This window comes from Tripterygium wilfordii, chromosome 5 (assembly GCF_013401445.1).
Source record: "Tripterygium wilfordii isolate XIE 37 chromosome 5, ASM1340144v1, whole genome shotgun sequence".
Taxonomy (NCBI): Eukaryota; Viridiplantae; Streptophyta; class Magnoliopsida; order Celastrales; family Celastraceae; genus Tripterygium; species Tripterygium wilfordii.
Window position 1 is genome coordinate 8,084,277 of NC_052236.1, and position 72,089 is coordinate 8,156,365.

The following is a 72,089-nucleotide window of genomic DNA, read 5'->3' on the forward strand; positions in this document are numbered from 1 at the left end:
CACCTTCCTCACACTCAATGGACCACCTTACCCATTTTCTGGTTCGTAGATCACATTTTTAGTGTCAAATTGCACTCATATCAATTGGTGGCGACTCTAAATATTTTTCATCCATCTCCTCTTTTAAATGAGCCTATCGTCGGTCCACGTCGTGACCCTGATTGCGACATCTAGCGACTCTGCTGGGGACATTGGTTTATATACCAAAGGGGTCGAGCCTGTATGATTGATTTTTGTGCTTTTCCTGTATATTTTTTTTGTTAGTTCCTATTTGTGTTTGTATATGAAACTTGAGGAATTTGATGGATTTGTTCAATGTTGTAGATATCTTCATTAGACATGGGCCTTGTGGAATTTAAACGTTACAAATATTGGTTTGTATGCCCCCACACACATTCACATATCACTACACACACATAACCTTATACCCGGGTTACTTAGTGATTAGTGAGGGTTGACCTACCACTTTCATGGGATTCACTTCCCTGTTATGGGTGGGGGGAAACATCCTCCTGGATTGACGTCCTTTTATGACATTAAGGGATGGGCTTTTGTGATCCAATGGAGCAAAAACCACCTGATTTAGAGACCTTGCCATTAGTTAGTTAAACCACCAATATGCACTATAGATAAACCGTAGCCATGGTTCTAAACCTCAAGAAATTTTTAGACGGTATTACCCATTTTAGGAACAAAGAGGGCATTCCTATCCCTAAGTATTTATTTTGCATGGCCATATTGTGTTATATTCCTGTACATTTATTACCTTTACCTTTACCCATCACTTACATGTTCATATACATTGAATGCATTAGTTACATTACCTCTGTATAGATATATTCAATCACACATATTCATCTTTTATACACTTGCACACTTATTAATCATCCATACATACTTGCACACTTGTTATTAGATCATACATTTTCATATACTTGCATATTTGTTAATAGTCCATACATGTCCATAGATACCTTTCATATACATTATTCATTATCTCTGCATATACATTAATTCATGAAAAATGACATTATCTTGTTTAGGGTACACATAAATTCATGGTAATGCATAAGCACGCCTAATAAAATTGGCCAACTAATAAAGATTACTCTCATCATTTAGGTGGTAAGGAAAAAGGAAAAACACGAATTCACTCATATCACTGCCATCCTTATCGTACAAGATTACAGTTGTGAATTGCTAAAACAATGAAGAATGAACAGCAAAAAGAACTTGGTTCAGAGGCAAAGTCAGAAAATCACAGATTTAAAAGAGCAGATGGCCATGTTAATCAGTCAAATATCATAAAGCTGATCCCCGGGCTCTACGATAGTTTTAGGTTTGGAGATTTTTTAGAAAAAGTCAACCCGTTCAATATTGGGGCAGTTTCGAGGAAATTGACTTTTAAGCTTCCTGTTGATCAAGTTGGAATGGATCAAGCTTGGGCAACTTTCGGGGAGCTGCGTGAACGGTTTAAGGAATTCCATGTTGCTTGAAAGAGGATCAGAACTTTGCTGCTAAGCGTTGTCAATTCATCCTTGTTCCTCCAAGTTTTGAGCTCAGTAACTGGACCAATTTGGAATTGCCAGTTTCTGTCAACAGCCTTCAAAAGTAATATCCTATGCACTACTATCTGTGGTCTCGCTCACAGCCATTGATTGGGTTTTAGTAATGAGCATGTCTTTACTTTACTTTGATAAATTTCTATAGTACGGCTTTTGCATGTTCAATATTTCCACGTTTCCACGTTTCTGATGTTCCTGTTACACTCATCATTCCCACATTTATTCGCCTTTATTTGTCTATCACTTGTAAATTCCAAATCTCACGCATTCCATTTTGACAGGATTGAAATTGATGATAATGAAGAAGATGAACCTAATGAACTAGATTTTGGAGCACCTATTAACAATGTTGAATCTGACTTTAACACTGAGGATGAATTTGAGATATCGTCAAAAATGTTGAGACAAGTTAACCAAGAAGAAAAGATAATTCAACCACACAAGGAAATGATTGAGTTTGTTAATCTAGGAGCTAAAGATCAGAAAAAGAAGAAGTTAGAATTGGTGCAGCCTTTGAAGGAGAGGATAGAAAGAGATTGATAGAGTTGTTGCATGAATACTAAGAATAAAATACCACGATGTTTTTGCATGGTCATATCAGGATATGCCAGAACTTGATACGAACATAGTGGTCCACAGATTGCCATTAAAACCAGATTGTCCTCTAGTGAAGCAAAAGTTGAGAAGATTGAAGCCGAAGATGCTTTTGAAGATTAGAGATGAAGTAAAGAAGCAGTTTGATGCGGGATTCATTGCTGTAGCAAAATACCCCTAATGGTTTGCAAATATTGTACCAGTACCAAAAAAGAATGGTAAGGTTCGGATGTGCGTGGATTACAAGGACCTTAATTAAGCAAGTCCAGAAGATGATTTTCCTTTACCCCAGATTGACATACTGGTAAACAACACTGCTAAGCATTTTGCATTCCCCTTCGTGGATGGATTTTTAGATTATAATCAGATCAAGATGGCACTAGAAGATCAAGAGAAAACTACTTTCATCAATTTATGGGGTACCTTTTGCTATAAAGTTATGTCATTTGGTTTAGAAAACGCGCGAGCTACTTATTAGCAGGTCATGATCACTCTGTTTCATGATATGATGCATAAAGAGATTGAAGTATATGTAGATGACATGATTGCTAAGTCAAAGCAAGAGGAAGATCACATAATTAACCTGGAGAAGTTGTTCAAGAAGTTAAGAATGCACCAGTTGAAGTTGAACCCCTCAAAATGCATATTTGGGGCAACCTCAGGGAAGTTGTTGGGTTTTATTGGTAGCAGAAGAGGTATGAAGTGGATCCGAAAAAAGGTGAAGGTTGATTTTGGAGATGCCCCCTGCTCACACTGAGAAAGAAGTTAGAGGTTTCTTGGGGAGACTCAATTATATTGCTAAGTTTATTTCACAGTTGACAACTACATGTGAGCCAATTTTTTTTTAAGTTACTTCGGAAGAATAACTCGTTTGAATGGAATGAAGAGTGTTAGGTTGCTCTTGAGGGGATCAAACAGTATTTACAAAATCTATTGGTCTTGAATGCCTCTAGTTGCAGGGAAATCATTTATTCTCTACTAGTGGCTCACCATGAAAAGAGATTGTATTAACTATGTAATCAGATGCCACAAGTGTCAGATTTATGCTGATAAGACTCATGTTCTAGTGAACCCTCTACGTGTATTAGTAGCCCTATGGCCATTTTCGATGTGGGGTATAGATGTCATTGGCTCAATTGAGCCCAAGGCTTCCAACGGACACTGTTTCATTCTAGTTGCAATTGATTATTTTAAGAAATGGGTGGAAGCAAATTCTTATGCCAAAATGACAAGTAGCATAATTGTTCGATTTCTGAGAAAAGATATTGTATGTCATTATGGCGTTCCTGAAAGAATCATTACAGACAATGGCACAAATTTCAATAGCAAGTTAGTGAATGACTTCTATGAGCAGTTCAGGATCAAGCATCATAATTCATCTCCTTACCGTCCCAAGATGAACGAGGTTGTTGAGGTAGCTAACGAAAATATCAAGAAGATAATTCAGAAGATAACAAAGAATTACAAAGATTGGCATGAAAAGCCTCATTTCGCTTTATATGGGTACCGAACTTCTGTATGCACATTCGCTGGTGAAAGTCCTTTCTCTATGGTATATGGGATAGAGGCGGTCTTCCCCATTGAAGTGGAAATTCCCTCACTCAGAGTGGTGGTTGAAGCCAACTTGGAGGAGACGGAATGGGGCCGAACTCGGTATGAACATTTCAATTTTATTGAGGAGAGAAGATTGGGGACACTTTGCAACTAATAAGACGAATAATAAAAGCACATCACAAGAAAGTTTGCCCTCATAGTTTCAGAGAAGGAAGTCTAGTGTTGAAAATGAGTTTGCCACTTCAAAAAGATCATTGAGGGAAGTGGACACCGAATTATAAAGGACTATATGTGGTGAAGAAGACCTTTGAACGAGGAGCTTTAATTTTGACGAGAATGGATGAAGAAAAATTTCCTAATCCGACGAATGCAGACGCAATAAAAAAGTACTACTCATAGCAATAAAAGAAAAAAGAAAAGGAAAAGGAAAAAAAGAGAAAAAAGAAAAAATTAGAGACAAAAAAATCCCGCTAGAGTGAAAACTCGAAAGGGTGCTCTAGGTAAAAATTAGGGATACAAAAAAAAACCTGCTAGAGTGAAAACCCAAAAGGGCGCTCTAGGCAAAAATTAGGGGCAAAAAAAATCTCACTAGAGTGAAAACTCGAAAGGGCACTCTAGGCAAAAATTAGGGACCAAAAAAAAAAAGAAAAATTCCGCTAGAGTGAAAACCCAAAAGGGCACTCTAGGCAAAAATTAGGGATAAAGAAAAATCTCATGGAAGTGAAAACCCTCACGGGCGTTTCAATTTGGGCTACAAGTTCAGGTTTCAGATTGTTTGAAGAAGGATGGTTGGATCACGAGTCTGTTGAATCGATGAGTGGTGCTTGAGTTGGTTGTTAACTTGTCTCACATTGACATAGGTGGGAGTGCAGAATTAATTTCATAGTTATTGGGTTGGAGGACAGTCAATTGGACATGTATCCAAAATTGGGGAAGTTTTTGGGGTGGTCTTTATGCTATTAGGTATTTTCACCTTGCTAAGGTGTTAATCCATTACATAGAAGGAGAAGTTTGTTGGTGGAAATGGAAGGTTCAGAGATCGCCTCATACAAGTCAGATTTGATCATTGTTAATTGGGTGCACACCTTCCCCACACTCAATATACCCCCTTACCCATTTTCTGGTTCGTAGACCACATTTTTAGTGTCCAATTGCACTCTTATCAATTGGTGGCGACTCTAAACATTTTTAATCCATCTCCTCTTTTAAATGAGCCTATCGCGTGTCCGCGTCGTGACCCTGGTTGCGACAACTACATTGGTGTAATGTACTATACTGTTTATCCTTTGATGGTTAAGTATGTTTTTTATCTCAAATGAATTCCTGTGATTGTATGGTATGAACTGCTTTCAAGTGGAGGCTCATGTTATTCTAGGCTCTGATCGCAAAAGTTTATTTTTTCTTTGCAGTTATCCCACTCTTGGTGTGGTATATATTGGCGAAGTTGAAGAAAGAGGAAGAGGAAGTGTACAAAAGGTCTGTTATTCAGTGTTGGTTAAAGCAGAGGATAATCTTTTAGCAGTGTACTGTTCTTCTGCTTGGTTATTTTGTAGAGATGTTTTTTTTTTTCCAATTTTATAATATCCAACCAATATCATTTTTGGTTTTCGCTTTTGGTTATTGTGTACGAAATATTTGTAGGAATCCCTTACGAAGATTGCTACGACATGAATGAATGATTCCTTGGCAATGAATAAAGACCCTGAAACTGAATAAGCCTTTGGCTAGGTTCTTGAAATGTGTGGTTTTAATTGAGAACGTACCATCTCAGGCCTTCCCTATATTCTTTATTTGTTTCCTTGATAAATATTTACAAATACAGGTATGCCTATGCTGTTGCATCTGCCCTGCATGTTGTTGGAAACATATTGCACAAGGACTTCATTATTCATGTTTGATGAGATCAACATTTCTTATTATGCCTTCCATTATTTTGGTTTTGATATAGTATGGCCACCACAGTAATATATTTTTTTCCTGTGCAAGAATGACGATGACTGAGTCCTACAAAAAACCATGTTAACATGGACTTACCTAAGCGATTACCGAATTTTGAAATTTATGTCTAAACTACCTCCACTCATCTATATGATTCTACAACACATTGAAGACACAAATCTTCTAAAGTGGAGGTTATGAAACTCTAAGAGCTTAATTTTAGTGTCGGACTTGCTGAATGGTGCTCAAATTACATTGCTCTACTAACCAATATATGTTTGAACAGGTTCAATGCTTTACATTTGTTCTGATTTTTTTTAGGATTTTTGGGACTGCCTTTTTGGAAACTCAAATTTTTTGATGGTAGGAACTTGCATTAACATTGTTCATTGAATTTTTGATGGTTGGATATTGCATTAACATTCTTTCTTCCTCCTCTTTCTCAACTAGGTTAATGGTGTTCTTTGTACTGTTGCTTATAAAGAAATGAGGAAAATGTCAGATCATAAAATTTTAGTTTATGTCCCATATCATCTGTTTATTGGAGATATCATGGTTTCTATTTTGAAAGGTCTTTAGTAGTTGCAACGATGGGTACTCGGTGATACTTTTGTAATAATGGTAGATCCTGAGATACCCCCTTATGGCCATGGTTTCTGCATCTCTAAAGTTTGGGATTTATGTGGGGATTTCAGACGAGTAATTAGTAAATAGGTATATGAGGTTTTCTATATGTTACTATAATGAAGTAAATAGGTGTTTGAGATTTTCTGTATGTTACTGTATTATAAAATCATTGAGATTAGGCAGAGGGGATCACAGGAAATGTCCAGACAATGACTTGGATAGTATTAGTTTCTATGTTTTTAACAAGGGTTGAGAAGTTACTTTACGGAAGACAATTTGATTGTTGGACAAGAATTTTATTCTAGGGTATAAAGAACACTGTCTATTCCATCTGCAACAGATCCAAGTTGTACTGTGATCTCAGTGATTGCTTCGTGCAATTTATCTGGGTCATGAGTACTTGCTTGTCTGCCCCATGACATATATCGAACACCTTGTATGGCATACTTTGAAACCATAAGTTGCCTTTTGTAGTTTTGAACTTTGTCGGTTGCTTTTTTAAGTCTCCTTTTGGTTTCCCTCAAAGCTTCTTGTAGAGATTCGATAGTTTTCTGGGGATCGTCCTCGTATACGTCTTCCCTTATAGGGGAGAGGTTGAATCTGGGATCACCTCCACCTTCTTCTTCTTTAGAAGTAGAACCTTCATCAGTTCTAGACCTTTTTACAGGTGGAGAGTTAGGAGAATCCATCCTTGAAGATTTCTTGAGAAAGATATTGGTTTATGATAATTCTTACTTTTGAATATTTATACGAATGGAATATGAAGAGATTGTTGGACCAAGACTTAGTGTCTAGTCAACATTGTGTTTTTGATGATTGTGTATGATTGTATACTAAAATGTGTGTGAGCATGCTTGACTTGAACATATCCTAAAATGCTAGAAAACATGCTTAAATGGTTATTTGGTTAATTGTTTAATATCTTAATTGTGCATATACAAATGAGGGCTTATGTATATCTATATGTGAATTTGGTATCTATATATTTTTGAGATAGTGCTGGAAATTAAGTTTTGGAAACAAACATACATGGACTAAGTTAGGGCATTAATCTTCTAATGATCATAATTTATCTTACTTAGGTCCAAATGACTTGAAACTTGAATCACATGCACATGAAGGTTTAATATATGTTCTAGGACTATGATCATTAGAAGATTAATGCCCTAACTTAGTCCATGCATGTTTGTTTCCAAAACTTAATTTCCAGCACTATCTCAAAAATATATAGATACCAAATTCACATATAGATATACATAAGCCCTCATTTGTATATGCACAATTAAGATATTAAACAATTAACCAAATAACCATTTAAGCATGTTTTCTAGCATTTTAGTATATGTTCAAGTCAAGCATGCTCACACACATTTTAGTATACAATCATACACAATCATCAAAAACACAATGTTGACTAGACACTAAGTCTTGGTCCAACAATCTCTTCATATTCCATTCGTATAAATATTCAAAAGTAAGAATTATCATAAACCAATATCTTTCTCAAGAAATCTTCAAGGATGGATACTCCTAACTCTCCACCTGTAAAAAGGTCTAGAACTGATGAAGGTTCTACTTCTAAAGAAGAAGAAGGTGGAGGTGATCCCAGATTCAACCTCTCCCCTATAAGGGAAGACGTATACGAGGACGATCCCCAGAAAACTATCGAATCTCTACAAGAAGCTTTGAGGGAAACCAAAAGGAGACTTAAAAAAGCAACCGACAAAGTTCAAAACTACAAAAGGCAACTTATGGTTTCAAAGTATGCCATACAAGGTGTTCGATATATGTCATGGGGCAGACAAGCAAGTACTCATGACCCAGATAAATTGCACGAAGCAATCACTGAGATCACAGTACAACTTGGATCTGTTGCAGATGGAATAGACAGTGTTCTTTATACCCTAGAATAAAATTCTTGTCCAACAAATTTGGATATGAACTCTATGCTTCTTGCTTGCTTTCTTCGTTGGCTTACTAGCAAATATTTGTAGGGGCTTTTGTTCTTCCTTTTGAAAAAAAAAATCGTACAACATTTTTTTTTCCTTTTCTTAGAATGAATAATGTCGAAAACAAAGCATTTATATTATTCTTGCAATATTTGTGGGTTGATATTGTTCAAATGTAGATCATGATATCGTAAAAACAAAAAGTACAAGAAATTCAAAGTTAGCTAATACTAATAGAATTATGTTTTAAGTTGTAGTGAAACGAAGTCGTATTGTGTCTTTATTTCAAAGATTGTATACGACATCGTTTCACATCTTCTTCTTCCCTTCTTTTATAGACATTGTTTTCTGTCCGTTGGAGTTGTCTTTGTCTCTCTTGGAGCAGTTGTTCGTGTCAGGATTCAGCTCTATATATGTTTAATCTATGTTCTTGTACTCTTTAAGTTTTTTTGAATGAAAGTATTCTAGCTTCCACTTCCAATCTCTTATTTTATAACTCTGTTTTCAAAACCTATTTCTATTTACTTTTATGGTATCGAAGCCGATCAATGGTTACTAATAAATCAAAACATCCTGAAAATTCAACCTCATCTGAGGAGCAAGATTCGAGTTCTTCTTCTACTATTTCAAAGCCAACTCCTGTCAACCCTGATTCTGAATTTGGGGGTCAAAATCAAAGTTTTCAAAATCCTTACCGAAATCCATATTACTTATGCAATTCTGATTTCACTACAACTTTGATTCCCCAAGTTCTCGATGGAAAGAATCACCATCTCTGGAGGAATCAAATGGAGACGGCTTTGCGAGCAAGGAAGAAGATGTGCTTTGTCGATGGATCTCTCCCTATGCCAATTGAAACTCATCATTCTTATGAAGATTGGATCCAATGTGATAGCTTGGTGAAAACTTGGACCACAAATTGTGTATCTCAAGAGCTATATCCGAGTGTGGCTACTGCTTCTACAGCAACTGATTTATGGATGGACCTCAAATCTAGGTATTCATCTGGTAACCCTACTAGGGTATTTGATTTATCTGGTCCCATTACAACCATTAAGCATAATGGTGGAACTGTTAATGAATATTTTGCAATGATAAAGGCTTATTGGAATGAGTTCTATCAGTGCAAGCCACTTAGAGTATGCAAATGTGGTAACTGTACTTGCAATCTAGGAAAGGATTTACTTGCTGACAGGAACATGGATAAATTAATTCAGTTTCTGATAGGTTTGGACAATGCTTATGAGCATGTTACAAACCAAATATTGATTATGGAATCATTGCCAAATGTAGACAAGGCTTGTGCACAAATTGGACAAGTTGAGAGAAAGACTACAATAAACCAGAAGAAGCAACCTGTCAGCACACAGGAAACTATGACTATGCAAGTAACCACAAGCATTGCAACAAAAGACTTCAAATCAAACAAAAGATCCTACTCTGAAAGGGATAAGGTTTCATGCAAATATTGCAAGAAAGTAGGACACACTGTGGATAAATGCTTCAAGCTAGTGGGTTACCCAAATGACAATGATGGTCAGCAAAAGAGACATAAATCAATCCTTCATCCCACTCTGAGAGAGAATTATAATGTTAATCATGTTGATGCTGGCAACTCAGTGCAACTCTCACAGGATCAATTGGGTCAATAGCTGTTGGCTTTCATAAAAGCAAACATTAGAGGAGTTGAAAATCAAAACTCTTCTGTGTCAGCAGTTGGAGGTAAGTTTTACAATCCTAAACTTGATTCTGAATGGATTCTTGATACTGGTGCCAATGATCATGTTGTATGTTTTAGAAAAGTTGAAAATGCTTATGTTACATTACCTGACGGTAGAAGATATAAGGTGCATCATATTGGTGACATTAAATTAGGAAATGACTTGATCTTGAAAAATGTTCTGCATGTGAAAGACTTCAATTTAAACTTGATATCTATGAGTAAAGTGACAGAGAGTAGGAAACATGACTTGATTTATTCCTATAACAAGTGTGATCTGCAGGACATAATCACATTGAAGAGGAGTGGGATGGGAACCATCTATAGAGGCTTATACTACCTTCTTGAGCACTTAAAGCCAATTAGGAGAGATGTAGTAGCAGCTAAGCATCCAAAGCCAATTAGGAAGCACGTAGCAGCAGTGACTTCTGAAAAAGAAAATGTCTTGTGGCATTTAAGATTAGGACACCCATCTACTAAGATTACAGAGATGTTATCCTCTGACTTTTGTAAAAGACTTTGATGTTTGTAATATTTGTTGCTTGTCTAAAATGAAAAGAAAACCTTTTATGCTCAGTGAGACCAATACAACAAATCCTTTTGAGTTGCTACACATGGATATTTGGGGATCAAATGAGGTACCTTCAATTGATGGTTTTAGATACTTTCTTACCGTAGTTGATGATCACACTAGAGCCACTTGGGTGATTTTGATGAAGAATAAGACTGAAGTGAAAGACCATATAGAAAATTTCAATGCTTATGTGAAAAATCAATTTGGCAAGAATATCAAAATAATAAGGACTAACAATGGGCTGGAATTTAACATGTTAGATTTTTACAAAAAGGAAGGGATAGAACATTAAAAAACTTGTCCCTACTCACCACAACAAAATGGTGTGGTTGAGAGAAAACATCAACACCTTCTTAATGTGGCTAGATCATTAAGGTTGCAGTCCAGCATACCTGAATTTCTTTGGTCATATTGAATTTTAACTGCAGCATACATTATTAATAGGCTTCCATCTAGAATTCTGGACAAGAAAAGTCCATATGAAATCCTTTATCAAACTTGACTATGATGTACTAAGAACCTTTGGTTGTCTTTGTTTTGCTAAAATCCCGAAACCTCAGGGATCAAAATTTGATCCTAAAGCCAAGAGATGTGTCTTCTTAGGTTACCCTTCTAATGTGAAAGGATATAGAGTTATGGAGATTGAAACAAATGAAACATTTGTTTCAAGAGATGTGATTTTCTATGAAGAAAATTACCTCTATGAGAATGCAAACGTGCTTACTGAAGATACCCTCAAGAAACTTGAACCTCAGATAGTTCCTTATCTCAACTAGAAAGTTCTTCTGGTCTCCTTGACAACAAAAGAAATAGAAAAATACCTGCATATCTAAAAGATTATGAATGTAATGCTGTGATAGACTCAAAATGTGTGGCATCTGCCCTACCTGTGAATAATTATGTTGCATATAATAGTTTTATTACTGCCATTAGAACATGAACCTAAGAATTATTTTGAAGCTTCTAAATCTCCACAGTGGTGTGATGCTATGAATAAAGAGATTTATGCCCTTAATGAGAATAGTACTTGGTCAGTTGTCAAATTACCCCAAGGCAGAAACCCAGAGGCTCAAAATGGGTATATAAAATAAAATACAATCCTGATGAAACTATAGAAAAGTATAACGCAAGATTAGTTGCCCAAGGGTATAACCAAACACAAGGTTCTGATTATCAAGGAAATTTGCACATGTTATTAGAATGGTGACAATAAGAATTTTCTTAGCTCTTGCATCAGCTAGCAATTGGATTGTGCACCATCTTGATGTTCATAATACATTTTTGAATAGAGATTTGGATGAAACTGTGTATATGAAAATGCCTCCTGGTTTCTTACATGCTTTAAGATTAAGGAACTAGGTGCTTTGAAATACTTCTTGGGATTAGAAATTAACATAACTAACCAAGGGATGACTGTAAGTCAGACCAAGTATGTTCTAGATCTTCTTTGTGATGCCAACTTCAGGGATTGCAAGGACATTAGCTCTCCAATGGATATGAATTTAAAACTTTCCCAATCTCAAGGAGATGTTATGCCAGATCCTATGACTTACAAAAGGCTAGTGGAAAAACTAATCTACTTGACATTAACAAGATAAGATATTTGCTTCACTGTGAATTCTTTAAGTCAATACATGAAGGCTCCAACAACTCAACATCTTCAAGCTGCATACAGGGTACTCAAATATCTAAAAGGAATGTCAACTCAGGGATTATTATTCCCAAATGGCACAACCAATACTCTCCAAGCTTATTGTGATACTAGCTGGGCTTCTTGTCAAGATAGTAGGAGATCAGTCACAAGTTACACCATTTTTCTTGGTCAGTCTCTTGTGGCTTGGAAACCAAAGACACAACAGACAGTGTCAAGATCGTCAGCTGAATCAGAATACAAATCAATTGCGTCGGTTACAAGTGAAATCATCTATGTCACGCCCCTCTCCCCTAAGGTATACCAAAGTGTACATATTCCCACAAGAACGTGACCGACAGGGGACCCCATCCCCCGAACCAAGCCTTAATCCAATACATAAACCTAATAAAGTATAAAAAATGAAAACAACTCTTGAAACATATAAGGAAACAGTCTCTCCAAAATACCATACATACACCCACCAAAACCATCGGAGTATCTATACAACGGCGGAAATAAGAAGACATATCTACCCGAGACCAAACAGAGTAAATATGTAATATATACAAAATAGAATACCCAAAGTCCTCACACTCGACTAAAGAACAGCTCGAGACTACACACCAGCTCATGCGTCCCGCCGCTGACCATCGTTACCTATATCCAACTCACCTGAAAGGGAAAACAATAAGAGGGTTGAGCCAAGAAGCTCAGCAGGGCATAGAAAGGGAACACCGATATCCAGAAATAAAAAGTCAATGAATATGATGCAGAATATGAACTATAGTAAATATATAACCATCAGTAATCCAACCAAGTAACATGACAGCCGATAAGGCTATATAGCACCGTAACCACAAACATTGGCCTCCGACAATCCATATTCCATAATCTATAATCCACCCCTAAACCCACCCTAATCCCTGTAGGGTGTCTCCCAATCCAGGTCCACACCGAAACTGGATGAGGATCGGATATCCCGATAGCATAGCCTACACCAGAGAGCGTCCCCTGTGATGCACCTCACCTCAGACGATCTACAGGTACGTACCCAGTTTATTGTATAATCCATCATAATCCAATATATTGGGCTCCTATATGGGCCCCATAAACTACATTAACCACCTCCAATCACCTCACTCTTAAAAGCATACTAATAATGATAATCAACAGAGAATACGTACAAAACATACAAGCAGGTCGTATTTCCACCCCCGAAAACCGATAAAACCATAATATAATAAGAGTCCGTGAAACCGGAACCCTAGAACCACACGCGAAAGACACGGAAACCCTTACCTGGAAATCAGGATACAAATACCAAGCATGCGTCCCTGATTAACCCCTAACTTGGAAAGTCAACCCGCTTCGAATCTCAACCGTGATCACTGTCTACACTGAAAAACATGATATACGAAAATACAGTTAAAATATGTTCGGTCAACAATGGTCAACGGTCAATGGTCAAACCAAGCCAAACGGGTCAAACCGAGTCAAATGGGTTAAACCGGGTCAAACCGAGTCAAATCGGGTCAACTCGGTCAGACTCGGCCCAAACCCATTCAACACCACCGTCGGTGATTCGGCCACCTAAACCTGCCAAATCTTACATCAAATTGAAGAGCTCGATGAGATGAACTCATAGGTACCTGAAACAAGTCAAACCGTCACCGGAATCGGCCGGATCGACCAAAAGAAGTTCACGATGGCCGGAACTTCGATCCTCGATTTCTCCCAAACCGGAGCTCCATTCAACCTGATTCAAGTTGGGTTATGCTCGTCTCGTCCATACGCTCATTTTGGTACCAACCACGACCACCACCGTCGTTGGAATCACGAGATCGCCATTGAACCAGTTTGAGAGAGAGAAAGAGGAGAGAGAGAATCGTGTAAGAAGAGGGTGTATTTGCAATTTTTTTATTTTTTTAATTATTTTAATTTACTTTTTATTCTCCTCAAATCCCGATTCATGATCACCGAGGTTCACTCCACCTCGATCAACGCGTTAAAGTACTATGAACAGTGTATAATCGAGTCAGGATATTACATCCTCCACCCCTTAAGAAAATTTCATCCTCGAAATTAAAATCATACCTAGGTAGTGAATAGCCCTGGATATCTAGCTCGCATATCATACTCTAACTCCCAAGTTGCCTCCTCAGCACCATAGTGCTGCCATATCACCTTGACTAGGGTTATGGTATTCGATCATAACCGCCTCTCCTGTCTATCCGCAATCCTGATAGGACGTGTCTCAAAAGTATCCTCACCAATCTCCAAGGTAGACCATATATGAGAAGGATCTCTATGGTATCTCCGTAAGATAAACACATGAAACACACCATGTACTCCTGACAACTGTGGGGGTAAAGCTAATCGATAAGCTACTGTCCCCACTCTCTCCAAAATCTCAAATGGTCCTACAAACCTGGGAGCTAACTTCCCCGTTCTCCCAAATCTTTGTACCCCTCGCTTCGAACTAACCCTCAGAAACACGTGATCCTCCACCTGAAACTCTAGAGGTCTACGTCTCTTATCCGCATAACTCTTCTGAAGTGACTGAGCTGTTAGAAGCCGTCACCGTATCACTGTCACTACCTCAGTAGTCTGCTGCACCATCTCTGGACCTAATAGTGGTTTGTCACCAACCTCTGACCAACACAATGGTGATTTACAAGGTCTCCTATATAATTCCTCATATGGTGCCATCTGTATACTGCTCTGGTAGCGATTATTGTACACAAACTCTACCAAAGGAATATGAGTCTCCCTATCACCTCGAAAGTCTACCACACAAGTCCGAAGCATATCGTCCAGAATCTGAATGGTACGCTCACTCTGCCCATCAGCCTGAGAATGAAAAGTTGTACCGAAGTTCAATTTCATCCCCAGAACATCCTAAAAACTGCCCCAAAATCGTGAAGTAAATCTGGGATCCCGATCAGACACAATACTCAATGGTACGCCATACAGTCAGACTACCTCCCGTACATACAATCTGGTTAACGACTCTATCGGATCTGTCTGACGAATAGGCATAAAATGAGCTGTCTTTGTCATCCGATCAACAACAACCCAAACCGCATCATGCCTCTATGGAGTCATAGGTAAACCCATCACAAAATCCATTGTAAGATGCTCTCACTTCCACTCAGGTAATGGAAGCGGCTGTAATAATCCTACGGGTCGTCTATGCTCAGCCTTTACCTGCTGACAGGTAAGACAACGGGTCACGGTCTGTGCCACATCTTTCTCCATGCCACTCCACCAATACTGTCTCCATAAATCTCTATACATCTTGGTAGCACCAGGATGCATCACAAACTGTGAATGGTGTGCCTCATGTAGTAACTCCTCCCATAACTCGGTATCCTCTGGGACCACTAACCGGCCTCAAAATCTAACTCCACCATCGGTGCCTCTGACCCATCCCTCCATATCTTCAACGTCATCAAATAGTGCATCCCTCAACTGTGCATCCAATACATGTTGTACAAGTGTCGGACGAGCTATCAAACTCCGTAAACTCAATAAGTCTCCACGCTCCTCCATGTCCAGTTGGTACTGACTAAGTGTATCCACTAACTCAAATTCAAGGATAGCCAACCGAGCTACAACCAATCTCCTACTCAAGGCATCAGCCACTACATTGGCCTTGCCTAGATGATACTATAAAGTAAAATCAAAGTCCTCAAGGTACTCCATCCATCTGCGCTGTCTCTGGTTCAGATCTCTCTGAGTAAACAAATACTGGAGACTCCTATGATCTGAGAATACCTTGAATCTCTCTCCATAAAGATAATATCTCCACTGTTTAAGTGCGAACACAACAACAACTAACTCCAAATCATGCACACCGGATAAGTGAACTCATCTATGTCACGCCCCTCTCTCCTAACGTATACCAAAGTGTACCTATTCCCACAAGAACTTGATCGGTAGGGGACCCCATCCCCCTAACCAAGCCTTAATCCAATATATAAACCTAATAAAGTATATAAAATGAAAACAACTCCTTAAACATATAAGGAAACAGTCTCTCCAAAATACCATACATACACCCACCAAAACCATCAGAGTATCTATACAACAGCGGAAATAAGAAGACATATCTACCCGAGACCAAACTGAGCAAATACGCAATATATACAAAATACAATACCCAAAGTCCTCACATTCGACTAATTTTCGGATGAGTTACCTGGATTACCACCGAAGAGGGAGGTTGACTTTACCGTTGAGTTGCATCCAAATGTTAAGCCAATCTCCATGCCACCATATCGGATGGCTCTGGCAGAATTAAAGGAATTGATGACTCAGTTGGAAGATTTACGAGACTTGGGGTTTATTAGACCGAGTGTGTCCCCGTGGGGAGCACCAGTATTGTTCGTAAAGAAGAAAGATGGCTCGTTGAGGATGCGTATAGATTATCAGCAATTAAATAAGGTTACGGTAAAGAACAAGTATCTGTTGCCACGGATAAATGATTTGTTTGATCAATTGAGATGTGCTAGGCATTTATCTAAGATTGACTTACGTTCGGGGTACCACCAATTGAGGATTAGAAATGAGGATATTTCAAAGATGACATTTAGGACACGCTATGGGCACTATGAGTTTTTAGTGATGCCATTTGGGTTGACAAATGCTCCGACAGTGTTTATGGATTTGATGCAAAGGGTCCTTCGCCCATTCTTGGATAGGTTTGTGGTTGTGTTCATTGATGATATTTTGATTTATTCTCTGACGGTAGAGGAGCATGAGGAACACTTGAGGTTAGTGTTGAAAACGTTGAGGGAGAATAAATTATATGCTAAGTTGAGTAAATGTGAGTTTTGGGCTACGGAGGTGAAATTCTTAGGCCATGTAATTAAGCAAGAGGGCATTGCGGTAGATGACTCTAAGGTTGAATCCATGTTGAATTGGGAGAGACCTAAGAATGTTTCGAAGAGTAGGAGCCTTTTGGGATTAACGGGGTATTATAGGAGGTTTATCCAAGACTTTTCGCATGTTGCCACACCTATGATGCAACTTACGCGGAAAGGTACACCATTTGTGTGGTCGGATGAGTGTGAGAAAACTTTTAAGGATTTGAAGGGTAGATTGACATCTCCACCGGTATTAGTGGTTCCGGAGAGGAGTGTAGGATACCAAGTGTATTGTGATGCTTCCGGAGTGGGGTTGGGTTGTGTGTTGATGCAAAGAGATAGGGTAGTGGAGTATGGTTCTAGGTTGTTGAAGATACATGAGAAAAACTATCCGGTTCACGATTTGGAGTTGGCGGCAATTGTATTTGCCTTGAAGCAATGGAGGTATTATTGATGGGGAGAAATTTGAGGTTTTTTCGGATCATAAGAGTCTTAAGTATCTATTCACCCAAAGAGAGTTGAATTTACAACAAAGGAGGTGGATGGAGTATTTAGAGGACTATGACTTTAGTTTACAATATCACCCGGGTAAGGCAAATGTGGTTGCGGATGCATTGAGTAGAAAGCATAGAGTTGCTAGTTTGTTTATACATGAGTGGGGAATTGTAGAGACAATAAGTCAATTTGGTTTGGAGTTCGAAAGTGTAGAGGAAAACGTGTATTTGGGTAGTATGACTTCTAGACCAATATTGATTCAAAAGGTGATGGATGCACAAAATGGGGACCCGATTTTTGATACATTTGAGGAGGACTCCGGATGGGTTCGAGGTGATGATGGAGGTGTGAGGTTTGAGGGGAGATTGATAGTACCTGATGACAAGGGGCTAGAAGAGGAGATCTTGAAAGAAGCACACCATTCCCAATTTGCTATGTATCCCGGAGGCACGAAGATGTACCAAGACTTGAGAAGAAACTTTTGGTGGAGAGGCATGAAGGCTGATGTAGCTAGATTTGTGACAAGATGTTTGACATGTCAACAAGTGAAGGCAGAACACCAAAGGCCGACGGGTTTGTTACAACCCCTACCGGTGGCACAATGGAAATGGGAGATGATCACTATGGACTTTGTGACAACGTTGCCGATGACACCTAAGCAAAATGATACCATTTGGGTGATAGTCGATAGATTGACCAAATCAGCTCACTTCCTACCTGTGAACAAGACGGACACTTTGAAGTCATTGAGTACATTGTACGTGCAGGAGATAGTGCGACTCCACGGAGTGCCACTATCCATGGTGTCGGATCGAGACCCGCGATTCACGGGTAGATTTTGGTGTAGTTTGTAGTAGGCCTTAGGGACGCAGCTGGATTTCACTACGCCATATCACCCGCAGAGTGATGGGCAAAGTGAGAGGACTATCCAGAGTTTAGAGGATATGTTATGTGCTTGTGTGGTAGATTTTGATGGTAATTGGGAGAAATACCTACGTTTAGCAGAGTTTGTATACAACAACTCATACCAGAGTGGCATCGGGATGGCACCATTTGAAGCACTTTATAGATGGCCTTGTAGGTCACCATTGTGTTGGGCAGAGGTTGGAGAGAAAGTAGTATCGGGACCCGAAATGGTGAAGAAGGCGAGAGACGGAATTTAAAAGATTAGAAAAAGGTTGATCACGGCTCAAAATAGGCAAAAGTCCTATGCGGACAAAAGGAGAAAGCCATTAGAATTTTCGGTTGGGGACAAGGTATTTTGAAGGTTAGTCCACGACGTGGCATTCAAAGCTATAGCAAGCAAGGAAGGTTGGCACCACGGTTTGTAGGTCCTTTTGAAATTCTTGAGCTAGTTGGACCGGTAGCATATCGTTTGGCTCTTCCACCAAAATTGGCTAAAGTTCATAATGTGTTCCATGTTTCCATGTTATGAAAGTATGAGCCGGATCCATCATATGTTTTAGATTAGACTACATTAGAAGTAGAGGAAGATGGAAGCTACACTCTTCAACCGATGAGGATTTTGGATCGAAAGGACAAGGGCACACGATCAAGTACCATACCGTTGGTAAAGGTCTTGTGGATGCATCATGACACGGAAGAGGCGACTTGGGAGCTTGAGTCGAAGATGAAGAAGAAATATCCACATTTATTCACAAGTCTAGGTACGTTTTAAATTTCGGGGACGAAATTTCTTTAAGGGGGAGTGGATGTAATATCCTGAACTTCATTTCTTTTAGAAATTAGGTATGACAAACACGTGTTGAGTATGTGTATATATATAAAATCATTAGAAATTAATACTGAGTGATTTGGGGGGTGTACAAGTGGTTTTAAAACTGAAATTTTTGACTACAGAGGTAACCGTTCGGATGGTTTTTAAAAACCGTCCGGATAGATATAGAAGAAAACGGAACAGGGAGATTTTTAGGCATAGGTGTCTAGACACCTATAGAGGTGTCCGAACACCTCCCTAAATATGCACCCCGAAATTGGTTTAAAACACTCATTTTCGCGATTTCTTTCAAAATACCCGACCTGAACAAACCCTAAACCTCATTTTCTCTCAAATTTCCTCCCTCCCATCAATCTAAGATCATCAACCAACATAAGATTACCCTCTTTCAAGTTGCTTCAAGTTAGATTCCTACCTTCTCTCTCTAGCTTACATATTCTTAAATCCCTCTCTTTGTTCTAATCTTTCAAGGTTTGAACCCAAACTCAAATCTATGGGTTCTTACATCATTTGAGGCCTAAAAGAAGCTTGAATCCCTTCCCTCTACTTGTTTCTACAACCTTGGTAAGTTTCTTAAACCCAAAAGCTAGCATTTAAAGATTGGGTGATTTAGGATTCTAGGGTTTCATGGGTATTGTAGATTTGGGGGAAATTCTTTAAATTAGATGAAATTAGTGATCTAATAGGTTGATTTAGAATTGTTTATGGTTGTATTGCTAGATTCTATTGTGGATTGGAGTAGCAAGCTTGAGTAGGTGAAGTTCAAGAATTTAGGAAGTTTTGGGTAAGAGAAGGTAATGAGTTCTTGATTTATTGGATTAATTTGTGTTCGATATGTGCAATTGAAGTTGTTTGTATATTGATTGGAGGATGAATTTATCGAATAATAGGTTGGTTGAGGCCGGGAAAAGTCAAGGTTGAGTATTGATTTACATAGCTAATTTTTGGAGTGCGAGGTAGGGAAATTCCACCCTTCGTTATTCTCTTCGAATATGTCTTCCTATTGAGAACATTTATCCTTCCCCATTGTTCATTATGATGCGTTCTCGCCTTAATTTGTGCTTAAGGGAGAATAACCCCACTTTGTGATATCTTTATTGTATGATTTGAATTATATTGCATACCTTACGTGTTCAATCATCCATTGAGCATGAATTACTCTTGAACATGCATCATGTAGTAGTATATGTATATATGTAGGTTGTAGGTTTACCCTATTGCATAACCATGTTGGACATGCATTGTAATTGCATGGAAGATGTCGGGTATGGACCCGTATATCTCCTACTTGTGATTGATGTGAAATGTGGAATGACGTTGGGCTGTTCAGGGTTCCCATGACTACAGGAATGCTGGTGGGCCGGATCAGGATTCCATATGTGCTTGAAACACCATGCGATGATGCCGTTGGGCTGTTCAAGGTCCCGATATGTGTAGGGATGCCGGTGGGCCAAGTTAGGATCTCGTATGGTGTGGTTATCTACTTGTGTTTGGTGTACATGATGTTAGCTATCATATTGTTGCATTTGTGCCTTTCTTTAATATTTCAGCCTTATATTATTCATTTACTCTTTATTATTCCCTACTGCGCCTTTCGCTCACCCTTTTTCTTTCTCCTTTTCCCTCCTCGCAAGTGAGTCTAGTTCCGGTACCAAGGTCACGGATCAGGAGGAGGGAGCGTGACATGAATGGACCCCTAGAGAGTGATAGGACTAGATAGTTCTAAACTTGATTTATGTTATTACTATTTTGGTCGTATCTATATTTCTTAGTTGAGATGTTGTGTGATATCCCTATTCTTGACTGGGGAATGGATGGTAGGGAGGGTACTCCGTGTGATCGGGACTCCCGAACTAGGTTTGTGGACTTCGTGTCCTGACGATTTCTTATGTTTACTGGATTGCTATTTGTGGTGGATGTTGATTATATATGTTGTTGTGTGGAGAAATTATGTGTGATTGTTAGGTGGCCTGAGGCCCTGCTTAGATGTGAGAATTGATTGATGCTATGATTGTTAGGTGGCCTAAGGCCCTGCTTAGAATTGAGAATCTAATTTGTGACATGAATTGTTAGATGGCCGGAGGCCCTGCCTAGGTTGTGATTATATTAGTGATTTTGCTACGTGTTTACTCCAGGTTGGCATCCTCCGTATTATGGGAATGTGCTGTCAAAATTTTCGGTGGTGTGATGATTGAATTTATTAAGGATTGATTTAGATTATACCAAAAGTAACGCATTCTGGGTCTGGGCGTTACAAGTGTAGTTTACTCAAAAAGTAGGAGATAGAAGACAAACACTGGAATGAAAATACTTCTATTGACATAATGAAAATAATACATTGTTGGAATGCATTGGAGTTTTCATTGGGAATACATCACTGGAATGTATTGGAGTACGTACTTCAAAAGCTAAAATAACATAATAGCCAAAGAGGTTACAGCTATGGAGGCTTAAAGGGAAATAAACTTAGCTAAAAGTCATTGACTAGAGTCATGCTAAGTGAAAAGATCAAGTTTGCAGGCATTGAGTGTGTGTTTGACGCAGGCTACAATCATATTCTGCTTCTATTCCTTTTATAGTTTTCTTGATCTTTAATGGTGGTCATCATGTCATGGTTGTTAGGCAAGATCTTGACACGATATGTCGTGGTAGATTATGGGATAGTACTTGTTGATTTTTTGTTCAGGTTACTTGCCTAGATTCTCCTATAACCTTCGTTGTCTTCGAAGTGAATGGATCAGTAATTCTAAACCCATATCGTGGTCTTCAGTCATTGGTCCCCATTGGGGCACAAAGAACATGTATCTATACCTACTATTTTGGAAAGTAGGGTTCATGCATGTTGCTTATAATTTGAGATAGATTGTTGTTATCTCTGGTTGCTTCTGGTGGGTGGTTGTAGTGAAGTGGCTTGACTTTCAAAGTGCAGGAGTGAGACAATTATATTCTAAATTGATGTGCAATAGCTAAAAGATGAATCTTATTTGTATCCCCACTTTTGCTAAGTACACCTCAAAAATCGCAAAAAACACTAATCTATTCACACCCCTTATTGACCCTACCATTTCTATCGTTCTCCTTCGTTTCTTCTGGTATCTCTCCTTGTTTTTTTTTGTGTTCAGTTATGAACTTGGACTATCATTTTCATTTTCAAGGTCAATCCACCAAGAAACCTTAAAAGGAGAATCAAAAGTTGTTCAAGGAAAGGGTTTTGATGCTAGTGAAGAGAAATCATCAGCCATGAAGAAGTTGCCTGAAGATTGTGACATCTTCAAAGGAGAGTGGGTATTTGACCCATTGACACATTCTTTGCACAAAGAGGATGAGTGCGAGATTCTGGATGAGTGGGTCACATGCTTGAGGAATGGTAGGCAGGATTCACTATATCAGAAATGGAGATGGCAACCCAGAGATTGTTCATTACCCAAGTAAATCTTTTTTTCTTTTCTTTTCTTTTTTTTATTATAAGTTGAAGTGTTTATCAATCAACCTAATCTGTATATATGTATAAATTATAATGGTGGGTTGTGACTCTGGTTTTAATTTGAAGGTTCAATGCAGAACTGTTGTTGGAGACTCTTAGAGGGCAAAGGGTTATGTTTATTGGAGACTCAATAAACCTGAACCAATAACAATCTATGGTTTGTTTGGTTCAATCAGTAGTTCTACGGGAGAAGAAGAGCGTGAGCCGCGGAAACTATAATACTACCTTCAAAATGGAGGTCTCTCTCACACATTCTCTGCTTCAATTAGAGTAACTTCAGGAGGTCAATTGTTATTTTTTTCCATTTTGAATTTGCAGGAGTACAATGCAAGCATAGAGTTTTACTAGGCACCATGCATGACGTGTTGTTTTGCATTGTCACGCTTGTTTGTGCTAGTTGTAATACGAAGTATTATGTGTATGGTTGGATATGGATGACATATGTATGATCGAGAGTGGTATTCTGTGATTTTTGGATGGTTGATGCTGATGATGAAATTTGTAATTAATGGTGGGCCCTGAGGATCAGTGGATTTGGATATAATATAAGTGTTTATTTGTTGTGTCTTGATTACAGGTGGGTTTTCTCAATTTATGAAGAAATGCTGCCGAAATTTTTGGTAAAGTTTATGCTGGTTTGGGACGTAGCACATGAGATGCATGTGGTTTTTTGTGTATGTCCTTTTCTTCATGCTCCGTGGATCAGGGCGTGACATGCGGCCTACTATCTCTACAAAGGACCTGAGGTACATGGGTCTCCCTAAGTCTCTAGCCCTAAAATGCCTTGAACAATGTTCATGATATGATCCCTGTTCACTACCTGATGAGGTTGACGCTACATCACCTATGACAGATGGTAATGTTGCTGATAGCCATATTGACTTTGCCTCTTGAGTTCTTTCTGAGGATAAGGCTGGTACTGCTACTGTTGTAGTTGGATATAAGGTTGCCTCTTTCTACAACAGATGCAACCTGAGGACGCCTCTAGTTGACATCGGTCACTTCCCTCTACTCATTTGGTCTTGGAGAGGAACAGTTGTACTTTCAAGGATAGGAACAACAGTTAGAGGAGGTAAAGAGGTAAAGCCAGAAGACGTCACATGAAAACTCTTTCTTGCGTTCCAATATCCTTAATTTTTTGCACATGAGCTAAAACAATGATTGTAGGAACTGGAACTAAATTGTTCACAACATAGTGGCCATTGCTACTACTGGAATTCGATGTCGATTGACTGTCCTTCAACTTGGTGGGTAGCTCTTTTAGAAGTTCTTACAAAGGTTGAGATAGAGTTGGTTGCTAAATGGTCTGGGCAGACTACTGTGGAGTTGGAGCTAAATACACAACTTGCTGTAAGCCTTGCATTGATTGAAGAGTTTGTTGGAATTTTTGAGAATTATGTTGAAGAGCTTCATGATTCTGTAGGAGAGTCTATTGGCATGCTTGTTGCATATTCTTTGTTATTTGCTCCATAGTTTGTATCAAACTATTATTTGACGTGGAGATTTCTCAGCTTGAAAGTTTGACAAGAACAAGACTTACATTTTCTTCTCCTTTACCTTTGCCGAAATAAATGGGTGGAAGAACATTATGTCACTCCCTTGGTGAAATAGGGCGAGATGGATCTTCGGTTGGTTCACCTATTTCTGCTTTTCGTATTCCCTTTGTCATCCCTATAAGTAGCTTGGCACAAATCGTCCCACCATGTGTGCAAAAAATATGACTGCTCTCTTCTCCGTTGAACATGAGATATCTAGCTTCTGGCTATTGGGAATATTAATTTTTAAGTTATGGATATATGATGTGTTCAAGTGTGCCAAGAGTTGCTGTCAGTCCAAAGATTTCGATATGGGGTTGCACCAAATCTGAGTTGTTCACTAAATGAGCTATGTGCAACCTGAGAACACAAGGTAGCTGGTTCAAGATTGCCTTTTGGAAAAGGACTTAGAATTTGATTAGTGTCAAGCAGAAAAAGTAAGAGATAGAAGACTAATACCAAGATGAAAGAACTCCTTTTGAAATGAAATGAAAAACAACACATTGATAGAATGTATCATGAATTTCATTAGCGGAGAATAACTTTAGTGCTCCTGTATTCTTGAGTGTGAGAATGTTTCTTGATCTTCAAAGTGTAGGATCTGCTCTTTAGTAGATGTGTAGTCCCTGAAACGTTGTTGAGACATTTTGGGAATGTACAGGCTTCCAAATCTGATTTCTCCTAAACATTTTTTACGTTTAACAAACTGCTTTAAATCAGGATGACAACAATTATGACATTGAATCCCTTATTTGTGGGCTTTTGGACATCTGTCTTCATACAATCTTGATTTCCAAAAACTACCTCCTAGATTTCAACTTAATTAACACCAAATTTACTTGCAAAATGAACAAACATTAATCTAAAATCTCCTTACCCATGCCACATGTTCACTGGAGATTCGTTGACCACTGCCAATTGCAAGTCCACGTTGCCATGTATTAGCAGGTAACTAGAGGTCATATTCAGTACAAACGGTATCTTAACAAAATAATTTTATCTTAGGGTTATATTTGGAAAATCAAAAACCCAATAAAATTATATCTATTTATTATACAAATTCTATTCTTGTAAATATCCTAATAATGGTTGTGATATGGCGAATTTTATCGATCTTCTTTAAATACGACAAGAGACTAAAAATTCATATCTAGGCTACTGAAATATTATTCTTTACCCTCAAACTCTATGATTAGGAATAATATTTGTATCCATTATTCGTCTGACACCATCTGAACTATGGATGAAGTCTCAAAAATGCACGATTCTTACATCAAAGTTTTTCTTATTAGAAACTTGCCTCTGACTTGTGAGATGTGTACGAAAATATCCTCCATGCTACCCCCGATAAGTCGGAGTGAGAGTTTGTGTACTATCAAACACTCCAAAATTCATATCTCCCCTATGCTCTCAGTTCCTTTGTATTTATTCACTAAGTGTATTAGATTGACCCATTGGTCAATCCAAATACCAACACTTGATTCATAAGTATCATTGTGCACAGTTCTAGGTACATTAATTTGAACCTCTCAATGGATGCTTACACTTTCGTAACCCGAAAATACATGAATGACTATGTTGTAGATATACTCCCACACCCTCGTGGCATGCGTCCAATCCATCGAGAATATCAACAATAGTTCGTGTCTCACTCATTGATAAATCAAAACACACACGCTATAAGTGCAAGAGTATTGACCTACTGAAACTTAAGAGATATCATACTCGCACAGCTATAGGATTAAAAAAAACATTTAAAGTACTTTTATGGTTGTTCATTCTTATGTAAGTTTGTCAATGTATATCATCTTAAATACACTAGTGCACCAATTTGGAGATGTTCGTGCATTACAACCTGTATCGACAAAGAGCCTAGCTTTGTTAATCTGGTTATGACTAATTTATTTTGGTTGTAATAATAAATCTTGTGTTTATCTATACTCACACTTAAAATGTATTTGATTATTCAAGATTACTATCTAACATCCCTAGATGTTGATAGAAATTCAAATATAAATGGAATATTTAATACAATATTTAAAGCACAAATGCAATAATAAAATTTTATTCATAAATCTCATAATTATCATCATACAAGGTATGTATTTAGGACACACTCCCAACAAATTCCCACTTGGACTACAGAACATACTACTAAAGCATCCTAACACTCATTCCCTCTTATGTGACCTGTAAAGCTCTTTCCAATAAGGGCCTTAGTGAATGTATCCGTCAAGTTATGCAATGATGCCATCTTCAGTACCTCCTCTTCTTTTACTGTGGTACCAAGGTTTCTTATTGTGAGCTATAGTACCTTATTATCAGCTATAGTACCCATACTACCACAATATAGGTTCATAGGTCTCTCAATGCAATGCACTAATTGACTCCTTTATGGCCTCTGAATATTCGGCTTCTATGGTGGAGTCTGCGATGCAAGTTTTCTTCAAGCTTCTCCAGCAGATGGCTACCCAACCAAGTATAAATAGATAGTTGGATGTGGACTTTCTAGAGTCTTTATCCACTTAGAAATCTAAATCAGTATAACCCATTGAAATGATCTCATCACTACGGTATATAAGCATTTAATTTTTTGTTTTCCAAAGATACTTGAATATATGTTTAATAGTTGTCTAGTAATGCATTTCAGGGTTAGATTGATATCTATTGACAAACCCTACTGCATAGCACATATCGAATCTAGTACATAGCATGACATACATGAGACTGCTAACCACCGAAGCGTATGGCACCTTACTTATTGCACACTTTTCATCTTTCATCTTAGGACAATCGTCTTTCGAAAGAGGAACTCCATGTCTAAAAGGCAAAAGACATTTCTTGGATTCATACATTACATACTTGACTAGTATCTTCTCTATGTAAGTAGCTTGATAAATAGTCAACATTCTCATTCTTGATCTGTGATCTAGATGCCTGCTTAAGTCCATAAATGGACTTCTTAAGCTGACAAAAAATATTTTGCTGGCTTTCAGTAATGAATCTGGCGGGTTAAACCATATAAATGCTTTCATCTAGATGGTCATTAAGGAAAGTCGTATTGACATATATTTGCTATATCTCATAGTCAAAATGAGCCAATATGGCAAGAAGTATTCTATGGACTTAAGCATGGAAACAGGTGAGAAAGTCTCGTCATACTCTATACTTTTCTTTTGGGTATAGTTATTGCGTGATATTTACAAATGTACAATAATTAACACAAAAAATCTAGGAGAATCCATTCTTCCTACTCTTTCAAGATCCTTAGCTACTGCCTCTCTTATGTAAAATCAAGGATAAACCCTAGCAAAGTCTCTTTAGGCCCTCTTTATTCCCCCTCTATAATCCCAGCTTTATCCTTGGTCAAAATCTTCGATTACGAGTCGGACCAACTTAATTTGGGCTTAAATTTACGAAGCGTTGGGTTAAAAATTAGATTTGTGCTTAACCAAGCAATCGGTTTGATGGTCGGTCGATCACTTGACTGGTGATATGAATTCTAGCTTAACTCCTGATCGATCACTTTTGCGTAGTGTTTGATAGGCCAAGGCTTGAATGTTTTAGGGGAGATCACGTTGATGCTGGTCGATCGATAGGTTCCCTTGACTATTCAATTGGCAAAGTCTCGGGTTTTATAGCAAGGATTGTTTGATGGTTGCCAGATCGATCACTTAAGTGCCCGATTGATCACTTCTCACTTCAATGCATACTTTTGTCCTTTTTACTGCACTTTAGCTATTGAAGCCTCAAATCGAAACATTTGCAATAACTTAGGCATTATTATAGTTCAATCGCACTCAATGAGACAAAAACCAATGTAAAAGGGTGTATAAACGCACGTATCTACTTATCAATAGCCCTTCGCCACCAATATTGCTTTAAAGGTTTCAACCTTTTCATCAACTCCTTTTTTCTCTTGTAGACCCACTTGCAGCTGGTGGATTTTATTTCAGGAAGTATGTCTAGAAGATCCCACACTTCATTAGAGTACATGGACTCTAGGTCGGATTCCATTGTCTTGCACCAATGGTCCACATCAACATCGAAAATTGCTTCTTAATAACTAGCAAGATCTAGCTAATGTTTGTCAGAGACTGCCATGAATAGCTCTCCAAAGTACATGAGCTTGTTAGGTGGTCTAGAGACCCTCCGACTATGATATAGCTCTGGTGTTCCATGCAATATTGGTTCAGTTATTTGTTCATTCTCTTCATTTTGTGCTAGATTGGAAATTGGACCATCAGATTCTTGTTCTTCAAGGAAAATCTTCCTTGGTTCACTACTATTTATACATTACTCTTCTAAGAATTTAGCATTCATGCGAACACACACTTTCTAACTCTTGGGATTATCGAAATATCAACCATTACTCCCTTTGAAAAATCCTATCCAATAGGAAATCATGGATCTTGTCCCAAATTTAGTTGTTTTGTCTGCCAATACATAAGTCAGACAACCCTAAAATGATTCGAGAAGGATAGCATGGTACATCATGCATCTTACCATGTCTAATAGAGTCTTGTTTCACCTTTTTGCCACTCCATTTTGTTGAGGCATTCTGGGTGCAGAAAGTTGAGAAACGATGTCAATTTCCTTGAGGTACTGCTTACATACATCTAGCATGTGTTCACTACCACGATCATACCAAATAGCTTTCGTGCATTTATCTAATTTGTTCTTGCTTAGGCCTTAAACTCATTGAACTTTGCAAAAGCCTCATATTTGCAGTGTAATAGATAAATGAATTCATACCTAGAGTAATCGTTAGTAAATGCGATAAAATATTCAAACCTCCTCAGGCTTGTACCGTCATTGGCCCACATACATCTGTATGCACCAATTTAAGTAAGTCACTAGCCCTAAGGTCTTTGGACTCAAACGACCTCGTAATGTTTTTACCTTCTAAACACGGTCTACATGTGGTATACTATTTATACCTAATGGGCCTAAAGACCCATCATGAATTAGCATGTTGATTCCTATTTGGTTAATGTGACCAAATCATAAATGTCAAAGAGTTTCCTCATTGGATGTGACTTTTCTCTTTCTAAACTCGGTCTACAATAATAACAATGTCATTGTTTGAATAGGAGCTTGGATGTAAGTAATACAGGTAGCCTACCATAGTTCATAAGCATAGTCTCTTTCAATTCTTATTAATAATAGTATTACAATGAAAAGATAAATCATACTCATCTGACATTAAACATGCAACTGAAATTAAATTTCGTTTAATGTCTGAAACATAAAGGCAATCATTCAATAATTCAGAATTAAAATCCTATTATATCAAAAATGTAAAGTAACTATCCATACTCTAACAACTCCAGTTCGGGCCCTTTGTACTGCAGAAACAGCTAGAGAGGATCTCAAATATCATATCTACTTGCATTTGATTGGAGATCTCAATGCCAAGATCCAATTCCTCGTAGAGATACGCCATGATCTTGAGCAAATGCTCTCTCACATGTGTTCCCTCAGTCTGTGTGGCATTCATCGATGTTTTATTTGCTTGTTGCCTTGTAGAATGTGTAGTGTGAGCAAACATTCCATGCAGACTGTAGATCATATCTTCAGCTGTCTGCATGCTCTCATGTTGCTTCTGCAAGACTAGAGAAAGTGGCGCTAAGATATAGCACTTGAGCATTTTGTTTGCCTTATTCCACTTTACATGAGCCAGCGTGTCGTCATTAGTTTATCCGGGATCCAACTTAGGACAAAACTCAATAAGAACAATCTTGTACCCACTTGAAGTAAGCACTATGTCCAAGTTACTTTTCCAGTCAATGTTACGTTGTGTAGATAGTTTGTTGCCATTTAATATGGAAGTAAGAGGAGAAAATAATGATGACATCAAGAATTTAAAATATTTAAAAATACATTAGATGAATGCTGCAACTATTAAATCTTTTTACATGTTTACAAAGTAATAAAAACTCAAATATTTATTATGTAAATTAAATGTAATGGCGTATCAATCAATAAGAATTACTTGCCTCATTGACCCAAGTCCTACCTGGTCAAATAAATTCAAGCATCTAACCTTTTGGGTTTGTTGAAAATTTTGTTCACCATTTTATTTGGCTCCCTTATAGATTGAGTGTAAACCAAGGTTTTACCTACTGGAACTTGCTCATGTGAAAAATTCATCTCAGATGGGGGTTGCACGTGCAACACAAGTAAGTTCTCGCACATACGTGTCCTAGGTTATCTACTTTTCAATTCTACTATCGTAACAATGGATACTTCATCCCAGAGGAGGGTTGCGCATACAATATGAGTAATTATGTAATTTCACGTGGTTAAACTTATCATTTTTCTCAATAGTTAATTAGGTGTTTAGCCTAAGTCTTTAAGACATAAATGTAATGATAAAATGTTTATCCATAAATTTCAGAACTATCATCATACAAAATATGTTTTTGAGACACACTCCCAATAGTCAGTGTCACAATATGACTAGAGGTCATATTTGGTGCTAACAGTAATACATTATAAATATGTAAATATGTTATAGTTAGTCTCACAATACAATCAAATAATTGTTCATTAATCAAAGTGAATTTGACTAAATTAATTATTTAAATAGTCAATAAATGCTACATACACCCAAAATAAGACTCCCATTTTACCCCTAAATATATGTGGCATGTGAAATTATCATTTATTATAAACACACATATAACATCCAGTTAACATTCAACAATCCACATTAATTGGGGGTTAAATGCGAGTCACATGTTGGAATTCTATTGGTCATCTTATGCTCTAGATAAGAGATTTCACAATTATGGCTGTTGGGAACAAGAGTTTTGTGGATATGAATGTTGGATTTGCAAATATCAGGGTTTGCTGTCAGCCCAAAAGATTTTGATAGGATGGTTGTAGGATTCTGCACCGAATCTTACCTCTGCACCAAACGGACTATGCGTAGTTAGAGAACACAAGCTGCTAGATCGAAGTTTGCCTCCCAGAAAAAGGACTTAAATGGTTTGGAGTGTCAATCTGGAAAAAAGGAGGAAAACGTAAGACTATCACCAGAATGAAAAGAGCTTCTATTGGAATTAAATGAAAAAACAACGCATTGCTAAATGCATCAGGGTCTTCATTGAAAAGGGATACATCTTGAGATGTATGTGTGCTTTACAAGCTTAAAATAAAACATAACCATGGAAGCGCGAAAGATAAATCTAAGTACTAGTTGGCGCGGAGCCATGCTAAATAAAAACGACAAGTGGCCGGAGCCATGCCGAAGAAAGCAATAAAGGATTGAAGATGAAGAGTCTGTGTTTGATGCGAGATCTCTCGCTGTTTCTTCTTTTTCTTCTTTTATAGTGTCCAGTGATGGACACTTCTTCTGTTCTTCTTCAAGTATTTGACGTGGGACATCATGGGAATCGTGGTAAGACCAGTCTCTTGCTGCTTGTTGGAGTGACTCGGTTAGTGGGTTTCATAACTGCAACCTTCTCCTAAATATAGGAATGATGGCAGCATCTCTCTGGTCATGCTACTTCTTTAAGGAGGAAATGGACTCTATTGGAAGTCATGGTAGTCTCTGCTTCGCGTGCCTTCGGGCTTTATGGTTGAAAATTTGGGAACATGGCTCATGACGATCATTTCATTGTTGTTTCTACACGAAAGATCGTGTAATATTGTGAACTTCTAAGTTGTGCAGGATGAACGTGGTTTGAGCCTTATGGAGTCTTGTTTCAGCTGGAAACATGTTTGAGAGAAAACTGAGACGTTTAGCTAACAAATTTCCGTTTCTCTAGGACTCTCTTTGTTGTAGTCTTGCTAAAATCTCGATAGTTATCCAATAAACCACGTTTGATGTAAGCCTTCTGTAACCTTTTGGACAATAAATCTTGGACAGTCCTTATTTCTGGGAACTAATCCCTGGATTTCAGGTCAGCAACCAATTAGAAACCTGCAAAATAAACAACGGTTAGTAAATAATTCTTCTTGCCTCTGCCACATTTCCCAAGGAGATTAGCCGCTTTTTGTGCATTGTGGATCTCGTCTTGCCATGTATCAGCTAACTTGTAGGATTTGATTTTGGTACAAACAGATAGGGGTGGAAGTTCGGTTTGACGGTTCGGTTTGGAATCGGAAACCACCAAACCGAATATTTTCTGTTTGCTCTTTTTATAAACCGGACCATACCGTTTAATCTGTACAACCCGTTTTAAACCGGACCGAAAAATTAAGTTTTGGTTTTCGATTTTGTCGGTTTAAACCGGATAATTATTTGTATTTATGAATTTTTGAACCTGCTAGTCTGCTACTGCTACCAACATTATGTATCTGTTTCAATGCAAATTGCATTCTGTGGAAACTGGAAATCACTGATCACATGTTCAAATGCAAATTGGTAGATCACAATTCTCAAACATACATTCTTGAATTTCCTTAATTCTCAAATAATAACATTTCAAATGCAAATAAGCAAATGAGTAAATCACATTAAGAAGTGAAGAACGCTAATCCTTCACTCAAACAGACAAACAGAAAAGGTAATTAATGAATTACAACTACAGAGTTACAGTAATCCACTAATCCTTCACTCATTGAGTCCTTGGCAATTAAAAACATTAAAACAATCACAAAAATTAAACATGAAAACATTTCTTAAGTTCAGTAGTTCAAAATGTTACATTAATCCAAAGTCCAAAACATGAAAAGCTAAAAACAGTTGCACACATTCAGACTCCATTGCTATTGTAATCGATAGGCACGGGACCACTGATAAACTCATATATTCTCTCATTTTGTACTCTCTAAACTTGGTTTTTGTTAGAGGATTGACTTTAAAAAAGACTTATTACTTTGTTTTCCTCATTTTCAGTTTTCTCGAGCACTTGGATGGTTTTTGATGGAAAATGGTCTATTTTGAGTATTTTGAAGAACCATCAATTGAAGAATAAAGCTAAGACCTTGAAAAATGTTGGAGAATATTTTGGGAATTTTCGGTTAAGCCAATTGACCCAGAATTTGAAGACAAGTTGACCTAAAATATGATCTCGGCTGAACTGCGCTATCTGTGAAGAAGTGGGTCTAGAAGATTCCGCAGAATTTTGCTAGACGTGTGAGATGGCCCTGGAAAGCTAAGAGATTAAGCTTCAATTTACATATTCTTGGAGATTTTTCTGAAGGCCGAAACATGGGAAAAACGTCCGAGACATCTAGCAGTACAGTTTCCTAATCAAAGAAGAAGTCAACCTCTTTCCTTTTTGTTGGGTTTATTGTTTTGGAAACCAAGGGTAAATTTCCTTGGCGTTTTAGTAATTATTGTAGAGGAAGTCTAGGATTTGAGAGAGCTATTTAAGGAGGACTTCAGAGGATTCTCGGGGACTTTTCTGGGGGATCAGGCACTGAGACATTCAGTCGACTTTTCTAAGGTGTTCTCCAACCTTTCTTGTGGTTTTCATTCATGACTATGTGTAACTAAATGCTTTTGCTAGGGCGTGATGAAATCTTAATATGATTCTCTAGTTTGTTTATTGTTCTTACCTTTGATTTCTCTTTTGATGTTGGATTTCTAATCACCGTGCTATATACTTGTTTGATTGCTTGGATGATTGGCCACCAACTAAGTTTTCAATTAAGTAATTTGATACAAGCTCACGTAGATACCATACAGGGTTTGGGACCAGCTTCTTGTGATTAGGAATTGGGAATGTCTAGGGTAGATACCATACTCCTAGCGTTTACATGGCATGTTAATGAATTCTTGAACTTAAGGACATCTTGCATGTTCATATTTGAGTTAGATACCATAACCAAATTACATGTTAAGATAAACGAATTAGCCTAGATACCATAGGTAATTCACGCCTTAGTGGATTCACCAACAACATCGATTGAGTGGATTAAAGGTGAGGTAATCAACAACTAGAGAGGATTATTACGATGGATTCATTGTCCTAGTGCTTTCATAAATTTGTTTTCACAACCAAAATCAACAAGTTTGTGTTTCCTTTACTTCGTTGCTTTAATTTCGTTACTTGGTATCTAAAATCAATCATCTTCCAATAATAATTTCTTTTGCTAGGTTTAGTATAGTAGTTAATCTTATTGTTTATCCCATCCTTGTGGTTCGACCTCGTTTTTGCATAACCTATTCTACTACGGTCTTGTGCGCTTGCGAGTATTTTAATTTGAGATTTTTTTTTGCTTATTTTAAGTGATCAAAAATTACTATCAACCACCACCTAATTATAAATTTGAAACACACATTAGTATATACTTAAGAATAAAAATATTAAAATTGCTAATGTACTATGTACAGCAAAAGAAACTAAGAAAGAACTTATTATTCATTATAGTGATCCTCTAAATTAGTATACCTATAAAGTATCTTCACATTCGAGGCTGGGTTGCTCTTGAACTGTCTGCGGTATGTTGTAACTATCTTTGTCTCCGACAACAATCGACTGTGAACTGTCTGAGTAGTCGGTAGTCCGGCGTCCAACAGCTCTCAACCAAGATGAAGACTGAACTCCTACAGTCCTACTGGTCCTATCTGGCTCCATTGCTCCACCCTCTCAAGTCTGTCTCCAATGAGACGACGATTCTCAGCCAGTGAAAGCTAGGCTGACCGTTAGCCACTCAGCCGCCTCTAAGTCTCTAAGACTCTAAGTCTCTAACGCTTAGTTACCTCTTAGTTCTTTTTCTATTTCTCAAAGAAACCTAAAACGGTAAACCTAAAACCTACGATTTAGATATTAGACTATTAGTTATGTACTTATGTGACTTATATCTAGATTAGATGCTGGTTAATTACTTCATTAGATTATATTAGCATATAAAAGTATATTACATACTAATTTATATATATTATTACTTATATAAAACTATAAAAGTATTATTAAACCTAAAATGCTATTCGGTTTTCGGTTTGAGACCCAATTATAATTTTTGAGACCGGACCGTAAATCGAGAAACCGGACCAAATGATTATTTTCGATTTGGTTTACGGTTCGGATTGCGGTGTGGTTTGGTTTTTTACACCTCTAGAAATAGATTATCAATTATTATACTCATACTGATGTTACTTGAACAAAGTTTGAACGGATTGGGGGGGGAACCGGTGCATATGCACCGGTTTATTGACCTGTTCACTTTTACACCGTTGGATCAAGTCAGTTTAATCTACTCGCACCTAGTGTTCAAAGTTTGAACAATAGGTGCTCTCATAATGAGGTGGGAACCACGTGGGCCCATTTTGGTCCGAGTAGATGGCATTTTATAAAATGTGATTTTCAGCATAACTCAATAGTCAATGATGCCGAAGTAGATAAGCCAATTAGGTGAGAAATATCCCCAATTAAAATGGGAAACCCACCATTGTCATCAGTTGGTTCATATCCCCCAATACCGATGGGAAGCACACCATTGTTATCACTTGGCTCAACCGGAAAAAGAATTCCCCAATTAGGCTATGGAACTGCCGATTTCCCGTTCGGAGCCAATTCAGAGACGATGAGAGATTCTCTTCTTCATGCAATCAAAATCGGGTACAGACATTTCGACACCGCAGCTAATTATCAATCAGAGCAGCCCCTCGGCGAAGCAATAGCAGAAGCTCTACGCCTCGGCTTCATCCAATCCCGCGACGAGCTCTTCATTACTTCAAAGCTCTGGTGCAGTGACGCGCACCCCAATCTTGTCCTCCCAGCACTTCGCAAATCACTTGGGTACCTTATGATTTCAAACAAAACGAACCAACTCTGTTTTTCTCTTTTTTAACTGTATTTTTTTTTTTACCTTAATTTATGCAGGAGTATTGGAGTGGACTACCTTGATCTGTACCTAATTCACTTTCCTGTGAGTATGAAGCCAGGACCATTTGAGTTTCCTTTGAAGGACACTCTTCCAATGGACTTCAAGGCTGTTTGGGAAGACATGGAGGAGTGTCAAAGGATTGGATTAACAAAATCTATTGGAGTTAGCAATTTCTCTTGCAAGAAGCTTGAAAACTTGCTTGCCACAGCCAAGATTCCTCCAGCAGTGAATCAAGTAATTAAATGCCGACTTAAATTCGATTCCCCTAGCTTGCTCGTTTAATTATCTGTGATGTTGATGTTTGTGCTTGTTTTATTTATAAAAAGGTAGAGATGAATCCAATGTGGCAACAAAAGAAGCTGAGGGAGTTATGTGACAGGAAGAATATACTTATTGTTGCTTATTCTCCTTTGGGAGCCAAAGGAACACCATGGCAAGGACATCTCGTGACTGAAAGTGAGGTTCTTAAAGGGATTGCTGCTGCAAATGGGAAAAGTGCTGCACAGGTATAGACTTTCCTCAATTGATACTAGTATTTATGCTAAAAGATCAAGATAATTTCTTAAAAGGGATTTTTATGTTGAAGGTATGTCTAAGATGGTTGTGCGAGCAAGGAGTGGGTGTGATCGTAAAGAGCTTCAACAAAGAAAGAATTAAAGAAAACTTTGATATATTTAGTTGGGAGTTGAAGCAAGAAGATGTGTACAAGATAAGTCAAATTCCACAGCACAGAGGATACCTCGCACAAGGTTTCATCTCAGACGACGCCCCTTACAAGTCTGTTGAGGAGTTCTGGGATGGTGAGATTTGATTGGTCAATCTCTGCAGTTCATTGATTGTTGTATTCAAGTTATCAAAGGATCAAATAATGTTGTGATTTTGTCTTTTAGTCTCAAAGAATCTAAGAATATAATATTTTGGTATGTGTACCATAATAAACCTACAAACGGGATCTTGTTGATTTGCTTTGCAAACCTTCATTGACTTTTAAACTATTGATCAAATATATTTGGGTTATTGTTTTATTTCTTATCTTTTTTTTATTGATGTTTTTAATGGTGAAACACGGCAAAGGCTGCAGTTATAAAAAATATAGTAGTGTGGATATATTCCATTATTATGAAAATAAAAGCATAAACCTACACATTGTTTTTTCAGCTTTATGCTTTCAGCTTTTGTTTACAGTTTTAAGTGTTCGATCAAACAATTTTCAATTTTATGTTTTATGTTTTTGTTTTTTATTTTTGTTTTCAAAATTTTTGAAAGTGATACCAAACACAACCTAAATTTTTCTTTTGCGTGGATGAGTCTCTAAAGTTAGTCCTTGTATTCTTTCATAACCAAATCCCACAGTTCAAAGATGGCAACTCTAGAGAGATATGTGTTGATGTAAATTATCGACAATCGAATTGTTGAGAGTGAGTTGGTAAATGTAAGACAAAACAGAGAGATTTTACGTGATTCGGCTTTGAGCCTAGCTAGGTCCACGGTGCAGAACGATATGACATTTTATTTATCACTTGTGATTACAGAGTGAGTGAGAAAGTCAGAAATTTTCCCAACCGAAGTCCCCTTTCCTTGGCCTAATGAACTCCTTTTATGCTTTTCTTGAGCAGTTACCTACAGTTGTGGCAGTTGGAGAAGTTCATGACAGTTTGGGGGAGTTTGTCGTAGTTTGCCGTAGTTTGCAGTAGTTTACAGTAGTTTCGACTATTACCATTTAACGAGGAACTGCCTTAGCTTCTGCTTCATCCCTTAGTTATTGGTTCGGCCTTACTTGTATCGGCTTTGTATTGCCTTTAAAAGACCAAGTCCTTTTTGGACTGTATGCTCTAGCCTTATTGTTGTTGGGCTTCAGGGCTCTAGCCTCTGTTGAGCTTTTATGTTGTTGGGCTTCGGGGCTCTAGCCTCTGTTGAACTTTTATGTTGTTGGGCTTCGAGACCCACATAATTTGCTGAGGTTGACTTTGACCCCTACAATACGTTTTCCACATTGAATTGTTGTATATTCAAATACTTTTTTCACATTGACTAGTTTAATTCAACGATTGTTCCTAATTTGATGTATGAATGTGAATTGATGAAAGAATGGACAATTGAGTGATGAAAAGAAAATTAGCAAGCAAAGAGAAAAAAAAAGGTCATATTTCTGTTACCAAGATTAAAGAAGACTAGGATAGTGATTTCACCTAAAAATCCTATCACAAGCAATCAATTAACAAGTACAAAATTATGGTTCAAATTCAATAAACTCACATTTGTCCTTCTTCAATAGGCATCAATATAAAAAATACTAAGATCTAAGACACCTACTCTCCATCTTCACCACTGCCACTGTTCGCCTCCATCTCCATTGTTGCCGCTGTCCGCCATCGTTGCTCCTCCACCACCATGTCACCTCCGCAATCATCTTCTTCATTTTATTATTCTTCTTTTTCATATTTTTATTTGTGTTCGTTTTCGTCTTGTTAGATATGATATGTAATATGAGATCTAATATCGTAATCTGAGTTCAGATATGAGATCATACAGATATGAGATCGTATGTCACTTTTAAAATAGTAACATTACGCGAACAAAACGGGCCAACATCTAACGATGGTGGTGATGTAGTGAAATGTCGTCGGAATCGTTTGGATTTGAGACCTTTGTTTTCAAACAGTAACATGAACATGTCTGAATGATTTGGCAGAACTTGACAAATTATTTTCAGATTCAACACTCATAAGACTCAAGAAAATCCTAAACGAAAATCGTGTACCCAACATCTACACCTAAATGAAAGCAATGAATAATAAAAACAACATATGTAAATCTTTTTAAGCTTTGAGTATTGAAAAAACAAATCTAGAGAGAGTGGAGAAGAAATCACTTGTGCATATATTTTTTAGATCCAACATAAATGAATAAGAAAGGAGGAGGAAGAAGAAGAAGAAGAAAGGAGGAGACCAAAGAGATTGGAGGAAGAAGAAAGAGAAGAAAGAGGTTTGTGGAAGAAAGAACAGGGGTAGAGAGATAAATGATCATTCAATTGGTACTTTAATGCCCATCTGTTTTTTTGTTAGACTTAAATTTCCAAAAGTACGCTAATGAGTATCGGCTTGACATTTTCCATCTTTTTAATGCAACAACAAGCTCTCTTATATGCTTTCATTGATCCCAACCACTAGTCTGTTGTCCAACTACTCCTCAAAGTCCTTCGAGCGACTTAGATTCTGTCTAAACCGTCACCCTTTTCGTCATTTTTGCCGATAAACCTGAAAACCAAGAATCAAAAATATTATTATAGTATTCATGTTCAATTCAATCAAAAGAGACCAAAACAAGTGTAAAGTGAAGCATAAAAATATATAGAATATCATACGATCAAATACCCCACACTTAACTTTTGCTTGTCCTCAAGTAAAACAAAAGGAGAAAAAAAAATTAAAGAAAACTAACCCACTCTCGTAGGAATAGCGGTGACACAAGCCTTTAAACCCTAACTGTCCCTAGTAGACGAGTTGTAGTCTCGTGAGAATTTACCAAAATGATACCCAAAAACATTTAAACTACTCCTTCCAATTAGACTCAAGCACCAATAGATCTTATAAACTAGTCATTCCAATCACACTCAAGTATCATGTTAGAGGACAAAAACTTTATAATATTTTATTTGCTCGGATTATATGATTGAATGTTTATGTATTTTTTAATAAAAGATATATGTTATTATTTTCAGTGATTGCATAAATTAATTCTTAAAATCATATTATTGTTAGAATGTCCCAAAGGTTGAGATCGATCTATTCACACCCATGATCGCACTGAGATTTAGTGATGTGCAGGATGAGACCATTCAAGTATGAAATTATTCCAAATTACACATCGAACATATATTGAATCCGAACATGATACTCGAAATAACACTGTGGTTTACCTTTCTCATAGCTTGACTCAGCTGGTAGCCCATTGTTCCAAACTGTAGAGACCTCAAAGCAACAGTTTGAAAGATAAAGGGGGTTCATAAAGCAAGCCAATAAGACCTTATTTGTGGGGCCGGGTTTGTCATGGTACACAAACGAAAAAGGAAATTGACAAAACCACAACTGGAATACAACAATCAATCAACTACAGAAATTGATGAATCAAATCTCCCCATCCCAGAACTCCTCAACAGACTTGTAAGGGGCTCGTCAAAGATGAAACCTTGTGCGAGGTATCCTCTGTGTTGTGGAATTTGACTCATCTTGTACACATCTTCTTGCTTTAACTCCCCACTAAATATATCAAAGTTTTCTTTAATTCTTTCTTTGTTGAAGCTCTTCACGATCACGCCCACTCCTTGCTCGCACAACCATCTTAGACAAACCTTCAACACAAAATCGTTTCACTTGAGATAGCTTTTCTGTTGGATAACTTGGATTTAAAGCATCGAAAACCGCAAATGAATTGTGTAGGGGATTTTTCAAGTGTCCAGTCCAAACCATGACTGGTTGGTAAGTTAGGTATTCACTCTCTCAACCTCAAGGAGTCATGGGTTCGAGTGGGGAAGGGGGACATATTATTCCGAAAAAAATAAAAAGCTGGGCAGGGAGGGTTCAATGGGTACTTAGCGCATAGTTCTTGTGTATGGTGTGGATCGGACAAGGAATAATCTCCCACAAATTGCCAAAATCAAAATCAATTAGCCAGGAAAAAACTTTCACCATCTAGTCTAGTACTAACTTGAACTTTTAGCATAAATACTAATATCAATTGAGAAAAGTATATACCTGTGCAACACTTTTCCCATTTGCAGCAGCAATCCCTTTGAGAACGTCAGATTCAGTTACCAGATGTCCTTGCCATGGCGTTCCTCTGGCTCCCAAAGGAGAATAAGCAACAATAAGTACATTCTTCCTGTCACATAACTCCCTCAGCTTCTTTTGTTGCCACAACGGATTCATCTCTACCTTTTTATAAATAAAACAAGCACAAACATCAACATCACAGATAATTAAACGAGCAAGCTAGAGGAATTGAATTTAAGTTGGCTTTTAATTACTTGATTCACTGCTGGAGGAATCTTGACTGTGGCAAGCAAGTTTTCAAGCTTCTTGCAGGAGAAATTGCTAACTCCAATAGACTTTGTCAATCCAATCCTTTGACACTCCTCCATGTCTTCCCAAACAACCTTGAAGTCCATTGGAAGAATGTCCTTCCAAGGAAACTCAAATGGTGATGCAGATTGAAATATTTGATTTTGGTATTTTAGGAAATATATTATTTGTCAATCAATTAGTATTATTTTCTTGGAGTCAGGTATTTTTTTTATTATGAGTAATTTTATTACTTACTTTTAAGTATTTGTTTCCAATTAAGAATGATTTAGGGTTTGAGTTATGTTTACTATTTAAACTTGTAACCCTCATGGTGGTAGGGAGTTTTATTATTGAGTTTTGATATATGAAATAACGGCCGCCTAAGCACGTGAGCTGATTTACTTATAATTCTTACTTGTTGCGTAAGTTAGGATTATAGAAGAGTTGATTTCTATTTGTGTGATTGGATTTCTGCGTTCATTAATCTCACGCTGCATCAGTTGGTATCGGAGTCATGGTTCGAGGAAGAGGCCATGCAGGAAGACATGTAGCGTTGAAAGAGATTTATGCACGTGATGAAACAGCACAAGAGGAGCAACTAGGTGCACGGGTACGACGAATGGAAGAACGGTGGGATCAACTAGATGAACGTCTAGACACCATCACCGAGCTTCTAGCAAACCTCTCTGTGAATCAGAGGTGTCCCCAAGATCTTCAATTCACTGAGCATGATGATTATCAAGATGATGAATATCTTTTGATCCAAGAAGATATTCTGAAATTTAAAGAGATGTCTGACATTCCACCAATCTATGATTTTGATGTGGATCAACCAATCTTTGATTTTTATGCAGGTGATCCAATTTTTGATGATTATCCAGATGAGTCAGATTTTTTGGTACAAGAAGAGATTAAAGAAGAATTAATGGAGGATCGATATGGCATCATTCAAGTATCTAGTCTCGGCAATCTTTTGGTGCCCGTTGAATTCGTTGATTTTGTTATTCCAAAGATATTTGAAGAACCACATGGAGAGAAATTTTTGTTAATGTTGTTTCTAAATTTATTCAATAGTTCAATGTGGTCTTGTACCTTGGGTACAATGATGGTGATCAAGAAGTCAAGAGGTTTCCTATTACAATTCTTCAAAACTCGAGGTCGAGTTTTCTCCAACAAGGGGAGAATGATGCAGATTGAAATATTTGATTTTGATTTTTTAGGAAATATATTATTTGTCAATCAATTAGTATTATTTTCTTGGAGTCAGGTATTTTTTTTTATTAGGAGTAATTTTATTACTTACTTTTAGGTATTTGTTTCCCATTAAGAATGATTTAGGGTTTGAGTTATGTTTACTATTTAAACTTGTAACCCTCATGGAGGTAGGGAGTTTTATTATTGAGTTTTGATATATGAAATAACGGCCGCCTAAGCGCGTGAGCTGATTTACTTATAATTCTTACTTGTTGCGTAAGTTAGGATTATAGAAGAGTTGATTTCTATTTGTGTGATTGGATTTCTGCGTTCATTAATCTCACGCTGCATCAAATGGTCCTAGATTCATACTCACAGGAAAGTGAATTAGGTACAGACCAAGGTAGTCCACTCCAATACTCCTGCATAAATTAAGGTAAAATATTAAAAAAGAGAAGAACAGCGTTTGTTGGTTTTGTTTGAATTCATGAGGTACCCAAGTGATTTGCGAAGTGCAGGGAGGACAAGATTGGGGTGCGCGTCGGTGCACCAGAGCTTTGAAGTAATGAAGAGCTCATCAAAATACTTATCCCAATACAATCACATATGCAAAACACATTTTACAATACAGTCACATCAGTAAAAGATAACATCTTTATTGGCCCAATAACACTTTACCATTACATTTGCCCTTAGGGGATATGAACCAAGCGATGACTATCGAGTTATGTTGAAATCCCGTCAAAAAATCCAGTGATAACATTGGTGTACACGCAGAGTCGCAGTACGACTGAACCAGGGCTCCACTTGAATGGGGGCCACGTGATCCAGATGTAATTATGAGAGCACCAAAATTTCAAACTTCATTCAAGTAAATATAATTATTGTGGGTCCAAATGCACCGGCCTCAAAACCCCCACTCATATTTTCACTTTTGCCACTGAGTAAATCGCGAGCATGCAGATCTCGAAATGTATAACCTAATCCTGATTGATAGAAATCCCTCTGCCTCATCTTTCCTTCCTGCCTCTCGAGTTTTCAGTCTGGAATTATCCAATCGGAACTCCACCGAGAGACGCAGCCTCCATGGAAGAACCGATGGGCGCAGATTTCTGATGCTCGTTGGTGTCTAGATATAACGATTCAAGAGAGAGGTGAGGGGGAGATCGAAGGCAAAGCATAAGGTAAATAGCTTGTACAAGTGGACTTTATGAGGAGATAAAGCTAGGATGTGGCTTAATGTTGTTGGAGGAGGAAGTAAGCGTAGTTTTTGGTCTATCTTGTGAGATATCCATCTGCAAGAATTATGAGTGATAAATTCATCATATAATCTAAAATAATTAATGAAATAATAATATTCAAAATAATTATTATGAGTGACATTAATTCAGAATATAAGATAAATAATTAATTAAATAATACCCAAAAGAATTTATTAATATATATTACAATCAAAATTAGGCAAAGTTCGCCTAACCTCACCACAAAATGAACAAATTGTATTTTTGGTATTAATTGTATAACATAAATTAGTGCTACAGTTTTTTTTTTATTAATGTATAAACAAGACTTAAAAAACCATACCATTACCAACTGTAGTACCCAGTTTTCGTCCGGCCAAAAAAAAATACAAAATACAAAAATAATAATAATAAAAACAAATATATTAAAAATATATATATATCATATAAAAAAATATATAAAAAAAATATATAAAAAAAATATTAAAAAGAAGGAAAAGATAAAGTGGCCGAAAGTATGGTAAAAAAAAAAGGAAGTGAAAAGGGGAAGGAAAAGAGAAAGAAAAGGAAAAAAGGGGGAGAAAAGAAGAATAAAAAGAGGAGGGAGGCGTGAGTAAAAAGGGGGAAGGTGCTCCGAAAGAGAGAAGGGTTTTCGTTCTCTTCGGTTCCACCTCTCTGCAAGGGTAATAATCTACACACATTGATATCATTCTGGATTTCTATTTCTCTGGTTCCATTTCTTTGCTGCTACTTCGGTATCTCTTTGGGTCCATCTTTCCGGTTCTATTTCTTTGAAGCATATCTGGTTTTTATGTTCTTGGCTTGGAGATCTGTTTGTTCTTTGTGTTAATATTTGGTTTTGACATCCTTGTTCGCTCACTGTGTGGAGATCTGGTTTTTGTTTTCACATCTGGTTGTGATATCTAGCTTTGATATTTAGTCTTGATGAAATTATACTGAAATGTTGATGACTGATGAACTGATCTCGTGAAAGAGAAACTATCCAGGAGCTATGTCCGGTTAAAAATGTGGATTTCATTTTGTTTGGTCCAGATTGGATTTGCAGATATGTTTATAGGTGACAAATTTTTTGTATATAATATATATATGTGAATCTCATAATGTGGTTTTGATTTAATTTGGATCTTGATTACATTTGAGCGTCTAATTTTGATCATTCCTTCCTTGTATTTGATGTTGAGCTTGGACCGGGTTTGATCCCACTTGGGCCGGACTTGATTTCGTTTGGGGCCGGAGAGTTCATTTGAAGATTGAATTGGGCTTGAGTAATGGACCGGGCTCTGTGGCTATATTTGTATTTGTATTTTTATATATCTTTTTATCTTGTATATATTTTTATCTTGTTTTTATTTGTATATATCTTTGTAAAGGCAAATATGCAATAGGGTAGTGGAAATAATGGAAAGTAGTGTAAGTAGTGTAGTTTAGTTTATTGCATATTTAATGTGATTAGTATGCATGTTTAGGGGTTTAGTTTTGCCAAGCCATCAATTCAATAACCGCATCTCTACCAAATTTTCATATAAATAAATTAATAGATAATACATTAAAGTCAAATAGGAGGAGGACTTGATAAAATTCAGCTCCTGCCTAGACTTTAATTGTGTTATTTTCATTCACATTAATTTATTAGATATCTCAATTAAAGTCAAATAGGAGGAGGACTTGATAAAATTCAGCTCCTGCCTAGACTTTAATTATATTATTTTCACTCATATTAATTTATTAGATACTTACAATAAAGTCAAATAGGAGGAGGACTTGATAAAATTCAGCTCCTGCCTAGACTTTAATTGTATTATCTTTATTTAAATAAATGATCAAATTGTATTATCTTTATTTAAATAAATGATCAATTAATTTATTAGATACTGAATTAAAGTTTTTTAGGAGGAGCACTTGATAAAATTCAGCTCCTGCCTAGATTTAATTATGTTTTCTTTTAAAATCAAAAATATCATAAACAAATTTTTTAAGAAAAAACACACATATCAATCAAGGTAACCTTTTAGGGAGTTTGGGGTGCCTAACACCTTCCCCACACTCAATAGACCCCCTTACCTATTTTCTGGTTCGTAGACCACATTTTTAGTGTCCAATTGCACTTATATCAATTGGTGGCGACTCTAAACAATTTTCTAAAACTAAACCATTTTTCATCCTTTTATCGTCCGCTTGCGTCGTGACCCTGGTTGCGACAACTGGCGACTCTGCTGGGGACATTGGTTTTTATACCAAAGGGGTCGAGCCTGTATGATTGACTTTTGTGCTTTTCTTATATAGTTTTTGTTAGTTCTTATTTGTATTTGTATATTAAATTTGAAGAATTTGATGGATTTGTTCAATGTTGTAGATATCTTCATCAGATATGGGCCTTGTGAGATTTAAATATTAGGGATATTGGTTTGTATGCCCCCGCACACACATTCACTTATCACTGCACATACATAACCTTATACCCGGGTTACTTAGTGATTAGTGAAGGTTGACCTACCACTTTCATGGGATTCACTTCCCTGTATGGGTGGGGGAAGACACCTTCCTGGATTGACGTCCTCTTATAACATTAAGGGATGGGCTTTTGTGATCCAATGGAGCAAAAGCCACCTGATCCAGAGACCTCACGATTAGTTAGATAAACCACCAATATGCACTATAGATAAACCGTAGTCATGGTTCTAAACTTCCAGACATTTTTAGACGGATTACCCATCTTAGGAACAAAGGGGGCATTCCTATCCCTAACTATTTATTTCACATGCTTATACTATGTTATATTCCTGTACATTTATATATCATGTACATTTATCACTTATTTATGTACTCATCTGTACTTGATGCATCAGTTAGATTACACTTGTATATACACATTTAGTAAACCACACATGTTCATATCCATACATATCCACATAGACGTGCACACTTGTCATTAGTTCATAGATGTTCATATATACTTATACATTTGTTAATTATCCATACATGTCCATATATACTTGCATGAGTGTTAATTACCCATACATGTTCATACACATCTTATACTTAGCCTTTTAATACTCTCATACATTCACTAGACACATTCTTTGCATTTTGATAAACTAATAAGTTCATAGTCATGCATGAGAAACAGAGAGAGAAGAAACAGAAAAAATGGGCAAAAAAAAAAAAAATCAACTCATATCATCGCCATCCTTATTACACAAGATTACAGTTGTGAATTGCTAAAACAATGAAAAATGAGCAGCAAAATACTGGGGCAGTTTTTGAGGAAATTGACTCTTAATTTTCTTGTTGATCGAGTTGGAATGGATCATTCTTTGTCTGATTCTGAGGAGGTTCATGTTTTGGCTACCGATGACAACCTTGTTGATAGAACGGTCATTGAAAGATTGCTCAAGATTACTTCCTGTAAAGTGACTGCGGTGGATAGTGGAATAATAGTACTTCAGTTTCTGGGATTACACGAGGAGAATAATTGCTCTGATGGGTTGATAGTTTGAAGGTGGATATGATCATCACCAACTACTGTATGCCTAGAATGACAAGATACGAATTGCTGAAGAAAATCAAGTGATCGTCTGCATGGAGAGAGATTCTAGTGGTAATCATGTCATCTGAGAACGTAGTGACTTGAATCGACAGATGCTTAGAGAAGGAGCAAAGGATTTTATTGTAAAGCTAGTGAAGTTGTCAGATGTGAAGCGTTTGAAAGGTTACATGACCAGAGACGGAAACCAAGAGAGATACATCAACAAACAAAAAAAGCTTCCGGGGACTTGTGATCTATGTTCATCATCACCGTCACCGTCATCCTCCACTCTTAGCTCTCCGCCACTACCACCATCACCATCAGAGCCGTGTTCTCTAACACTGTTGGAATCTTTTACCAGATGGCTTAAAAGATCCTGCCTCACCATACAAATATTAGTAATTTCCCGGGGAGGGTGACAGTTTTGTTTTTTTATCATCTAGTCGAAAGAGTAAGAAAAAAAAGTCACCCTCGAGCGGGGAAATGAACAATAAAAGGTGACTGTAATGGGATGGATGATGTGACTGGCGTCTCAGGTTTCTTCATATCTACAGTGCACGTCTCTTTATGGTCTTGATTCATCTTAATCATTTCTGGCAAAAGTGTTCTCTTTCTTTAACAGAAATCAGAAACTATGCCAAGAAGACCACGCACCATCTTACCAAATTCCCAGTCCAGGCTTGCGTTGTTCAACGAAGCTGAAATTATTCCGGAGTGTAGAATTGATGAAACGGTACAACGAGAAGCAATCAACGAATGGGCGATGCGCTACTTGAGAGAGCATTCCTTGCTGTTTTTAGTAGATCCAGATCCAGAAAATGACTTACTGGTGTATCCTCAGATCGTTCGCTCCTTCTATCACACTCTAATCGAGCTACCACGAAGTGAGTGGACTAGGAATCAACTGGTTTATCAGGTCATTCTAGCTGGTGTAAAAGTTCAATTCACGACAGCAGATCTGTGTTGCTGCTTGGGATATCCACCAGTAGATGATAAGCCCACTGGATCTCGACAACCGATCTGTGCGTCAAAGCAGAAAATTGTTAATGATATGTGTGGAGGAAAAAAGAATAGGCACAGCAACGCTACACGCCGTGCTTACTTGCCTTCGAAGATGTGGTTGCTGGATGATGCTGTCAGGGAAAATCTGTGCCCTATTGGTCATGAGCAAGAACGACGAGGAAAATTCTTGTCAGTCTTATACTCTATGTATAAAGGGCAGTGGTTTGATATTGGGAAGATCTATCTGGCCACGATCTTCAAAGCCAAGGAGTTTGTTGAGAAGAAGCCAACAAAGGCGGGGAAGTTATTTTTCCCACGGCTTATTACAAGGTTGCTTTTGTTCAAAAGCATTCGACCTCCTCGGCCTCAAGCATCTTTGGGATATCAGGTCACCAAGCTAGAAAGAAGGACATGGCGTCAGAGCATCAACCATTTGAAAACAACTTCTGCTGGAAAGAAGCAGACCCAAGAAGGTCCTTCAGCATCACCACCTGGTGATTCATCATCAGTAATTGCAACATCTCCACAATCAGATCACATGCAGGCAGCGATAGCCCGGCTAGAGATGGGGCTACAAACACTAGAAGATGGACAGCAAAGGTTGGAGCACATGTTGGTCGCAGTCATGGACATGATAAGGAAGTCCAAACACTAGAAATTTTGGGGAGTTATGTGAGTGGTTTGAGGGATTCCATGTTGCTATAATGGGGAATAATCAAAACTTTGTTGTTAAGCCTTGCCATGGCCTTCAGGCTTTAAGCTCAGTAACTGGACCAATTTGGGATTGTCAGATTCTGTCAGCAACCTTCAAGAGTAATATCCATGTGCACTACGATCTGGGATCCAGCTAATGGCCTTTGATTGGGTTTTAATAATGAGCATGTCTTTACTTTACTTTGATAAATTTCTCTAGCACAGCTTTTGCATGTTCAATATTTCCAATCCTCATGTTTTTGATGCCTTGTTGCACTCATCACTCCCACATTTATTTGCCCAGTTCCCGTGTTTTGATGCCTTTGCTACATTCATCATTCCACATTTATTTGCCTTTATTTGTCCATCACTTGCAAATTCCAAATCTTGCAAATTCCATTTTGACAGGATTGAAATTGATGATAATGAAAAGATGAACCGAATGAACCAGATTTTGGGGCACCCATTAACAATGTCGAATTTGACTTGAACATTGAGGATAAATCTGAGATGTAGTTAAAAATGTTGAGACAAGTTCAACCACACAAAGAAATAATTGAGGATTGTTAACTTGGGACTGAAGATCAGAAAAAGGAGGTTAGGATTGGTGCAGCTTTTGAAGGAGAAGATAGAAAAAGATTGATAGGTCTGCCACATGAATACTAAGACTTCCTTTGCTCTATATGGATATCGGACTTTTGTGCGTACATTCACTAGTGAATGAGTGGGTCCGAACTCGGTACGAACATCTGAATTTATTTGAGGAGAGAATATCAAGGCACTGTATAGAGGATAACTTTATCAAAGACGAATGATAAGGGCATATCACAAGAGGGTGCTACCTCGTTGTTTCAGAGAAGAGGATTTAATACTAAAGATGATTCAGCCACCTCAAAAAGATCACCGTGGAAAATGGACTCCTACCTACGAGGGACCATATGTGATGAAGAAAGCATTCTCCGGTGGAGCAGTAATTTTGACAAGGATGGATGGAGATGATTTGCCTCACCCAGTAGATGTCGATGTTCTCAGGCGGTATTATGCTTTAAAAAAAAAAAGGAAAAAAACCCGCTAGAGTGAAAACCCGAAAGGGCGCTCTAGGCAAAAATTAGGGACAAAATAAGACAAATCCCGCTAGAGTGAAAACCTGAAAGGGCGCTCTAGGCAAAAATTAGGGACAATAAGAAATTTTATTGGAGAGAAAACTCTCACGGGTACTTTAATTATGGCTGCAAGCTCCGGTTGCAGATTGTTTGAAGAAAGGAGGTTGAGACATGACTCTGTTGGTTGTTAACTTGTCTTGCATTGACATTGGTGCGGAGTACAGAATCGACATTGTAGTTGTTGGGTTGGAGGACAGTCAATTGGACATGCACCCAAAACTGGGGCAGTTTCCAGGATGCTCTTTATGCTATCATTTGTTGGTTCGTTAAACAGAATGAGATTTGTTGGTAGAAATGGAGGATTCAGAGACAGCCTCATATGAGTCAGATTTGATCATTGTTAATTGGGTGCACACCAAAACTGGGACAGTTTTGGTGGAATCTTTGACTTATCACATATTTCATCTTGGAGAAGCTTAGTTTGTCCTTTCTTCCTTTTGACTTTTCTACATTCTTGCACATATCTCCGTCCAAGGGTTTTTCGATTGTCACCCATCCTTTTCAATAAAATATCGTGAGAAATTCATTTCTATAGTTTTGTCACTTGTGGCATCTTTTTTTCCATACCCCAACTCCATTCTCAATCCATGTTCCAAAAAGTTTATCATTTGCATTCATTAATTGACATGCATGGCTATACTATTGAATTTATCACTGATAAAGTTTTGACAGGAAATGTGGAATATGCATTAGGACATTACTCTTGATAGGAATTTGATTGGATTTTGACATCCTAAGCTGGAAAGGATTTGAATAAAAGACTTGAAGCCGAGGTAAGCATTAGCAGGAAGGGGAAGATCATAATCATATGACGCGCACAACGAAATGAAAAAATAAACCCAGATGAAATGGCAGCATTGAACTCAAAAGTGGGCACCCGTGCAAATAAGCAAAGAAAAGGAAGAAAGATAGCTGAAGAGTTGGGTTTGGGAATGAGCGAAGGCCTTTGCTAATCAGCATAGAGAAGATGCATTGAAAATCCAGAGTCAGAGAGTCAAACCCTACAAAGAAGCAGATTTGTTCTAGCAATTCGCAACTGTACGCGTGACTGAGGACGGCACAGCCTTAAGAGAGCATGCATTCACTCATTAATGAGACATTCATATTTGAGCAAAGTAGGTCATTACATGCATCATTTTTGCATATGGTTTGTCCTTTTTGTATTATGGCAGGTTTATGCAGAAGATACAGCTTGGACGTAGTCATTCTGCTCAAATCAAAGCATATCATCTGCTCGAAACATCTTTCTGCCAAGGTGAGATTACAAAAACTCCCAAATACCTTTCTCAAAAAAAAAAGAGAAAAGAAAAAAAAAAGTCAAAGATTAAAAAAAACATTGGCCAAGCCGGGAATGGCCTCGTGATCCCGTGCCCTTTATTTTTCTGCACCAACATTTGGCCAAGCCGGGAATGGCCTTGTGATCCCGTGCCCCTTTATTTTCTTGCACAAACATTTGGCCAAGCCGGGAATGGCCATAGTGATCCCGTGCATTTTCTTTTCTTGTCAGCCAAGCTGGGAATGGCTGTAGTGATCCCATGCACTTTCTTTTTGTCGGCCAAGCTGGGAATGGCCATAGTGATCCCATGCACTTTATTTTCCTGCACAAACATTGGCCAAGCCGGGAATGGCCTTGTGATCCCGTGCCCCTTTATTTTCTTGCACAAACTTTTGGCCAAGCCGGGAATGGCCACAATGATCCCGCGCATTTCAGTCCCGTACGAAACTCGGTTGACTACGCCTTTGTTTGCCTTTTATTTCATAAAAGACATACAAAGGGGGGCAGCTGTAGTACCCAGTTTTCGTCCGGCCAAAAAAAAATACAAAATACAAAAATAATAATAATAAAAACAAATATATTAAAAATATATATATATCATATAAAAAAATATATAAAAAAAATATTAAAAAGAAGGAAAAGATAAAGTGGCCGAAAGTAGGGTAAAAAAAAAGGAAGTGAAAAGGGGAAGGAAAAGAGAAAGAAAAGGAAAAAAGGGGGAGAAAAGAAGAATAAAAAGAGGAGGGAGGCGTGAGTAAAAAGGGGGAAGGTGCTCCGAAAGAGAGAAGGGTTTTCGTTCTCTTCGGTTCCACCTCTCTGCAAGGGTAATAATCTACACACATTGATATCATTCTGGATTTCTATTTCTCTGGTTCCATTTCTTTGCTGCTACTTCGGTATCTCTTTGGGTCCATCTTGGCTTGGAGATCTGTTTGTTCTTTGTGTTAATATTTGGTTTTGACATCCTTGTTCGCTCACTGTGTGGAGATCTGGTTTTTGTTTTCACATCTGGTTGTGATATCTAACTTTGATATTTAGTCTTGATGAAATTATACTGAAATGTGGATTTCATTTTGTTTGGTCCAGATTGGATTTGCAGATATGTTTATAGGTGACATAAATTTTTTGTGTATAATATATATATGTGAATCTCATAATGTGGTTTTGATTTAATTTGGATCTTGATTACATTTGAGCGTCTAATTTTGATCATTCCTTCCTTGTATTTGATGTTGAGCTTGGACCGGGTTTGATCCCACTTGGGCCGGACTTGATTTCGTTTGGGGCCGGAGAGTTCATTTGAAGATTGAATTGGGCTTGAGTAATGGACCGGGCTCTGTGGCTATATTTGTATTTGTATTTTTATATATCTTTTTATCTTGTATATATTTTTATCTTGTATATATTTTTATCTTGTTTTTATTTGTATATATCTTTGTAAAGGCAAATATGCAATAGGGTAGTGGAAATAATGGAAAGTAGTGTAAGTAGTGTAGTTTAGTTTATTGCATATTTAATGTGATTAGTATGCATGTTTAGGGGTTTAGTTTTGCCAAGCCATCAATTCAATAACCGCATCTCTACCAAATTTTCATATAAATAAATTAATAGATAATACATTAAAGTCAAATAGGAGGAGGACTTGATAAAATTCAGCTCCTGCCTAGACTTTAATTGTGTTATTTTCATTCACATTAATTTATTAGATATCTCAATTAAAGTCAAATAGGAGGAGGACTTGATAAAATTCAGCTCCTGCCTAGACTTTAATTATATTATTTTCACTCATATTAATTTATTAGATACTTACAATAAAGTCAAATAGGAGGAGGACTTGATAAAATTCAGCTCCTGCCTAGACTTTAATTGTATTATCTTTATTTAAATAAATGATCAAATTGTATTATCTTTATTTAAATAAATGATCAATTAATTTATTAGATATTGAATTAAAGTTTTTTAGGAGGAGCACTTGATAAAATTCAGCTCCTGCCTAGCTTTAATTATGTTATCTTTTAAAATCAAAAAGTATCATAAACAAATTTTTTAAGAAAAAGCACACATATCAATCAAGGTAACCTTTTAGGGAGTTTGGGGTGCCTAACACCTTCCTCACACTCAATAGACCCCCTTACCTATTTTCTGGTTCGTAGACCACATTTTTAGTGTCCAATTGCACTTATATCAATTGGTGGCGACTCTAAACAATTTTCTAAAACTAAACCATTTTTCATCCTTTTATCGTCCGCTTGCGTCGTGACCCTGGTTGCGACACCAACTAAAGCACTAGAAGAATTTAAACTTAAAATTCACTAAAAGCTTAGAGCAGTCCGAATGGCTTATAAACCATTACAACATACAGAGCCCTTCAATCATCCTTTCCCTTGTTGCCACTCCCTCTCCAAAATAGTCTCCATACATGGGGTACTTCTTCAATCCAAGCTTGGAAAGAAGGGGAAAACATACCTCTCCTAGCAAGAAGATGAGTCATTTCATTGGATTCTCTACGGACAAGAGATACATACCAGGAAGAGAAATTAAACTCAACAACAAAAGTTTTATTATTGAACCAGTGAACCCCAACCTGATAAGTTATAGTTAGTCTCATAATACAATTAAATAATTTTCATTAATATATCAAAGAGAATTTGACTAAATTAATTATTTAAAATGTAAAGTTTCAGTTATAATTATAGGTGGGGCTAAATGCACTCATCGTTTTTTCATTTACACCCCTAAAAACCCAAAAAAAAAAAACCCTAGTTTGCAAAACACCGCGACGCTTTAACCTCTTGTCATTCCTCAATTCCCTCTTTTCTTACCTCTGCCAACAGTTACAAAACAACAATTGTTGAGTTCTTAGATTGATGTAACTGTTGAGTTGTTAGTTCTTGGCTTACCTTTATGCTTATTGTTGGATGATTAGTCTTTACGCTCATTTGATATAAAGGCAATGATAGAAGCCCCCAAATATGACCTTCAAAATTCATGCAAATCTATGTCATTGATGCAAAATACATATATATAGTCCACTTCACATCCAACACTCCACTCCACCTTAAATGAGAGTCATTTGAGAATCAATTTTTAGGGGTCTCAAACATTATCCAAACATAAAAATGGATGTACCCAAAAACATGCGAATTTTTAATGAATTTTTCTGATAATGAGAGTAAGTGAGAAAACGAATGTGACCACATGATGTGGTATTGTATTAGTTTTTCTCCTCGAATGCAATTAGGTCTATGATCTTTCCTTAAAAAAGACTATAACATATTTACATAAATTTAAAATGTATTAAATATATTATAATTAATTCATACATGTTGTTCATTTTCATCACAAATGAATAAACCGGTAGATTTTTTTTTGTAAAATAAATATTTTAGTTACAATCAGTTGTATTTCTCAGTCCATCATACGTATTGTGCGGTGATTTTATGATATTTTACGTGTTTTTATACCTCCATATATACTAAGTTTTGTCTCTTTTAATATAATTGAGCATTGATATTATATGAATATGCGTGGATCTTGATTTTCATGTTTATCGGCGAAAAATCATGCAAGACATGCCAGTTTGGACACAACTAGAATCGCTCCAACGAGTTAAGAGGAGCAAGAGCGGTTTGGTTGCTGACTCTTTTTAACCTGTCTTAACTGACTTAAGAGGAAATAGAAGAGGTTGAGGGCAGTGCAAGGAGGGCAGTGCAAGAGAGGGCAACAAGTAAGGATAAATGATAGTGCAGTCATGCATAGAATTATTATCCATAAACTTATATAATCTATGTGACATGTCACATGTGCTAGATGACATGCATGTAAAGTATGCCATGTGTTTCTTTACAGAAATACCTTTAATTATGTTTCTTACCAACACAGATTGTTAGTACACTGTTTTAAACTCTTATTACACTGTTTTTGATCAATAAACCTTTATTATATTATTTCTTACTCTTATTACATTGTTTCAAACTCTTATTACATTTTTTTATCAATGCAAACCTTTATTACGGAGTTACATCCTTTATTACATTGTGTCATCATTTTATTACATTTTTCGAGCCTCTTATTACATTGTTTTTTCAATGAACCAGACTCATATTAGATTGTTTTTATGGGTGACACAAATAACTTCACAGAGACACTTATATATCTAATGGCGCGAAGGAGTCCCCAATTGAACTTAGTTTCTAAGAAAAAATTTCTCAAACCAAATGCCAAGGTTTAAGCATGACATTATTACATCACCCATGAAAATCCAAATTGACATCTCAAAGACCCATAAAATTCAAACCAAAATCTCAAATACCCATAAAAATCCAAACCGAAATCACAAATACCCATGAAAACCCAAACCCATACCGAAATCTCAAATATCCGTTGATCTCCTAAAAATTTCACTTGTTATCAAAATCTCTTGCTTCACTGTCATCACCTTTGACTTCTTTTACTTGGGCCTTGTCCGATGCCACCAATATGATAGAGAGAGAGACAGTAGAAGGGGGAAAGGTCGAGAGGGTGGAGAGAGAATGAGGGGATGTGTGAAGAGGAACGAGAATATTGGAGAGAGAGAACAAACAAATTTCTTTTTCTTTATGAGGTTGCTTTTATTTACTTTCCTAGCAAAGTGTAATTTTTTATTTTCAAATCTTTTTGAAACTGTCATGTCACTTTGCTTATGTGGACTGCCACATAGGTTACGGATGTTTTTTTTTTCAATGGATGTGTAGCACTATCGATTTCTTTTCTTTTCTCCTTGGAAAATGATAACGAAAATGCTTAACTTCCATAGATAAACTTGTCCATAAAGCTCCATAATGTAGCTGGTAGTACAAGCAAGATGCCAACTAGATAAATTGTCAAAAATAAACTAGGTTTCTCTCGCTTTCTCCCGCTTGTTTCTCTTGCTCTCTCACAATTTCTCACGCAGATGGCCACTTTCTCTCTCTTCTTTCTTGTCAGGCACAGGCTGCACAGTCAGTGAGAGGAAAGTGAGGTCGGCTCAGGAAGAGAGGAAAGCCAGATTTTTCTCCGTGAGGCGTGACCGTTGCAGTTGAGATAGTTTTCTAGCTCGTTTTCAGCTTCTTCTGCAAAGGCAATTCTTGTGGTTCTGGTTATTGTGTTGGTGTCGTTCACCTTTCTTGCAATTGGTTTTCAGTAGTGATTTCAATTTTGCATTCTCATATTCACAATGTAGAGCTCGAGTGATTCTTCTAGGTGTGTAATTCATATTTATTTGCATGCTGATTTCGTCTTTCACTATGATTTTTGCAATTATTACATATTGATATCGTTGTTATTGTTTTTCCTTTTTCAATTTCTATTTAAATGGTTGGAGATTTTTGTTGTCCATGATATATTATTTCTTGTTAATTGAAATGTGTGATAATTATACGTTGGTTATGTTTGACATTATATATTAAATAGAAATTAGTCATTCTTTGACAATAAATAAATTCTTATTACTTTCCCATGTGTGATAATTACACCTTTTGTTGTGTTTGACATTATATTTTAAATAGGAATTTGTCAATCTTTCACAATAAATTAGTTTTTATTACTTTCCCATGTATGTTAATTACACGTTGTTTGTTATGTTTCACGCTATATTTGAATAAACTATTGGGGAATAGTGTTAAAATGACACTCAAACTTTCACAAATGGATCGAATGAGCCCTTGAACTATTTTTTGGGCTATTGAAGCCCTTGAACTTATAATTTTGATACCCCTTAACCCTTATAGCAAACTTCTGTCAAAAATGCTGATGTGGCAACATTCTGCCGTTAAATAATGTGACAATGATTATTCAAACAATTTTTTTTTTTTTTTTTAAATCATACTATCTATCTTGAAGGAATTTCCATAATTCCATGACTAGTCTGAACTTCCATGCCTAGTCTCAGTGTGAAACCCAGCTCAATCAATCCCATTTATTTTCTCAATCAATCAAATCAAATCTCAAAAACCCAGTTCCGAATTCTCCTTCCGTGCGAAACCCACAAAGAAATCTCATTTATTTTCTCCCACAAAAACCCTTTAAAATTGCCCCATTTTTGCTTACACTCTGTGTCTAAAAGCTCATGTCGGTGCAAAAGGAAGAGGAAATTTGTTGGGTTAAACAAACCGGACAGCATTGTGCAATGGGATTTCGATTTTGGTAGTAGGCCATTACTTGATAATGGTGGCCGGAGATGGAGGTTCATAAAGAGATAAAGATGGAAGCTTTGATGTTGATGGAGATGGAGGTTAAGGACACATGTCATAATTTAATTGGCCATTCACATATGTTTGTCAATTTTTTTTATTAAAATGCTTATTAAAAACTTACAATTGCCACATAAGCATTTTTTAACAGAAGTATTTCATAAGGGCTAATGGATTACAAAGTTGTAAGTTGAAGGGCTCAAATAGCCCAAAAAAAAGTTCAGGGGCTCATTCGACCCGCTTGTGAAAGTTTGAGGGTCATTTTGACACTTTTCCCTAAACTATTTGTTCTTGTTTCACACTACATTATCTTTTATTGCTTGAAATATACGATAAGTACACATTGTTACTTATGTTGCTTATGGTGGACGTCATTGAAGTGGAATATGCGAATAATCCACCTAAATTTGACGATACAAATTTGAGTACAGAGGCTGATACATCTTATGTGTCTATAGTGGGAATGCCGTTTAATTCGCCGAATGACATGTTCGAATTTGCAAGGCATGTGGACAAGTTAAAGGTTTTTCTGTTAAGAGGAGATATATATCAAAGGATAGTGATGGACAACACAGATATTTGATATTTACTTGCAGACGTTCTGACAAATATATTAGCTTATGAAAGACTCTCATTAATCGTCGTGATATTTCTAAGAACGAGTGCAAGACAAGGATTTCAGGTCGTATATCTATAGATAGAAAGTGGGAGATTACTAACTTTGAAGACAAGCACAACCATGGTTAGGGCTCGACATCGGGCCGGGCCGGCCCTACTTTTTTGGGCCCAGGCCCGGTTTAGTTTTTCTGGCCTCTGGCCGGGTCAAACTGAGAATATGAGGCCCAGGCCCATAAAGCTTGGGCTTCGTGTTGGGCTCTCACGGCCCATCACTATTCATCCTCTTTGAAAATTATAAAATTAAATTGTTTATCATAGGATTTGAACTTGGGATAAAATTAAATTGTTCATCATAGGATTGAACTTGGGACTTTTAGATAGGAGAGTAATGAACTAACCAACAAGCCAAAGCTACTTTTATGTTATACTTATCAACTAATTAAATTATTATCTTTACATACCACCTGTTATATTTTTAACACAATTAAATAATTTTAGTTTTACTTAATGAGTATTGATTTTAAATTTTATATTATACACATCTATAGTTTTAAATAGCTTAATTTTATACTTATTTTATAAAATCTTAGGGTTTTAAGATTTTATCAACATTTATGAGTAGATAGCCATATTATGGCTTTAGGATTAGTGCTTAAATTTAGGGTTTAGGATTTAAGATATTTAGGGTTTAGGGCATTTAGGGTTTAGTGTCTTTAGGGTTAAGGGTTTAGGGTTTGGGGCATTTAGGGTTTTGGGGTTTAGAGTTTAGGGCCTTTAGGGTTTTGGAGATTAAATTCGCGCGGAGCGCTTCGAATCGGGGCGGGGACAAATTCTCATCTCTGCTTACAATTGATTAATGCCATAATTGTACTTAATTTTTATACAATTGAACAATATTTTATAGAGGGTGAAATATATACGTACTATGTGTATATATACACATACATTACAATAATATATATATATATACACATATATATATTATATGTTATATATACATACATATAAATATATATATATATATATATATGTATCTATGTATGTATTTATATATATTACATATATATATGTATGTATATATATATATGTGTGTGTATGTATGAAAATTCTCAAATGAGGGATCCCTCACTTTATTTAAAATGAGGGATCCATCTAACACCATTCATTATGTGTAAGTGTGACCCCCACATGTGATGGGACCCGCGTGGGACCCGTGAGTGAATGGTGTTAGATGGATCCCGCACTTTAAATAAAATGCGGGATCCCTCACCTGAGAAGCTCTCTGTGTATGTATATATATATATATGTAAATTTATACATATAAAAATAAATAACGTCGGGCTTGGGTCGGGCTCGGGCCGGGCCAAAATTGGCCCGAGGTATCGGGCTTCGGGCCGGGGCCGGGCTCGGCCCTCAAAAGGGAGCCCAGGCCCGCCCAAGGGGTCGGGCCGGGCTGCCCAAGCCCGGTCTATTTTCTGGCCGGGACTAGGCCCGCGGGCCAAATGGTGAGCCCTAACCATGGTCTAGGCCCTACTCATTCAAGATTCTTTACTTGCAATAGGCAAATTAACCCAAATGTGAAGCGGTAGTTAGAGAACAATGGTATTGTAGGAATTAGGACAACAAAACTCATAATGCTTTTGTCATTGGAGTTGATAGACATGATAACCTACCTTTTCTGGAAAGAGATGTTTGTAATCATATTTCCAAGGTAAGGCGAATGAGACTTAGTGTTGGTGATGCAGATGCGGTGCAAAATTATTTTTAAAAATTGCAAGCTAATAATCATGGCTTTTTTTTGTTGATTGATTGGGATGAAAAAGGTCGTTTTAGGAATATGTTTTGGGCTGATCCAAGTAGTAGGGCAACATACCAAGAATTCGGTAATGTTGTTACGTTTAATACTACTTATCTCATGAACAAGTACAATATGCTTTTCGTTCCTTTCATTGGTGTCAATCACCAAGGTCATTCTATCCTACTTGGATATGGTTTAAAACTTGGCTTGCTTGTATGGGTGGTGTAGCTCCTCAAGGTATTATAACTGATCAAGATAGGGCAATAAGGACGTTATCCGAGTTGTCTTTCCAAATACGAGCCATCGATGGTATTTGTGGCATATAATGAAAAAGGTCTCTGAAAAACAAGGTTCTTACAGAGATTATAAGGATATAAAGGATTTATTGGAAAAAGCAGTTTATGATTCTCAAAGTGTAGATGAGTTCGAAGGTATGTAATTGTGTCCATAATAGTGTAATTATTATTTATGATAGTGCAACTATCTGGTTGGGTAATGTAATGAGAGTCTGAATGAACTATTGCATATTTATTTGACAGGTTGTTGGTGTAATTGTGTCCATAATAGTGTAATTATGGTTTACGATAGTGCAATTATATGGTGGGGTAATGTAATGAGAGTTTGACTGAATTATTGCATATTTATTTGATAGATTGTTGGTGCAATAGTGTAATTATATTTTATGATAGTGCAAGTATCTGGTGCGGTAATGTAATGAGAGTCTGAATAAATGTTGCATATTTACTTAACAGGTTGTTGGAGGATGATGATTAATGTCTACCACCTTGAAGAGAATGCATGGTTGGCTTCTTTCTATTTGGATAAAGAGATGTGGGCACCAATATTTGTGAAAAAATATGGCCAAATGTTGCCAACACCCCCTGTGGTTAGGGTCATTACTACATGCACCCACTCGTTTTGAATTCGTAAGAATTGGACCTCCTATACTTTGATTTCGGGTCATCTCAAGTCCCTTCGTGTAGTTGACTGTCATTGACTAATAAAACGATGTTGTTTTAATTTTATTAAATTGAAAAAAAAACCCAAATAAAATACTATTTACTAAAATCTCTTATTTTGTACCATTTCCTAAAGAAAGACCAAACCAAGTAAACTGCTGATCGTGCACCCAATACTCAAATATTTTATTTCTACCATCATCAAAGTCAGTAAAAGCTCTAGAACAATAAGCAAACCCAAGAAAGAGGCGGAGGAAGCGCATTATCTTGTGATTTCACGCTAAACCCACCTCCACAATTGCAATCAAAGGCGAGATTTGGGTTATGATTCCAACCAATATTTTTAGATTAAACAACTTTACCAATATGCTTATGCTGATCCAAAAACTTCAATCTCCATAAATCCAAAAGAGGAGACAACTCCCAACTAGAGAAGAACCGATCTAGTTTAGAAAGAACGTGCTGCTTCTCGGTACGATATCATTTCCTTAACTTCTCGATCTTGTGGCGGCATTGGATGGAAGTCTTGGCCTCACCATAATTAGCTACCCAATCTATCTCTGGGCACTTTGATCCGAGACACCACCACAAGAGACAAAGAGAGAGAGAGAGAGTGATGGGCTTAGAGAGAGAATAAATTGAGATCTATTGGACTGATCGATGGAGGAATGGGTGATGGAGGTCGAGGGGATGGTGGTGGTTGTGGGGGCAGATGAGGTATTAAAGGGTGGCAGTTGAGATTTTGGAAATTGAGAAATTTTGGGAATTTTAGTAAACATTAGTTTTATTTGGGTTTTTTTTTTCAATTTTATTTAATTAAAATGGTGTCGTTTTATGTTTTTTGGTGGTCAAATAATCAAAAGACGAAAGGACTTGTTAATACGAAATCAAAGCATAGGGGGTCCAATTCTTACAAATTCAAAACGAGGGAATGCATGTAGAAATGGCCCTGACCATAGGGGTGTTGGTGACATTTGGCCAAAAAATATTTCTAGGCAAGAATGTCCGCAACAGGCCATAGCGAGAGTATGAATGGTTTTTTTGATGGTTATGTGCACTCGAAGATGACCTTGAAGTAGTTTGTTGAGCAGTATAAGAACGCATTATGTAAGTAAGTGGAGAAGGATAGCCAAGCAAATTTCGACTCTTTTAACAAGCAACTGTCGTGTTCCACATTTTATGATATGGAAAAGCAATGCACGATTTGTACACGGCACATAAGTTCTTCGAGTTCTGAAAAGATATCATTCGAATGATGTATTGTGGAATCAAATCAATTGACAGAGGTGAGTTTTTGACCCAATATCTTGTATATGAAGATATTGTGTATGGAGAAGGTGGTAAGAATAAAGTCACATTCACTGTTACGTATAATGGAGTTGACGTTAGCTGTTATTGTTTGAGGATTGAGGTGAGGAATATTATGTGCAGGCATGCTGTGAATGTGCTCATATGCAATGATCATTCTTCACTCCCCGATCACTATGTTTTTAGGTGGTGGAGAAATGATGTTAGAAGAAGTGATTCATGCATGAAAATAAATTTTGATGCTTGTACACTTTTAACTAAACAACGTAGGTACGATGAAATGTGCATATCATTCATAAGTTTGACAGAATTGGCATCTAAGAACGAGCTTTACTATTCCAATGTGATACAATGGATTGATGTCTCTCTAAAAAATATGACATCTTTGCTCATAGGTTGTTCTAATTCAAATGAACAGAGCTGGGAGTAGACATAAACTGACTCACAATACTCACAGCATGAGCAATATCCGGATGAGTAATGCAGAGGCACACAAGTTGACGAACAATTTGCCTGTAACGAGTCGGATCAGGAAGAGGTTGACCATCAGTCGGACGGAGCTTCACATTAAGCTCAAGAGGAGTGTCAACACCGTGAATATCTGAGAGAGTTGCCTGACTAAGGATATTGGAGAGATATTTCTGTTGAGACAACAAAATGCCATGATCAGAGCGAGTAATCTCAATACCAAGAAAGTACCTGAGAGATCCAAGAACTTTCATCTGGAATTGAGACTCAAGGAGTCGCTGAAGAAACTGAATGGTTGCGGTATCATCACCTATAATGATCATATCATCTACATACAATAGCAGAATCGTCCGCCCCTGAGGGGATGACTGAACAAATAGAGAGTGGTCCTGAGAACTCTCAACAAAACCAGCCTGGGTCACCACCTGACGAAAACGCTCAAACCAAGCCCGAGGGGCTTGTTTGAGACCATAGATAGCCCTGCTGTAGTAACCGGTTTTCGTCCGGCCAAAAATATTAATAAAAGAAAAAATAAAGATATGAAATCCAAAATAAAAATTTAAGGAGAAAAAATGAAATCCTAACTCATTTTACGTAAAAGCCCGTGGATTTATAAACTCAAAATTTATAGCCCAATTCCTAAGTTTTGGCCCAATTACTAAAAACAAAGCCCTAGAAAATATCTAAAGAATAGAAAAATAAATAAATAAAATGGATAATTAAAAATGGAAAAGAGCAAAAAGAATAGTTATCTTGGTTAAAAGAAAAGAAAAAGTAGGGGCAAAAGGGAAAAATTGAAAGACCTAGGGTTTTAGTGGGGAGAGGTTGCACAATATAAAGAGCACACCATAGGGTTAAGAAAAAGATCGAGAAAGGAAAAGGCAGCCGCACAAAAAAGAAAAAGAAGGAAAAAACAGAAAGAGGGAGAAGGAGAGAAATCGGGGAAGAAAAAGGAGCGGCAGTAGATACAAGAAAAAAGAGGAATCGGAGAGAGAAGGGCGTCGTTAGAGAAAGCAAAGCAGAAGAACCGAAAGAGAGCAAAGAAACAGAGAGCAAACCGTGAGAAGAAAAAGCAAGAAGAGCCGCCGTCAGATCTAGGAGAATCGAAGAGAGAAGCAAAATCAGAAAAGATAGTCATATGCTTTGTTCTACATCTTTGCCATTCTTCTGATTCCATTTCTGTTATGGGTTTCTTGTTTTGTCTCTTCGAACATTACGGTGCATATTCTTGGTTTGCTTGGTTTTATTTCAGAACAGTAGGATGCATGTTCTAGTCTTTCCTCTAGTTTTAATCTTCTGAAAGATGCACTTGGTGTTGTTCTGATTTGGTACTGTTTTCGTGTATTCCCTTGTTTCCTATTTTTCTGGATCCATGTGTGATGTACTCGTACTCAATGCTCTACCCCATTGTGACATTGTGATTCTGTTCTTATTTTGGATTCGTTTTCTAGATTCATTTCTGTATTCATTTTCTAGATTTCTTTTGGGTTACTGGCCTCTGTTCCCATTTCATGTTTGCCATGCTTGTCCTATGTTGATGAATGACTGAGATTTTACCTATATTTGAGACTCTGCCGATTTGTCTCTTGTATTTTGTGTATGCATATATTGGTCTCTATATGCATATATGTGTTTATATGTGCATGTATATGTATATACGGTGTGTGCGTGTGTGTACAGTATGTTCCTGTGTATAGGTTTTTGGTGTGTATATTATATAAAATATATATGCGTGTATATATGATGCGTTTGTTGGTATATATATATATTGTGTCTGTGTGTATATATATATGTTGTGTGTGTATGTGAATATGCGTTTGTATATGTATGACAGTTTATATATGTGTTTGTATATCTGTTTATGATGCATATGGATATGTGTACTTAATTTGATTTGAATTTGATGTTATACTTGAATACCTCTTTGACCCATTTTGTGTTTACTTGTTGGGCTTGGGTCGAATGAACTACTTGGGCTGAGGGGCAATTTAGAGGACTTGGGCTAAAAGACATACATGGAGGATTTAGACCGGGTTTGAGCAATGGGCCCCATGGGTAATATTCCAATTGTTGCATAATATTTGTATTGCTCATTTTATATTTGTCTTTTGTACATAATTGTAAAGTATAAGCCTTGTAATAGGATAGAAAAATAGTGGATGTAAAATAGAAATGCATACATGATATTCTAGGATGCTAGAAGCATATAGAATGCATGCTTGAGACTTTGATTTCTCACATTATGCCATGCCTTAGACGTATGCTAGGATTGTTTGAATGCCATGAAAATAAATGCAACGCGTTAGTCATTAGAATTAATCCAAGCCGTCTCACTTTAATAAACACACCAAGACTAAATTATGGAACCCTTATGTTTCGTTTAAATACCAAGGAGCCTTCAAGATATTGGGGTTCCATTGGCATTCATCCAAAACATTTGGATTTCGTGGACCCGGAAAGCAAATACGTTTTTAGGGATTAGGAGAATTTATTTAAGGACTCAAAGGTGGGTTGAAAGATATTTGGCCCATTCAATGAGTGATAAATGAATTCTTTCTTTTCTCGTGAAGAACATAATTGTGAGTAAAGCTTAAATTGAACATTTTTCCTTGATTGTGGGCTCTTTTGGTACATCAACCAAGTCCCCAAAAAGTCCCTTCTGTTGGACAAAGATTTTATTCTAGGGTATAAAGAACACTGTCTATTCCATCTGCAACAGATCCAAGTTGTACTGTGATCTCAGTGATTGCTTCGTGCAATTTATCTGGGTCATGAGTACTTGCTTGTCTGCCCCATGACATATATCGAACACCTTGTATGGCATACCTTGAAACCATAAGTTGCCTTTTGTAGTCTTGAACTTTGTCGGTTGCTTTTTTAAGTCTCCTTTTGGTTTCCCTCAAAGCTTCTTGTAGAGATTCGATAGTTTTCTGGGGATCGTCCTCATATACGTCTTCCCTTATAGGGGAGAGGTTGAATCTGGGATCACCTCCACCTTCTTCTTCTTTAGAAGTAGAACCTTCATCAGTTCTAGACCTTTTTACAGGTGGAGAGTTAGGAGTATCCATCCTTGAAGATTTCTTGAGAAAGATATTGGTTTATGATGATTCTTACTTTTGAATATTTATACGAATGGAATATGAAGAGATTGTTGGACCAAGACTTAGTGTCTAGTCAACATTGTGTTTTTGATGATTGTGTATGATTGTATACTAAAATGTGTGTGAGCATGCTTGACTTGAACATATCCTAAAATGCTAGAAAACATGCTTAAATGGTTATTTGGTTAATTGTTTAATATCTTAATTGTGCATATACAAATGAAGGCTTATGCATATCTCTATGTGAATTTGGTATCTATATATTTTTGAGATAGTGCTGGAAATTAAGTTTTGAAAATAAATATACATGGACTAAGTTAGGGTATTAATCTTCTAATGATCATAATTTATCTTACTTAGGTCCAAATTACTTGAAACTTGAACCACATGCACATGAAGGTTTAATATATGTTCTAGGACTATAATCATGAGAAATTAAGTGCATCACATATATATTTGGTCATATGCTTAAATTCCGCCAAAACTAGGTTTTACCTAATTTTGTGCATATGTGTTCTTTGTGAACGTAGTGAACCAAATGAACTCCGATTTAAATGAAATTTCGTGTGCATCTTAGTTTCATCACTATGAACATATTTGATTTAGTAAAGTTCAAGAGAAAAGGTCATTTACACTGAGTTTGCAAAATGACTTTGAATTTACACTTAGAATTTATCGGTTTCACTATTAGTGATCAAATTGCTTGGTTGAGTGACCAAACGATTTCCGATTGTTATGAAATTTTACATGGACATTCTAATACATATAAAATGATTTATCATGCAGTAATATGAATTTTCTGGGTTGTTTTTCTAATGTAATTAACCTATGCGCTCCATATGAAGCTCTTTGAGCTTACATACAATTGAGGAGTTCTACCTCCTATTTCTTTGTAGGTTAATCATCATTGTGGTCTCATATGACTCAGAGTTCAGTATGCTCAGGTGAATTGAAGTCCGGTTTTCAAGTATGAGGTTGGATCTCTAGAAAACCAAGAAAAACCTATGTTCATCAACCTTCCACTAAGGCATTTTGATTGATGATTGGAAGCCTTAGGGCTGTATAATATGGATATATTGGTGCTGCCAAATTCAGAGTTTGAAGTCAAGATTGGAGGGACATGTTTGGTCATGTGAAGGAACTCTTATCTTCATCAAACAAGATCTTGCACATGCTTCCTTTATTGAGGTCAATGATAAGATTTTTGTGAGAAGAAAATTGATGAAGCTAAAGGACAAATGCAATGGTTGAAATTTGTAAGAGATGAGAAAGTATATTTTGCAACTAGACAAGACTTAGATTATGAAGATATTCTTGAAGACTACAAGCTCCAACGGTACACTAATCTATGGCAGAGATTGAATTGTTTTGAATTATGAATGGATCAGATTACAACAAGACTTGAAGGGTTAAGATGACCATTTAAAAGGTGAATCCAATGGTTGTGCATAAGACCATATTCTTGCTTGCAATTTTTGACTTAGAAGAAGATCTTACTTGATTTTTGGAGTCAAAGATGGTTGCAAGTTGCTACACATTTTGTAGGAAATCATTGGAGATACCAAGGCCAAGATTTGGTGGAAGTTTGATCAAATGGTCAAAGATGACAAAATTGTTGGAGATACCAAGGTCAAGATTTGGTGCAAGTTTGATCAAATTGTCAAAAATGGCTGCAAGTGCACATGACAACTCAAATCTTGGAAAGCTAGACTTGGAAAATAATGCAAGTGCAACGGCTACATATTGTAAGGTCAAGATTTAATGATCTATTCATTAAATGGCCAAGATTTGCACATGTAATTGAAGGTCGAGATTTGAAGATGGAAAAAGATCCAATGGTGGAAATCACAAGAGCTTGGTAAATTATAAAGAGGGGTTCTTCCTCATTCCAACTTGGAGAAGCCAAAATTACATTGAAGAAATTGTTGTTCTCAAAGCTTCCAAGCTAGTTTGTGCCATTGAATCCAAGCTTCTACCCAAGCCACTCTAAATGCTTCCTCACTATTTTGCTTTTGCAAAGAGGGAGTGCTTCTCATTTGGCTTCTTATTTTCAGATTCGAAAATCCTCATTATTCTTTATTTTCTATCCAACCCGTGAGGTGATATTGTGATTCTTGAGTGTTCCTCAACCCTATTTGCTTAGTGCAAACCTTGAGTGAACCATTTATACCGAACACTTGTAAAAGTCCCTTCATTGGGCAAAAACCTTGTTGAGGTTGAGTTTAAGGGAGTGCTTGAAACCCTTGGTTGTAAAGTTTGAAGATTGTCTTGAAATCTTCAGTTTTAAGGGTGACCTAAAAACCCTTGTGAGTTTTGTGGAGCTCTTGAGAAAACCACATCCTTAGTGGAGGTTGGAAAATCCTAGGTTGGTGAACCTAGGTAGTAGATGTAGGAGAAGAGTCTCCGAACTACTATAAATTGCTGTGTGGACTTTCTTGATTGCATTGCTTGCTTGTTGATTGATTAAGTGTTTTGATTGCAGAATTTTCTGAACCGCTAGTCTGTCCGTGCACTGTTCACATAGCTAAACTTTGAATTTTAATCTGAATTTTTGATATAGTATTCATTAGGGTGTTGTGATACTGCATACCAAATTTCATTGAATTCTGACTTGATTTGCTAAGTGAAATTTGAGTTGTAAAATCTGTGCGCAGTGTGTTGTTTTAAAAAAATAAATAAATCTGTTTTTGCAATTCCTTGATTATTTGATAATTGATCATTCACCATATTGTATCACATCTTGCATTTAAATGAATGTTGATTAGGATCATCATTAGAGTTCAAATTTGTGTGCTAATTGTTAATTGACATTGATTTCCTTTTAAATTATAAAAAGAGATTCCTATCGGAATTTGGGGACACAATTCACCCCCCCCTCTTGTGTTAAGTACGATCCATCACCTTCTTCAAAAACATCAAAACCCACTCAAGTGGAATTTTTCATCCAGACTAAGCAAAACAAACATTTTTGGCCAAACTGGGAATGGCCCCAATTACCAAAACCACTCCAAGTGGGATTTTATCTAATTTTTGGCCAAGCCCGGAATGGCCCCAATGATCCCGTGCACACCCTTTTTTCAAATTACAAAATCCACTCCAAGTGGAATTTTTATTCATCCTTGGCCAAGCCGGGAATGACCCCAATGATCCCGTGCACACCCTTTTTCAAATTACCAAACCCACTCCAAGTGGGATTTTATCTAATCTTTGGCCAAGCTGGGAATGGTCGCAGTGATCCCGTGCACCCTCTTTTCAAATCATCAAAATCCACTCTAAGTGGAATTTTTATTGATCTTTGGTCAAGCCAGGAATGGTCGCAGTTTTTCATCACATTCACAATGAGATTTTCAAAAACAAATTAGAGCCAAATAGCAAAACATTCAAAGGTAACCGTTTTCGGGAGTTGTGGGGTGCCTAACACCTTCCCCATGCTCAATAGACCCCATTGCCCATTTTTTCTCGTAGACCAGAACGGATGTCCAATTGCATCCTAAAAATCAATTGGTGGCGACTTCATTGTTTTTCATGCCGGTTGCTTCAGCTGGCGACTTCATTGGGGACATATGGTTGTTATACCAAAGGGGTCGGGCGTTGTTGTCTTAGTGCTTTCCTATTCGGTTGATTTGTTTATTTTATTGTACATTTTTCTTTCAACATTTTGAGAAATCTAATGTGTTTGTTCATGATTGTGGATAAAATAACAGGTTTTTGGTTTCATAAAATTTGAGTGTTTGTTGAGAATATGGTATGATTTCCCCGCACACACATCACCATTCACATGCACACAAATGGCCCATAAAAATCGGGTCCTACTAGTAATTAGTGAGGGTTGATCTTTGCTTTCGATGAATTTTGTCCTCACGTAAGCAAGAAAAGATATCCTCCTCGATTGACGCCCCTTCAAGATATTGGGGGATGGGCTCCACTTCCAGATATGGGGTGTGAGCTAACCTGATCCAGTGGCCTGTCGCGTAGCCGCGTTATAGTTAGATATGCCACCCATATGCACATTAGATAACCGCTAGATCCGGTTCGAGACCTTCAGAACTTTGTAGGAGTTTGACCTTGATTTAGGAACAATGGAGAACTCTCCTATCCTTGACTCTATTTATTTCTTGTATTTTTATTCTTCATTTACATTTATATGCATTCATCAAACCATACATGTACATCTTTTATACACTTGCCATGTTAGCCTAGGTTGTACACATGTGCATACTTGTTTATATATACTTCTACACTTGTTAACCATCCATACATGTCCATATATACTTGTCATGTGCATTATTTATCTCTGCATATATAATAAATCAATTATGTTTATATTAGACTTTTGTCCTTTTTCTAATGTTATTTATACTTATTCTTTCAATACTTCATATTCTCATGCATTCACTAGGCACATTCTTTGTAATTGGACAAGAGAATGTTTGTAGAAGCAGTGATAGGAACCAGTAACATAAGACGAGACAGCCCGTGGGAAACTAGAGATGCGTTGGAGAAATTACAGGCAGAGCTCGGGGATAGTTTAAAAATGATTTACCAGTGGAAATTGTCCGGAAGACACAGTTTCAAGAACAGGCACCACCAGGGCTAGCACAGTTTTGGGAGGCACAAAGTAATGAATCACGCAAGAATTTTGGGAAAATTTATGGACGTATTGGGCATTTATTAACCATCAAAACACCTGTAACTCTTCTTCAGGCTGCTATGCACTATTGGGACCCTGCATATCGCTGCTTTACTTTCAATACAACAGATTTGTCTCCATTGATAGAAGAATATTGTCAATTGTTGGGATACGATCCACATGTGAACGAAGTTTATAATCCGGGGGAAGTTACTGATGGAAGGAAGGTAGTTCACCGGCTTTTAAAGATAGAGCATACCAGGACTCCTAGAAAGGATAAAGGTAATATTTAGGTGTTTCTAATAGATAGACTTATGGGTTTCGCTCAGGGGAGGTTTACAACTCCAGAAGGGCAGATGGCTTTTGCTCTTGTAGTATATGGAGCTGTGTTATTTCCTTGTGCAGGAGGCTACGTAGAAAAAAATGTGATCAAATTGGTTCACCTTGTCAGGTATGGTACCAATCCAATACTTGCAATCTTATGCGAGACAATCCGATCCCTTAATCTTTGTCGCATTCGAGGAGAAGGCAGTTTCCTAGGGTGTTCGCAATTATTAGGACTCTGGTTGGTGAGCCACTTAAGGTACCCAAAAAGAATTGGAGCTCCGATGGTTGTATTTGAATATCATACCCGGATGCTTAGAGATCCTATTCAAAACTTCAAGGTAGCGGAGATGCAATCTACAGTACCAGCTATTGAAGTGTGGAGACGATTCCTAAGAGAGTTAGAGCCGAATGAGACATTTGATCGAGAAACATGATACAAGCCCAAAGGTTTGCTTTACAGATGCGGTAATTACAACTGGGTGCCATTGGTAGGACCCTGGGGAGGCACCAGTCAAGCACCAGCAATGTTCTTGTCACAAGAAGCTGGCAATTTATGCACGCCAGTTACACGTGGTTTGTGGGAGTTTGAATTCGCACATGGAGATGAGAAGGGGAAATGTTTGTCTCACCAAGCGGTGGAAGCATGGAAAAGGACCTACATAATGGAGCGTGGAAGGCTTACTGTTGACTCGGAAGGGAAAGATCGATATGTGCAATGGCTCCGAGGAAGGAAGAAGACTATCACCCAGTGTGGTAGCTTTACTAGCATGAGAAGGAAAGACATGATACCTGGTGGAAATGAAAATTCAGCTATGGAAATACCATCAAATGAGATTAATGAAGTAGTGGACACCTTAATTGACGAAGAGGTAGAAACAACGCTGAATTCATGGAAAGAGAAGTATAACAGATATAAGAACAAACGCAAAAAACTGAAGAGGAAGGTCCAAGGGGAGAGGGAAGCCCGAGAAGTGGAAAAAGGATAGTTTGATATGATGAAAAAAAATTCTTGAAGCTGCAGAAGAAAATGAAGAAAAGAAAAGAGAAGGATTCAACAAAGCATAGCAAGACACAAGTAGAACTCCAAGAAATGCAGGAGCAGATTCGGAGGCTAAATGAAGAGCTCGCATCTTGGAAAGAAGATGCTTATCAACTACTATTGCAGATGTATGTAGATAGAGAAGAGCAAAGAAGAATAGAAGCTGAGAAGGATAGATTGATAGACCATATGAATGAGATGTTTGAAGCGAACCAGCAATAGATGGAAGGGATCACAACTTTAAAGGAACAAAATGATTATTTTCATTCAATGCTGGAGGAGGTCCAACAGGAGCAGGCAAGTACCAAATTCAAAGTAAGGTTGATGATGAGTCGCTTGATGACCCTATCAGATTGGTTGAGTTCCAGCCCTGTTTTGGAAATGCCAGAGTT

At 37.2% G+C, this 72,089-nt stretch overlaps 1 protein-coding gene and 2 pseudogenes across 1 annotated transcript; 2 read left to right on the forward strand and 1 right to left on the reverse strand.

Moving 5' to 3' along the window:
• The first annotated feature begins 22,334 nt into the window (after nucleotides 1-22,334).
• Nucleotides 22,335-23,088, forward strand: LOC119999157 (annotated as a pseudogene).
• A 12,498-nt stretch (nucleotides 23,089-35,586) lies between these two features.
• Nucleotides 35,587-37,030, forward strand: LOC119998794 (non-functional NADPH-dependent codeinone reductase 2-like). Its single transcript, XM_038846226.1, has 4 exons — nucleotides 35,587-35,973; nucleotides 36,058-36,295; nucleotides 36,388-36,567; nucleotides 36,648-37,030. Exons 1-4 carry the CDS (start codon nucleotides 35,609-35,611, stop codon nucleotides 36,870-36,872), a joined length of 1,008 nt encoding a protein of 335 aa, XP_038702154.1. The 5' UTR covers nucleotides 35,587-35,608; the 3' UTR covers nucleotides 36,873-37,030.
• Nucleotides 37,031-39,955: 2,925 nt separating this feature from the next.
• On the reverse strand, nucleotides 39,956-41,256 carry LOC119998375 (annotated as a pseudogene).
• Between the last annotated feature and the right edge of the window lie 30,833 nt (nucleotides 41,257-72,089).

What these genes read in the sequence shown, in the direction of transcription:
- LOC119998794 (XM_038846226.1), top strand. Translation starts at nt 35,609, where the DNA reads ATGGGAAACCCACCATTGTCATCAGTTGGTTCATATCCCCCAATACCG. An exon ending in GCACTTCGCAAATCACTTGG is followed by an intron (nt 35,974 to 36,057) that starts GTACCTTATGAT and finishes TAATTTATGCAG; the next exon opens with GAGTATTGGAGTGGACTACC. An exon ending in TTCCTCCAGCAGTGAATCAA is followed by an intron (nt 36,296 to 36,387) that starts GTAATTAAATGC and finishes ATTTATAAAAAG; the next exon opens with GTAGAGATGAATCCAATGTG.